This window comes from Gopherus flavomarginatus, chromosome 20 (genome assembly GCF_025201925.1).
Source record: "Gopherus flavomarginatus isolate rGopFla2 chromosome 20, rGopFla2.mat.asm, whole genome shotgun sequence".
NCBI classification, from domain to species: Eukaryota; Metazoa; Chordata; order Testudines; family Testudinidae; genus Gopherus; species Gopherus flavomarginatus.
The window spans coordinates 13,903,113-13,974,775 of record NC_066636.1 but is presented as its reverse complement, the minus strand read 5'-3'; the positions used below and the strand labels follow the sequence as shown (position 1 = coordinate 13,974,775).

Here is a 71,663-nt window from a genome sequence, read left to right as displayed (position 1 = left end):
CCAGCCAGTGGCAGAGTTGAGAATAGGACCCAAGAGCCTTGAATTTCAAACTAACCATCAGATCTTGAATTTCAGACATTGAATGACCTGAATAAAGTGCTCTCACATGAGCTCCAGACCAACAACAGTGCACTGTAATTATTCAGCAAGTATTTGAGGAGAACTGCAATGTTAGAGAGAATCATGAACTGCTCAGAGACCATTAATGCAGCAAAGCACCAAAATTCATGAAACATATGACTGGTTATGACTTATTTACTCTGTCTTAAAAGAGAACAACAATGACCTGAGTCTCCTTCCTGTCAATAACCCCCTGCTCAGACAATCAGGGTAGAGACGTAGGACAAGAGGCTGAGGGTTCTCACCAGAGAGCCCAAAGGATGGTCCAGGTCACTGGTGAGGATCAGTGCCCGAGCACTATTTCAGGCCCACATTTTTGGGTGGACCTCCCACAGTGGGAGCTGCTGAGCACTCCCCTGCAAAACACACAGACACACACACACATACACCCCTCCTGGTGTTGGGAGGGGAACAGAAGAAAGGACAAAGAAGCAAGAGACAAAGAGAAAGGAGAGAGGGAGGGATGGAGGAAAAGGTGAAACAAAAAGGACAAACCCTAATGTCCCCAGTGATTTTAAAGGACAAAATCCCAGGTGCAGAATAAAATTCGGCCTCCTTAAGTTCATGTTTTCCATGCCTAGAATTCAACTGTCATCAGATGGATCAGACTGAACAGTTTCAAACCTCGAGGAGGCTCTTACCTTCCAAACAGGGATGTCTGTTTTCTAGTAAAATCAGGAAAAGGGAAGGGGAAAACTCGAGAGAGGTTCCTCCTGGCGCTCATGTCCGTGAACCCGAATACTCTCTCAGTCCTCAAAGAGAGACCTGGAGAAGGAGACTTGGTGAAGCAAAGCCACAGGGGTCTCTGAGGTTTCCCCGGCCCCTCGCCACTGTCCTGCCTGGCTGATGTCAGCATCTCTCTGTGAGGTCACCACCTCCCCACCACCTTTGATCAATAGTCTGAGTTCCTTCAAAAGGCCTTTGTGATGTCACTGCCACACCCCTCCCTTGCTGTGCTAATGTCCTGCCCCTGGCCAGGCACTTTGGAGGTTTGAGCTACTCCCTGTGGTCACCCCACTCAAGGAACATTCGTTCTAGGAAGCAAGCCAGCTAGACAGGAAAACATCAGACACTGCTCCCAATGCTACACTCAGTTTTTCATAAATTAGTCGACTTTATGGCCAGAAGAGACCATAAGAGCATCTAATCTGACCACCTGCATATCACAGGCCTCCTGTATGACACAAGAGCTACTTTTGGGGCAAACACATTCCAGAAAGGCATCTAGTCTTCATTAAATGACATCAGGAGATGGCAACTCCATCACTTTTCTTGGTAGCTTGTTCCTGTGGTTGCCCTCTCCCATCTTGGCTGTTGAATATTTGTGTCTTATTTGTAATATGAATTTGTCTCTTTTCACCTTCCAGCCATTGGGTTTTGTTATGCTTTTCTCTGCTAGATTAAAGAGCCCTTTCATACCCAATCTTTTCTCTCCATAAAGGCACTTCAACACTTCAATGAAGTCACCTTTCAAACTTCTTTTGATAAGCTAAACAGGTTGAGCTCGTTCAATAGCTCACTAGAAGGCATTTTTCTCCAGCCCTCAGAACATTTGGTGGCTCTTTGGTCATCAGACTCCTGAACTGCAGCTGGATGTGGTTCTTGTTCTTCTGCACAGCACAGCTCCTGGAGAAGAGGGATCTGCAAATGTACATTCATATGATACCTTTGTTTAATTGATGAAAACATAAACTAGACACTTAGAGGATTGGAACTGATTTCAGCTGATGGACAGCTTCGCTAGGTTTTTATGCATTTGGACAGTGAAATGTTGAGTGTTTACATCCATTTCAAGCATCCCTGTATAGTGGAGCTCCTGAACATAATGGAGAATGGAAATGAAAATGTTTTCCTTTTTTAAAAAAAAAGAAAGAAAGTTATTAGAGAAAACAGGGGTTTCAACCAAGGATCACTTGAGCAGCAGTCAAGCACTCTACCACCAAGCTATACCCCTATGACAACAGGTGCATTGAATTGTGATCTCCAGGACTTTGAAGGACAGACCCTGCTTCATCAAGCTCCTTTGCCATTCCCAGACCACAGCTGGTTTTAAAAATGTGGTTTCATTAAACTTAAATCTGGTAAACACCACAGCTTGCACACCCACCGATATAGCTTCTCCCACTGACATAGCTGCCACCTCTTGGGAAGTGGATTAACTACACCCACAGGAAAACTCTCTCCCATCAGCATAGAGTGGTGGTTCTCAAACTGTGAGTCAGGACCCCAAAATAGGTCATAACCCTGTTTTAATGGGGTTGCCAGGGCTGCCATTAGACTTGTTTGGGCCTGGGGCTGAAGCCAAAAGTCTGAGCCCCACCGCCCAGGGCTGAATCCTTGAAGCTCTGGTTTTGCCCTCTCCCAACTGGGGCAGGGCTCAGGCTTTGTCTCTCCTGCCTCTGCTCAGTTTGGAGAACATAAGAACGGCTGTACCCGGTCAGACCAAAGGTCCATCTAGCCCAGTATCTGTCTTCCAACAGTGGCCAATTCCAGGTGCCTCAGAGGGAGTGAACCTAACAGGCAATGATCAAGTGATCTCTCTCCTGCCATCCATCTCCATCCTCTGATGAAGAGAGGCTAGGGACAGCATTCTTTACCCTTCCTGGCTAATAGCCATTTATGGACTTAGCCACCATGAATTTATCCAGTTCCCTTTTAAATATTGTTATAGTCCCAGCCTTCACAAACTCCTCAGGTAAGGAATTCCAGAAGTTGACTGTGCGCTGTGTGAAGAACTTCCTTTTATTTGTTTTAAACCTGCTACCTATTAATTTCATTTGATGACCCCTAGTTCTTGTATTATGGGAATAAGTAAATAACTTTTCCTTATCCACTTTCTCTACATCACTCATGATTTTATATACCTCTATCATATCCCCCCTTAGTTTCCTCTTTTCCAAGCTGAAGAGGCATAGCCTCTTCAATCTCTCCTCATATGGGACCCTCTCCAAACCCTAATAATTTTTGTTGCCCTTTTCTTAACCTTTTCTAGTGCTAGAATATCTTTTATGAGGTGAGGAGACCACGTCTCTACACAGTATTCAGGATGTGAGCGTACCATGTATTTATTTAAGGGCAATAATATATTCTCAGTCTTATTCTCTATCCCCTTTTTAATGCTTCCTAACAACCTGTTTGCTTTTTTGACCACCTCTGCACACTGCATGGACATCGTCAGAGAACTATCCATGATGACTCCAAGATCTTTTTCCTGACTCGTTGTAGCTAAATTAGCCCCCATCATATTGTATGTATAATTGGGGTTATTTTTTTTTCCAATGTGCATTACTTTACATTTATTCACATTAAATTTCATTTGCCATTTTGTTGCCCAATCACTTAGTTTTGTGAGATCTTTTTGAAGTTCTTCACAATCTGCTTTGTTCTTAACTATCTTGAGCAGTTTAGTATCATCTGCTGACTTTGCCACCTCACTATTTACCCCTTTCTCCAGATCATTTATGAATAAATTGAATAGGATTGGTCCTCAAACTGACCCCTGGGGAACACCACTAGTTACCCCTCTCCATTCTGAGAATTTACCATTAATTCCTACCCTTTGTTCCCTGTCTTTTAACCAGTTCTCAACCCATGAAAGGACCTTCCCTTTTATCCCATGACAGCTTAGTTTACATAAGAACCTTTGGTGAGGGACCTTGTCAAAGGCTTTCTGGAAATCTAAGTACACTATGTCCACTGGATACCCCTTGTCCACATGTTTGTTGACCCCTTCAAAGAACTTTAATAGATTAGTATGACACGATTTCCCTTTACAGAAACCATGTTGACTATTGCTCAACAGTTTATGTTTTTCTATTTGTCTGACAATTTTGTTCTTAATTATTGTTTCGACTAATTTGTCCGGTACCGACGTTAGACTTACTGGTCTATAATTGCCGGGATCACCTCTAGAGCCTTTTTTAAATATTGGCATTACATTAGCTAACTTCCAGTCATTGGGTACCGAAGCCGATTTAAGGGACAGGTTACAAACCTTAGTTAATAGTTCCGCAACTTCACATTTGAGTTCTTTCAGAACTCTTGGGTGAATGCCATTGGGTCCCGGTGACTTGTTAATGTTGAGTTTATCAATTAATTCCAAAACCTCCTCTAGTGACACTTCAATCTGTGACAGTTCCTCAGATTTGTCACCTACAAAAGCCAGCTCAGGTTTGGGAATCTCCCTAACATCCTTAGCCTTGAAGACTGAAGCAAAGAATCCATTTAGTTTCTCCGCAATGACTTTATTGTCTTTAAGCACTCCTTTTGTATTTTGATCGTCAAGGGGTCCCATTGGTTGTTTAGCAGGCAGGAGCCTGCTTCTGATCTACTTAAAAAACATTGTGTTATTACCTTTGGAGTTTTTGGCTAGCCATTCTTCAAACTCCTCTTTGGCTTTTCTTATTACACTCTTGCACTTAAGCTGGCAGTGTTTGTGCTCCTTTCTATTTGCCTCACTAGGATTTGACTTCCACTTTTTAAAGGAAATCTTTTTATCTCTCACTGCTTCTTTTACATGGTTGTTAAGCCACGGTGGCTCTTTTTTAGTTCTTTTACTATGTTTCTTAATTTGGGATATACATTGAAGTTGGGCCTTTTTTATGGTGTCTTTAAAAAGCACCCATGCAGCCAGCAGGGATTTCACTTTAGTCACTGTACCTTTTAACTTTTGTTTAACTAACTGGAGGGGCTTGGTCTCTCTTTCCAGGGCCATGTAGTAAGGTTTTTTTGGGCAGAATGGGTTTGTAGTGAAATGAAGTTTGAGAAACCCTGACATAGAGCCTCTGAATATGTCTAGACTTGACTCCCTGTGTGATCAGACACTGAAAGTACAGCCATGGAGACACCGCACGCCAACGTTGCCCAGCAGACAAGAAACAAAACTCCACAGAAAGACTCCCTTTGCTTTCTAACCCATCTACATAAGCACTCAGCCACAACCACTTAACAAAGGGGCTTTTCTACACTATGGTTCTGTTCTCACTGAATGGTCATTTCCAATTGTTTGCTCAGATCAGCATTAGGGGAAATGGTGCCCTGGGCAAAGCTTGTACTTTGGCACTTCCCCATTGCCCCTGGACGATCTCCACTCCCCTTTTACTGCTAGCTCCTGCACTCCCAAACCTTGCACCTCCTTTACCCCTAACTCTTGTCCCCTCCTGTGCCACCTTTGCCCTTAACTCCCTGTGCCACCAGCAATTGCCCCTCTCCTACAGCCCCTTCACATGGTTCCAGTGCTGGGGGCCCCGCACTGGTTCTCCTTTTCCCTGGCATTTGGCATCACTAGCCCCTGATTAGTGAGTAGGGTTCAGTGATCCCCAAAATATGGGGCATGACTCCTAGGAGGCCATAGAGGAACCTTCATGGAGGCACCTCAGGGCCTGAGCCAGCCCCCATTGAAGTAGCACCACTCAGCTGCACTCTGTCCCAGCTCTTTCCCATCCCCACCCTCAGCCTGGCCCTCTGGCTTCCAGCTCGCCCTCGACCCCCTTACCCCTGTCTGCACTCCTTTCCCCAGCAAGCAACAGCCCCCATCCCAGCCCCAGATCTCAACCACGGCTTCCGAGGGTCCACAGCCATGGATAAGAGGGCACAGTGTGAAATGTTTGGGGACCACTGGTTTAGGGTGATGTTCGCAATCACTTCTCTGCAGTCCAATAAAAGCTATTCCTCACCCACCCACCCCTCCATCAGGACCGACTAAGTATGTTCTGCTGCCCTTCACTCATGCAGGAAGGATAATAACATTTCATTCCACTCAATCCTAAAGTGATTTGTAACCTGCCACCAGCCAAAACTGGTCATTTTGGGGAAGTGGCCCCATCATGCTGCATCGCTAGGCAGAGTAGGTGTCTATGCAAACACGGTCTGTTCCTGAAGTCTTTCCCCCAGCTCCTCACTAGATGTGAGGAGGGAGCTCATTCAAACCCTGCTTCCGCTTAATATTTAAAAAGTCCACATTGTCCCTATCTCTGCTGGCCTTACGTTGCTCCTCCTGTACCTTTTTTGACTGCTTAGGTGAGGTGGCTGAGTGGTTACAGTAATAGACTGTTAATTCATTGTGCTCTGTATGTATGGGTTCAAATCCCATCCTTATTGGATGCATTTAGTCTTCACCCTGCCTTTATAGACAGCCATCTCCCATTTGGCACAATGACAGATCAAACAATGTTGCTTCTTGCAAACAAAAACCTTCTCAGAAACTCCAACCTCCCTTGCTTTAAATAAAATGTCTAAATCCCAGATTTCTTATAAAATTCTCTAGTCTTGTATTTCTTAATTTTGATCTCAAAAGGTAACAACCTCATAATCTCACCCACACACACATCCTGGGACCTCCCCAAATAATTAAAATACCCCCATCCTGAACAAGGCCACAACAGTGAACCAGAGGTAGTGTCTAGGCCAAGCTGTTCTGAAGAAGGCAACTCCAACATTTTCTCCCTGCTTCCCTTGGTAAAGTCTGACTGAGAAAACAAAATTCCCCAAACTGAAAATTTTCTGCTGAAAAACCAATACTAGTCTGTTTGGGGACTTTGGTTTGAATGTATTATTATTATTCTCTTCTGATTTCTGTGTCAGTTCAGTCCAGTCTTTGTCCTCCAGGTGTGTTTCTAGCTGTTGAGTTGTGAGGGAGAGAGGCCAAGTCCTGATGTCTCTTCCCCTCTTTCATAGTTTCTTCCAACTTGCTGGGAAGCTCCTTTACTACCATGTGAGTCAAACAGTGACCACTGTCTCTGTGCTATCTTGGAGAAGCCTGCATTGTACACAGTTCTTGGGATAGCCTTGGGAGTGTGGATTCCTTTAATGGGACAGCAGCGAGTCTGGCTCCTCCATTGTCGCACCTGAAAGGCTGGTGGGGGGCATTTCCCAACCTCATAACATATTTCAGTAACGCACACAGAGCAAAACTTCGTAACTTCCCAACCAATGCGAGCACACAATGCAACAAGATATTAATGTTCAACAGATCAAGACTTTTGAAATGATATCTCACAAGGCAGACTTTGTACAAACCATGTCGTCATTATATGAGAGTGGTGAATATGGGGCTTGCAGGGTGCTGCTTTGAGCACATCGTGCCACACCTGGGCTGACATTGCAATGGAGACGTACCTTTAGAGTCCATCTCTCCTGGGATAAAGATGGCAGCAGGGCTGGCCTGGGTCATCTGACATGGGCTCATGGACCTAAAGCTGAGGGGCTAAAAACTGTGGTGCAGATATTTGTGTTCACACTGAAGCCTGGGTTCAGAAACCCTCACCCCTCATGGGGTCTCAGAGGTTGGACTCAAGTCCATATGTCTGCACTGTAATTTTATAGTCTTGCAGCGCAAGCCCCATAACCCTGAATCAGCTGACCCGGGCTTTGAGACAGGTGCCCTGAGTGTTTTAATCACAGTGTAGACATAACATTAGGCTACGTCTCCAGTGCAATGAACACCCTCAGCTGGCCCATGTCATATTAATCAGGATCATGCAGCTTGGCCTGGAGTAAAGTTGCAGTGTACGTATCTCGGCTCAGGCTCAGCACCCTGCTCTAGGAGCCCAGAACGTAGGGAGGGAGTTTGGCAAGTGGAAATGGTAAAACCGCAGTGAAGTATTACCCTGGACTCATAGCATTTTTCCATTGGTCTGTCTGCTTTTGGGGCAGGGATAATAACTCCCAGTGGTGCCCTGTTGAGTGGCTTTTGGAGCACCTGCTCTTGGCTGCTGTCAGAAGGACCTTTGGTCTAGCCCAGTGTGGGTTTTCTTATGGTTTAAATTACACACACAGGCACTGATAACAGAGTTACTGAACGTTTGGGAGTTAGGAGCTGGTAGTTCAGTAGTCCAGTCCCCTCATGGATGACCCCCTCCCTCTGGGCAGATCTGAGCTCTCACACCAAATGCTCATTGTGGCTGCCAGAATCTGTCAGCAGCTCACCTAGTTTATGCCGAGGGTTGTGTCCTGCTTTGTGCCCAGTGTCTGAGAATGAAAATCCTAAACCACCCTATGAAATAATGAATGCAGCAGGACTTGTTATTGTCCCTGCCCCAAAGCAGACAGACCAATGGAGAAATGCCATTGAGTCCAGGGTAATACTTCCTTGCGGTTTTACCTTTTTTGCTTGCTAAACTCCCTCCCAACTTTGAGGGGGCCCAGAGCCCAGTATTGAGCCTGAGCTGAGACATCTACACTGCAAATCTACCACCCCACAGCCAAAGCCTCCGGAGCCTGAGCTGGCATGGGGCAGCCCTGGGTGTTTCATTTCAGTGTGGACATAGCCTAGCATTATGTCTACACTGTCATAAACACACCCAAGTCACTACCTTCAAACTCTGGGTCAGTTGATTTAGGCTTGTGGGGCTTGTGCTACAGGGTCATAAAATTACAGTGTAGACACTTGGGCTTGAGCCCAGCCTGTGAGACCCCACAAGGGGTGAGGGTCTCCGAGCCTGGGCTCGAGTCTGAGCCTAACTGTCTACACTGCAGTTTTTAGCCTCACAGCCTGAGCCCCAGGAGTCCAAGTCAGATGATTCAGGCCAGCCAGGCAACGATGTTTTTGTCACGTTATAGATGCCCTCTCAGGGTATGTCTACATTGCAATGGAAGCCCAGGGTTAGCAGAAGTCATGTCAGCAGCTCCAAAGCATAAACATAAACCATGAGGAAAAGATGCACCCGCCAAATAAGCTGGGCAGTGTCCTTCTCCCTACGGTTCATAAGTCCAGCAACCAAAAGTCCTTTAACATGAGCCATCCCCTCTCTGCACCCCACTCACAGCTGTTGTCCTTAGTCAGTACAAGCCCAGACGTGCCTCTGTACAGTTCACCTGCCATCCTGGGTGGAAAGGGGGAAAATAAGAAGGCATAGTACTCACTATGTTGTCTAGGGACTCACTCATCCCTCCACAGCCACCCTATCCTAACATTGATCTAACCTCAAAATTTTAGTATTAGGACCCAAGACCCAGCCCACTTGACTATGGAACCCATGTCCCTCACCTAGCAATTGCTATTGAATTGAGGGTGAGTCCCTTAATCGGGGTCTGCCGAGCACAGTTGTGCTGCCCTCAGTTTACACAACAAGGATAACAACCCTTTCTTTCTCCTGCCTCAATAATAAGGAGACTGGGAATCCAACACCAGCCAAGAGTGATCATTTCGGCAAGCAACCCAACATATTTCCAACATACTGTAAAATCCACATGCAGACTCATACACGAAACCTTGCAAGAAAATCTTCCTGAGGGGATCTGAAGCACCTGCTGCTGGAGGAAAGGAGGGAACTGTGGGTTGGGATTGAGAGGCATTGGGAATAGGAGGGGGCTGTGGGTTGGGACAGAGGAGAAGGGTGAAGAGAAGTAGGCTCTGGTTGGGAGTAAGGAACAGTGTACATAGGAGGGACTGAGGGTTGGGACAGAGGGGCACTGGGAAAAGAGGGCACGGGTTTAGGCTGAAGAGCATCCTCGTTTGGGGGTCCAGCAGGATATGGGAAGACAGCAGGTCATTCTAATTTCTTAGGGAAATTTTGTGTGTGTGTGTGTGTGCGTGCGTGCGCGTGCTCACACAGGGAAGGAACATGCTATATGCCCAGAGGTCTTTATTCCTCCAGGCTGCAAGTACAGAGGGGCTGTCAAGAAGTTGCTCCTTGAAACCCACACACAAAAAGGCCCTTCTGAGGAAAGGGAAAATCCTGAAGAGAAAAAGTAACATCAGAGAGGACTCCAGAAAGACAGTTTAAGATCTTTGGGAGTAGTTTAATCACCTGACCAGGGACTTGAACCCTGGACCTTCAGATTAAAAACCTGATGCTTTACCAACTGAGCTAGCTAGGTTCAAGAAAGAAAACAGCAAGTTGGTGCAGAGGGGATACTACTCAAGAAAACAAGAGTGGGAAACAGTAGGGAAAACCTGCTGCTCACTCTGGCCTGGTCAATGCTATGCGTTTATATCGAATTTAGCAGCATTAAATCGCATTAACCCTGCACTCGTCCACACAACGAAGCCCTTTATATTGATATAAAGGGCTTTTAATACCGATATCTGTACTCCTCCCCGACGAGGGGAGTAGTGCTGAAATCAGTATTGTCATGTCGGATTAGGGTTAGTGTGGCTGCAATTCAACGATATTGGCCTCCGGGCGCTATCCCATAGTGCACCATTGTGACCACTCTGGACAGCAATCTAAAATCAGATGCACTGGCCAGGTAGACAGGAAAAGTTCCGTGAACTTTTGAATTTCATTTCTTGTTTGGCTAGCGTGGAGTGCCGATCGGCACAGGTGACCATGCAGTCCCAGAATCAAAAAAGAGATCCGGCATGGACCTTACGGGAGATACTGTATCTGATCTCTGTATGGGGAGATAAATCTGTTCTATCAGAACTTCGTTCCAAAAGATGAAATGCCAAAGCATTTGAAAAAATCTCCAAGGCTATAATGGACAGAGGCCACAACAGGGACTCAACACAGTGGTGCATGAAACATAAGGAGCTGAGACAAGCGTACCAGAAAGCCAAAGAATGAAATGGACGCTCACGGAGGGAGGGTCAACTGATGACTGTAGCTATCTCACAGTTCCCGCACTCTCCGAAAACCATTTGAATTCTTGGCTGAGTTCCCAAAGCCTGAAGGGTCAAAAACATTGTCGCCCATTGTTCAAGGTATATGTCATCGCCTACCCCTTCCCCCCTCCTGTTAAAGCAAAGGGAAGAAAATAGTTTCTCAACTTTTTTCAATGTCACCGTATATCTACTGGATGCTGCTGGCAGACATGGTGCTGCAGCGCTACACAGCAGCATCCCTTGTGGACAACAGATGGTACAGTAGGACTGGTATCCATCATCTTCGTCCTGTGAGTGCTCCTGGCTGGCCTCGGTGAGGTCGGCCAGGGGTGCCTGGGCAAAAATTGGAATGACTCCCAAGTCATTCTCTCCTTTAAGCTTTGTCTAATGGAGATTAAATCCTGCCTGGAATGTCATAGCAGCTGGAGGCTGTGCTCCCCTCCCCTCTTTGAGCTCTGCTTGCAGAGGCAATAAAGTCAGTGTTGTTTCAAATTCCTGCATTCTTTATTACTTCATCACACAGATGGGGAGATAACTGCCACTGTAGCCCAGGAGAGGTGGGGGAGGAGGGAAGCAACGGGTGGAGTTGTTGCAGGGGCATCCCCTAGAATGGCATGCAGCTCATCATTTCTGCAGGATGTCTGTGGCTCTGACCCAGAGAGGCCGTTTGCCTCTCTGGTTCTTTAGTAGGCTTGCCTGATAGTCTAGACAGGACTGACTCTTCCTTTAGACAAAACTCAAAGAACGGAATGACCTGGGGAGTAGTTCCCATTTTTGTCCATGCGCCCCCGGCCGACCTCACCGAGGCCAGCCAGGAGCACCCATGACAGCAGCAGATGGTACAGTGTAACTGGTAACTGTCAATGTCAACTTGCAAAGCAGCAGATGGGATGATATGGCTGGTAACCATCTTTGCTAACTTGCAAAAGGCAAGGGGATGCTGCTGGGTAGTGCTGCAGTACCATGACTGTCAGCAACATCCAGTAGACATACGGTGACAGTGAGAAAAGGCTGAACGGGCTCCTTGGCTGCCATGCTATAGCATCTGCCTGGGCAATCCAGGGAAAAGGGCGCGAAATGATTGTCTGCCGTTACTTTCACGGAGGGAGGATTGAGTGACGACATTTACCCAGAATCACTCACCACACTGTTTTTGCCCTGTCAGGCATTGGGATCTCAACCCAGAATTCCAATGGGAACTATGGGATAGCTATGGGATAGCTACTCACAGTGCAACACTCCGGAAATTGACGCTAGCGTCAGTACATGGACGCACACCACCGAATGAATGTGCTTAGTCTATCCATGTGCACTCGACTTTATACAATTCTGTTCCCAAAAACTGTTTTCTGTAAAATCGGAATAATTGTGTAGTGTAGACATACCCTGTGATTAACGACTTTGGTGGCTAATTGAAAGGCTGATGGTTCAAACTCAGGTGAAGATGGAGGTGTTTTTTTTTTGGTGATGAGAATCCGGTACATTTTAACAGGCTGAAAATCTCCTCAGTGCTGCTCTAGCCTGATTGGGCAAGTATAAGTGATACTTTTGCCTGATGCATTAGTGGTATAGTGGTGTGCATTGCTGCCTTTCAAGCAATTGATCTGGGTTCAATTTCCAGCCAGTACAGTGATGTGAGGTTTTCTCCCATGGGAATTGGTTTAATTTCAGTAACGTGGTATCAGTTTAGCAATGGAATGAGAGTATCAATGTCCTGCAGGTCATTCAACACACAAAGGAGGAAGAAAGGGGCAGGACTATACAATGAGCTGCTGGAGTCATCCTTGTATTACAATGTTTGGTTTATTTTTTAAAAAAACTTCCTTTATTTCCCTCTCTCTTTTAGACTCAGAGACTTTAAGGTCAGAAGGGACCAATGTGATCATCTAGTCCGACCTGCTGAACCTTACAGGCGAAAAGATCAGCACATGGACAAGCTCTGCTCCCCTCCTGCAAAGAGTGTGCAGAGATGTGCCAGCAGCACTAAGGTGGCTCCCTGCCCACTCTGCCTCCGTCCCTCCATGCCACTCCCAGAAATGGCTGGCATGTCCCAGCATCCCCTAGTGCAGGGGGAGTGTCTCCGTTCATTGCCCCTGCCCCAAGTACCAACTCTGCAGCTCCTATTGGCCAGGAACTGCAGCCAATGGGAGCTCTGGGGGCAGCGCCTGCAGGCAGCGGAACACGGAGACCCCCTGGAACGGCCCACCTAGGAGCTGCTGACACAGGATTGTGTGTACCGGTCACTTTGGGAGCTGCACTGCCCTGGATAAGCGTCAACCCTGCACCCCAATCCCCTCCCCCAGCGCAGAGCCTGCCCCCCGCACCCAAATTTCCTCCCATAGCTTTGCTTGTCTTCCTTTCACCCAGAACCATCCTTCTTCTCCTGGGCTGCAAGTAGCCATCCCTGGGAAGCCAAGAGGCAGGCACAGGATTCTACCTCCCAGGAGCCAACCGCACCTCCCCAGGCTTTGCAGAACGAATGGTGGCACTCTACTAACCCCACTTAGCCACACTGAGGCGCTTAGCTTCTGCCCTGCCTTCCTCAGCTCGACTTTCCTCTTTACCCCATTCCTGCCTCACTCCCTCCTTTGGCAAGTCACACAAAGGAGGCCAGCAGGAAGAGCCGACCTCCGTAGGCCAACCTCCAAGGGCAGAAAAAGCTAAGCCACAAGGCTTCAAAAGGTGACTGGCCAAAAACATCTAACTTTCCTCTGCTGATGCCAAGGCTTTTTCCTCAGCTCATTTCACCACCCTCTGCCATGCAAGGGTTGGGGTTATCGCAGGTGTTACCCAAAATTGGGTCAGCTAGTAAGCGTAGGGAGGACTAATGACCCACCAGAGTTTGGCAGAAAGCAGCACATTTATTATACTGACAGCTAAGCTCAAAATAAGTCGGGGGGGGAGGGGGTCACACTTGCACTCACATACTCAAGCTCCCAGGACTGGCATGGCACTGGAGATGTCAGGATTCTGCAAGGTAAGTGTCCCACAGGCAGCTATGGACGGTGCGATGAAGATAAGTCTTCCTGAGGTATAATGAAATACAACGCAGAGAACCACTGGCCAGGCGGTCCAGGCAAAGGACATTCACTGGAGGTACAAGCTTGTGAGTGCTCTCCTGAGCAATTGGCCCCTTCCCCTTTTAAGGGCCTGCACCTCATGGCCTGCAACTAGAGATGACTTGGCTGCATCTGGTTGGTCACACTTCACCTTGGGCAGTGTCAATGATCTGGGTGATCGTTGCCTAATTAGACTCCCAGACACCTTGTCTACCTGGGAACTCTTCTGCTCTGCAACCAGAGCATTCATCCCACCAGCATTCCAGGAGGGAGCGGGAGAGGTAAAGCCACTTCACAGGCATTCAGAGAGGGAGAGGAGTCAAAAGTGGGAGTGGGGAAAGCATAACAGACCTTTTGAGCATAGAAATCATTGCTGCTCCCACAAGAGCAGGGACAGGCCAGTAGGAGCTGGGAAAATTAAGCCCTCATATTTCTTCCTGGTTTTGAACCAGGGACCTTTTGCATGTCAGGGAAACATGAGAACCACTACACTACAGAAACTCTGCTGCGCTGTATAGGGGAACCCTATTGGATTTCAACTCCAATGCCTTAACCACTCGGCCATCACAGCTGTGAGCACAAAACTGTCCCAATGCCAGAGAAACTGATAAAGAATCACAATGTCCAGGCATGAAGTCATCTGAACTACAGAATTCCCACCGCAAACTTGGCTGCCAAAGCACAGGGGGGATTTGGGGTTCGTTCTCTTTGCTTAGCCATGTGCAGTCTCACAGAGAGCGCGTTTAAAAGTCTTCCCTTCCACAGAGCAGGAATGGGAAATGATTCTCAACTTGAAGCCTGATGTAGGGTGACCAGGGACTGGCCTCTGCTAGAGAAACCACTGTCAAGTTTTAGCCAATTAGGACAAGTTAGCAAATAAGAACAACCTCAGGTATCAATAGCAGCTACAGGTTGCAAAGTCCTACATGTAGCAGTTTCTGGCACTACACCTGCGCAGCTCCGTTCCCCAGCTCTTCTTGGGCTCCTGCTCTCTCCTCAGCTCTGCCCCTCTCTCGCCCTGGCAGTTCCAGCTCACATGAAGGATGGGACCCCCTGGCCTGGTGACTCCCTCTTTACACTGCCTGGCCTGTCAGTCCAGCTAACTTGGAGCTTTGGCCTCTCCCCATTGTCCCTGGGGACTGTCAGTCTCAAGGCCCTGATTTCCCATTGATCCTTCCCCCCTTCTACTGGTGCTGGGAACTAGCCAGCCAACACCCCCCCACACACACACACACTAAGTTTTAGTAAAGGGCCAAGAGCCCCCTTACGCAAGCCAGCCCCATGAGGGTCACCAATGTGCAGAGAAGGCAGCATGAGATGGAGTAATTGGCAGCCCTCAGGACTCTGAATCCCACAATCTGAGTTCACATCTCAGTGGGACCTTGTGGTAAAGCCCCAGAGCTCACAGTGCTCAACTTCTCTGTCTCCAGCTGTGTAAGAGCCGGTGTTTCCCCTCCTGTTGGGTGACTCACACCTCCTACAGCCAGGTCTTCAGCTGGGATGGCCACAACGGGTTAGGGCTCTAGAACTTGCTACCCTGATGGCTGGGCTTCCTGATGTTCACAAGCTTGGCCTGTGTGCTTCCTACCACACTTTTCCTCTGGCTCACATGGCATTTGAAGAAAGGATTGCCAGGGCTGGGATTAATAGTCAGGGCTTGGCAGGAGGGAGGAAGAGTCCCAGGGTACGTCTACACTACAGGATTATTCCAATTTTACATAAACTGGTTTTGTGAAACAGATTGTATAAAGTCGAGTGCATGCGGCCACACTGAGCACATTAATTCGGGGGTGTGCGTCCATGTACCGAGGGTAGTGTCAATTTCTGGAGCATTGCACAGTGGGTAGCTATCCCGTAGCTATCCTATAGTTCCCGCAGTCTGCCCCTCCCATTGGAATTCTGAGTTGAGATCCCAATGCATGAAGGTGCAAAAATAATGTTACGGGTGATTCTGAGTAAATGTCATCACTAAATCCTTCTTCCATGAAAGCAATGGCAGACAATCATTTCACGCCCTTTTTCCCTGGATTGCTCTAGCAGATGCCATAGCATGGCAGCCATGGAGCCCGTTTTGCCTTTTGTCACTGTCACCATATGTCTACTGGATGCCGCTGACAGAGGCGGTGCTGCAGCACTACACAGCAGCATTCATTTGTCTTTCCAAGTTAACAGAGATGGTTTTCAGTTGTTCTGTACTGTCTGCCATGTTATTGTAAATTGGTGATGAGATAACAGTTATCAGTCATTCTGTACCATCTGCTACTGTCATGGGTGCTCCTGGGTGAGGTTGGCCGGGGATGCAAAGACAAAAATGGGAATGACCCCCTAGCTCATTTCCTTCTTTATGTTATATCTAAAAATAGAGTCAGTCCTGCCTGGAATATGGGGCAAGTGTGCTAAAGAACCCGTGTATCAGAGAGCACAGCTGCTCCATGTCAGATCCTACAGAAATGATGAGCTGCATGCTATTCTAGGGGATGTCCCTGCAACAACCTCACCTGTTGCTTCCCTGCTCCCCCAACCCTCCTGGGCTACCGTTGCAGTGTTCCCCCCATTTGTGTGATGAAGTAATAAACAATGCAGAATAAGAAACACTGACTTGTTAGTGAGATAAAATGAGGGAGAGGCAGCCTCCAGCTGCTATTAGTCCGGGCAGGACATTAAGCGGTGCAGGGGAGAGGAGCCCAGCATCCCGCTGCTATGATAGTCCAGGCAGTACAGAATCTTTTCTTTAGACATTAAAGGAGGGGTCTGATGGAGCTCAGCCCCCAGTTGCGATGATGAAGACAGTTACCAGCCATTCTGTACCATCTACTGGGGATGACCAGGAGTCGTTGCTATTTTTACCCAGGCGCCCCCAGCTGACCTCAGCTGAGGCCAGCCAGGAGCACTCATGGGCTGATGATGACAATGGAGAGCAATCATATTGTACCATCAAGGGAAGGGAAGGGGAGAGGGTGCTGCTGTTCAGTGCCGCAGCATCGCGTCTACCAGCAGCATGCAGTAGACATAGGGTGACATATAAAAAATTCAAGAAACAATTTTTGTCCCTTTTCTTTCACAGGGGTGGGAGGAGGGTAAATTGACGACATATACGCTGAACCACCCTGGACAATGTGTTTGATCCTACACACATTTGGAACTCAGCCAAGAATGTAAATGCTTTTCAGAGACTGCGGGGACTGTGCAATAGCTGGAGTCCTCAGTACCCCCTCCCTCCCTCCATGAGCGTCCATTTGATTCTTTGGCTTTCCATTACACTTGTCACGCAGCACTATGCTGAGTCCCTGCTGTGGCCTCTGTCTGGAGATTTTTTCAAATGCTTTGGCATTTCGTCTTCTGTAACGGAGCTCTGATAGAACAGATTTGTCTCCCCATACAGCGATCAGATCCAGTATCTCCCCTACGGTCCATGCTGGAGCTCTTTTGGATTTGGGACTGCATGGTCACCTGTGCTGATCAGAGCTCCACACTGGACAAACAGGAAATGAAATTCAAAAGTTCGCGGGGCTTTTCCTGTCTACCTGGCCAGTGCATCAGAGTTCAGATTGCTGTCCAGAGCGGTCACAATGGTGCACTGTGGGATAGCACCCGGAGGCCAAGACCGTCGATTTGCGGCCACATTAATCCTAGTCCGATATGGCAATACCAATTTCAGCGCTACTCCCCTCGTCAGGGAGGAGTACAGAAATCGGTTTAAAGAGCCCTTTATATCAATATAAAGGGCCTCGTTGTATGGACAGATGCAGCATTAAATCGGTTTAACACTGCTAAAATCGATATAAATGCGTAGTGTAGACCAGACCTCAGGCTGAAGCCTCACACACCTTCCCTCCTCTGGGCACCTAGAGCAGAGGCAGTCCAGCTCTGTCTGCTGGATACCTCAGCAGAGTAGGTGAGTTCATGTAAATACCGTCTGGTCCCAAAGCCTCCCCCGAACCCTGGTCATTACTAGCTGTCAGGGGAGAGCTCATTCACACCTCGCTTACAAATCATCATTTGAAATTCTAAGGCTGGCCAACGTTGCCGAAGCCAATGCACCGACACTGTCAGCAAACACAACAGCTGGGTGAGGAAACCCGGCTTTGTCCAGACTTTCCAAACCTATTTTACTTTCTCAGGTACAAGTATTTTTCATACGTTATATCTGCTTTTAAAGTGTGTGTTAACGTTTCAATTCCCATTCAAATTTGCAACCAATGACAACATTGGCAGTGCTGCATGTAACTACTTGACCACTGGGAGGTGTTGGGAAATTCGGGGAAGGGGTGCACAGCTCCCTGGCTGGTGGCGTATAGGGAATGCCCAGTTTCACTGAATTGAGTCTCCTACTGCAGCACCTCAGTAGGTTACATCAGAGAGGAGCTGCAGGGTCTAGGCAGTGGGATGCCTGTGCCTTTAAGAGCCCATCCCTGGGAAGCCCATGCTGAGAGGTGCTGCCTGTGGGAGGGGAAATAAAAAAGCCCCTCTGCTCCCACCACCCTGTTTTTGCAAACACTGGAGTCTCAGCCCCCCGGGGTAACTGTTACCTCTCTGTCCCTGCCTGTGCTGGGGTTTAACCCTCTGGCAGTGTCTCTCCCTGGGCTTGACTCCAGCTCCTTCCTCCTTCCATGACTTTGCCCTTCAGCCTCTCTCCTAACTCTGCCTCCAGCTGCTTGGCCCCACGACTTGTCAATTTCCACCCCCGGCTCAGACCCTGCCCCCCCTCTGATTTGTCCCTCCTTGCCCCTCTTTAATCCCTGAAAAAAGTAGGGGGAGACTGGGTCCCATTCTCTGGAGGGGGGGGGCTGGGCGCCTGACCCCTGCCTGCCCAATGCTCAAAGCGCCCCACAATCTTTCAGATGTTTGCCGAGTGCTTCAGGGTCACCTGCAGGGGGAGAGAGACGTGGTTAGGAGGTGATGCAGCCAAGGATGCCTCACCCAACACTGAGATGCAGCCACCTCTGGGGTGGGTTGCACAAGTCAACAAATGAATTTGGAACAGGAAACGCACTGAAAGGACCAAGGCAGCTGCAGGAGATGGAGAAAACCAGAAAAAGCAGGAGCCCTGGATCCCAGCCCTGCCCCTCCCTCACTCTACCCACTAACCCCCCTCCCCTCCCCTCCCAGAGTTGAGGGGAGAACCCAGGAGTCCTGGTCCCCAGCCTGGCCCACCCTCATATTCCATCCAACAGCTGCCCCCCCCAATTGCAGGGCAGCGCTATGGGGCACACCAGGGCCTGCCTGTTTGCACAGAACGGGCAACGCCAGTGCCCCGGGGAAGAGATGATGCTAAGGGAGAAGCAGGCAGCAGACAGCCCCCACGACAGAGAAAGAAGTGCTAGTGGGCACCGTGCTGCAAGAAGTGAGGGGCATTGGCAGGGAATGGGAGGATCTCCCCTCACAGTGGGTGCACCTGTCTCCACCGCAATTCCTCCCCAGCCCTACCCCGGCCTGGACTAATCCCAGTCCAGCTACCAGGGTTAAATTTGGCCTGGATTCCCCAGCTGCTGGTGGAGGGGCGTGGGGCTGGGGAGCATGAGCATCTACTCCCCCTTACCTAGCCACAGTTGCATGGGCACTGACCAAAGGAGCCTGCAGCACTGCTGCCTAGAGGAAACTGAGCCACCAGCCAATGACAGACACACCATGGTTCTCCTCATCCTCATCCTCTTTTCCATATACAACTCGGGGTTGGGGGTGGAACTCAGGGCAGTTGCATTATCAACCTGTGGAATTCCTTGCCGGAGGATGTTGTGAAGGCCAAGACTATAAGAGAGTTCAAAAAAAGAACTAGATAAATTAACAGAGGATAGGTCCATCAAGGGCTATTAACAAGTGTGTCCCCAGCCTCTGTTTGTCAGAAGCCGGGAATGGGCAACAGGGGATGGATCACTTGATGATTCCCTGCTCTGTTCATTCCCTCTGGGGCACCTGGCACTGGCCAGTGTCAGAAGACAGGAGGATACTGGGCTAGATGGACTTTGCGTCTGAACCAGTCTGGCCGCTCTTATGTCTCCCTTGGCGCAGCAGTGACACCCAGTGGCCAATCAGGGTAACACACAGAGCATGTTTCCCTTGGAGCAGCAGTGACACCTCGTGGTCATTCAGGGTAATGCACAGAAAGTGTTTCCATTGATACAGCAGTGACACCCAGTGGCCAGGTGGTGTAATGCACAGCGTGTGTCTGCCTTCTAGGAGCAGTGACACCCACGGATCAGTCACCGTAATGCACAGTGTGTTTCTCACCAATCTGGGTAATGCACAGAGTGTGTTTCCCATGGAGCAGCAGTGACACCCAGTGACCAGCAGGGGTGGCATCAGATTCTTCTCGTTTGGTGGGGGACTGAGGTGGGCTAGACAAAAAAAAATGGGGGGCTGTGCCCCCCATCACCTGGCCCCATCCTTCATGGGGGACATGCCTCCCATGCCTCTGCTCCTTCTCACTTAAAGGCCAGGCTCATTTCCTCTCCCCCCGGCCAGGGTTTACAGCAATACAACCTTTATTACAAGAAAATAGTGAACAGGATTTACTTTAAATAATCTAAATCTGTCCAAATTATAGTATTAAATCCTAAATTCTTAAAGATTCCATCAACAACCAAAACCTAAATGAAAATTTGAAACCAAAAACAATGCTTAATTTAAAACCCAAACATTAAGAAAAACTTTGTTTTTAAAAAGAAAAACTAACAAATGCCATAAATTAATAATTTCAACATTTTATCAAAAAGGTGTGCTACAGCAGCATGATAAAATAACATAAAATAAATAAGCCTGAACACTTAAACCTCCTATAAAGGAATTGAATCCTTGAATACTGGCCAAATCTGTATAACATATGCAAAACTTTGTCAAAACTGGTGTTGCACGTCAGCCATTCAAATCCAGCAAATGTCACTTAAAAACTCCATTCCAACTTAAAAAAAACCAAAACAACCCAATAAACCAAAACATCACAGCCTGAAACAAACCTACACAGAAGCAAAATTAAACCTGTGCCAACATTGGAACAAACGATGTAAATGTCTAATTCTAACTTCTTGTTTCTCCCAGGAGGAAAGTGTTTTGCACCCCAGTACCCAGGCTGTCACTGCAGCTTTTCTTTCACTAAATAAGATTTTTACCAAATATAAATTGCCCTCAAATTTCTCTAAGAGAAATTGATATTGTATCTTTGCACTAATATCCCAAGTGTGCAAGTCCATTCCCTCAGACTAGGCGGCTCTAGGCACCAGCAAAGCAAGCACCTGCTTGGGGCAGCCCATTTGCAAGGGCGGCATGGGAGCTGAGAACCAATAGGGGGCTCTGGGAGCTGTGGATCCTTGGTTAGCTCCCTGCCTATAGAGCCAGCCCTGGAGCAGGGAAAGAACTACATTTCCCAGCATTCCCTTGGCCACTACCAACTGGAAAGGAAGGAGGGGGACCTCATGCGGCAGCGCTGTGAGTGGACAGTGGTAGGGAGACCATATTGTAACATTCAAAACACAGGACACTCCAGGGGGAGGGAAGCCCCCCCCCACCACCATCCACTCCCTCCGACCGCCCCCCCCACAGAAACCTCAACCCATCCAACCCCTCCTGCTCCTTGTCCCCTGATCACCCCCTCCCGGGACCCCTGCCCCTAACTGCCCCCCAGGACCCCACCCCATATCTAAGCACGACTGGTCCTTGTCCCCTGATTGTCCCCTCCTGGGACCCCTGCCCCTAACTGCCCCCCAGGACCCCACCCCCTATCTAAGCACAACTGGTCCTTGTCCCCTGATTGCCCCTCCTGAGACCCCCCCCAACTACCCCCCAGGACCCCAACCCCTACCTGTCCCCTGATTGCCCCCCCGAACCTCCGCCCCATCAAACCCGCCCTGCTCCCTGTCCTTTGACTGCCCCCCAGAACCCCATACCGCTTCTCTAACCCCCCTGCTCCTTTACTGTGCCACCTAGACCAGCATGTCTGGCTCCGTGCAGCTCCAGACATGCTGCTGCATACATGCTGCCGTGCTCCCCCATGGAGCCCACAGCCTCCCCCTCCCTCCCCCACACTCAGCACCTGCCTTCCAGATTTGAACACCTCAAAATTCAGGAGTGCTCAAGCTCAGTTTGGGCAGCTGGTACTTCATTTCTCCCAAATCAAATATACTGGTCCACTGTAACCTGCTGTAGAAAAAAGTAGGATAAAATTGAGCAAGAAATGCTTCCCCGTGGTTATTAGCACTGGAATTGCTATTTTCAACAGCCATTGCCGTTTTTATTCTTTTAGTTGTTTAAAAGGAAGACAATGATATTGCATTGGGAAATTCCCTGTAGAAAGAAAGAGTGGAACAAAAGAATAATAAAGGCACCTCAACTTTTCCTCATTTGTGGAGCACGGTCTTATAATATGCATCCAGAGATCCTCCAATCACACAAGCTGAAAATTGTTCCACTTTACTGCAGCTCTGTAACCATATGGGAACCAATCCTGTCTGTGTTTTTGCACATCCAAAATTCCTGCTGGATGACCCGCCCTGGGAGTGAGTTACCAGTGACCCAGGGCTGCGGCGGAAGGAGGGTGCAGGTCGGGGGGGAGAGCCCAGGGCTGGGCGGCTTGAAGTGTATGTGGGGAGCACTGGTAGAGGGGAAGGGGGAAGCCCAGCACTGGGTCGGCAGGGTGCGGGGGGGGGGAGAACCCAGGGCTGGGGCAGCAGGCGATTGCAGGGGGAGACCCCAGGGCTGGGACGGGGGGCAGCCAACATTTTTTTTGCTTGAGGCGGCAAAAAATCTAGAGCCAGCCCTGCCCTCAGAGCAGCTGCACACCCTGAACCCAGGGGAAAATCCCAACTGGCTTGTGCATTTGTAACCCTGGGGCCTGAAGCTGATGAGAGAAAGGGAAGTGAGCGATCTTGGAGCTTTCCGATACCACCTGCTGGGAGCACAGGGAATTGACTGAGCCACGTCCTGGCTAATTTTCAGGCCTGGCTTGTTCTCCGCCAGCAGGCTCCACTGGAGAGCTCGGGAATGACTTGACCATGGCAGCACCCTATTTACATATTAAAAGTCGGGATTTTGGGAACATTGGGGTGAAATGGGGTGAAATGTGGGTACTTTTGGGGTTGGGACCCACATAAGAAGGGATGTGGACAAACTGGAGAGAGTCCGGGCAATAAAAATGATTAGGAGGCTGGGGCACATGACTTACGAGGACCTACAGGCCATATCCTGTATATTAAGCTAAGGCAAAGTGAGCATATCTATATTGTGACCTTTTACTCAGAAAGGAAAATTGATCTTTATCTTGTTACTTAAATAGATAAGTACTCACACCTGTCTAAGACCTTTACCTAGACCAATCGACAATGCAGAATGGCATAGGGGGGTTTTCAGTGTTGTTCCCACAGACTTAACAGGTACACCACAAGGGAACTTATGTGCATATGTACATGTCAGCAACACACACAAACATACTAGCCTATGAAGTAAGCGTATCCTAATGTTTTGTGGGTGAGGAATGAAATTTGGGCATCCTTCTGACTTACTTCCTCCATTCTCTCTCTCTCTCTACTAGCAGTAGGCTGTACTTGTTCTTAAACTTTAAATTTCAGGGGAACTAGGATAAGCTCCGTTTCCCTAAGTTTTTATTCTTTGTTTATTAGGTTTTGATTTTAAGTTTAACATAGTCAAGTAAACCCTAAGTAACATTAGCTTTTTCTAAGCACTGCATCTTTCACTCAAGAATTGAGAAACCTGAACTGCAAGGCTGATCCTGTGTCTCTTACCACCAGGTTATCAAGGAAGGCTGTGAGTATATTAACCAAAACTTTGTTGCATATAATGCCCTATGTATCTTTTGAATAGCAGTAATGCAACTGTAACTTTGTAACTCAATTAAATTAAATAAAATGTAAGCTAATAAATTAAATTTTCATCATATTATCCAAATTAATATTATTAGTACGCTCTAAATCAGGCTACATGAGACAGAGAGTTGGAGTGCAGGGGGATGAGGGCACTGGCTCTGGGGGTACAGGCTCTAGGGTGGGGTTACAATGAGAAGTTCAGGGTGCAGTAGAGGGCTCAGGATTAGGGCAGAGAATTGGGCTGTGAGGGCTCTGGAATGAGGCCAGGAAAGAGAGAATTGAGGTGCGAGAGAGGAATCAGGCTAGAACAGAAAGTGGTAGTGGGGGGGTGAAAGGTTTGAGCTGCAGGAGGTAGAAAAAACTTCCTCCTGCCCCCTCTCACCAGAGCATCTAAGAACCAGATGAGAGACACCTCTCCTCCACTGCAACAGCAACTCTGATGGGCCTGGGCTGAGGAAGGAACTCCTCTCCCCAGCAGCTCCAGCAGGAAAGACCCAGCCTGGGCTGGGTCATAGACACCTCACCCACACAGATCTGGTGTTCCTGGCCTGGGACAGGGGAGGGGCTCCTCTCCTCTGCATTTGGGACATGGCGGGATGAGAGATGTGACAGGGCTTTACGGGAAATCATTATTTGTGTGATTCATGTGCCAGTCCTAGTCCTTGCTGACCTAAACAAACAATTTATCCTGCATGCTGATGTTGGAGGGTCTGGGAGCAGTCCCGTACCAGGAAGTGGAAGGCAAATGTAAATCTGTAGCCTTTGCCAGCTGAGGATTGTCTGATAGTGAAACTCGCTATCCCATCCACCAGCTGCAGTTCTTGGCCTTGAAATGGGCCATCACTGAGAAATTTCGAGACTACTTGTCTGGGGCTCAGTTTCAGGTATGGACAGAGAACAATCCACTGACTTATGTGTTAACAAGGGCTGAGCTGGATGCTACAGGGCAGAGATGGGTGGCTACTTTTGCTGGCTGTGATTTCAGCATTCAATACCAATGAGCTGGTATAAGAGGGAGTGTGATTTACCAGGAGCACAAATTCTTGGCTGTGGGCAGGATGTAAGCAGGGTGAGAATGAACTCTACCCTGACATCTGTTGGTGATGTGTTGTAAAGGCCTTTTGTTGCTGATGTGCATGGTCACACCCACCCCGCATTGCATGATGGGGGTGCTTGTCCAAATGGTCATTTCGGCTGCTGTGGGATCCCCAGTCTCTTTGTTATTAGGGCAGGAGTAATAAAGTGTAGTTATTCTGGTGCTATGAATCAAGGACAGTAGAACGGTACTTTGCAGAGCATGATTTCGGGACTCACCCAAACCTACATAAATCTCGTTAGGCAAGGGACATGGGTTCCAAAACATAGTGAATTAAGAAAGATTGGAAATGAATGTTTGTGTTTAGAGCTATGGGTTTCTTTTGAAATCCCGAAATGCAGATTTTATGATCTTACTTGCTCTCTAGTTTAAAAGTAGAGCTCTCCGTTTTTCTGTTACAAGTTTGGTTCTATACCACAGACCTACAATCATTAATGTTTAAGTGCAAATTTTAGATGTACTTAGGCTGGTGGGCTCTGGTTTCACTTATACACTGAAAGTTATAAATAACTTCATAGTTTGGTGTAAATCCTTTTTTCCACTGAGACTGCAAGGAAATTTTGCAGATTGAAGTCAGGGACAGCAACCTGGGATGCACACAACGTTTGTGGCACATGCACCATCTCTGCAATCAAAATTTGCTATCTCACTCCATAACACCACACACCGCGCAACCTTTTACCTCTCAGGACCAAAATATACTGTGAAAGAGATCTAATAGCATAAGTTTAAGACAAGTGACTTCAGCATTAATAACACCTCTAAGAGATTCAAAAATGTTTCTATCTTTACACACCCGCAAGAGCAGAAAGGAAATCAGCAGAAACAAACAAGAGCCAAACAAACATCCATGTCTACCTTTCACCCATACCCCTTAATGGTGAGTACTTTTGAGGCGAGGGTGAAGCTCTCAGGTCTCAAATGACAGGTACAGTTACTCTGTCCTTGATCCAAAATAAACAGGAAAATACACAGGATTACTCCTGCTCCAATAACAAAGAGACGAGGATCCCACAGCAGCTGAAATGACCATTTGGACAAGCACTCCCATCATGCAATCCGGGGTGGGTGGAACCATGCACATAACATCAGCCCCAAAAGGCCTTTACAACACATCACCAACAGATGGCAGGGTAGAGTTCATACTGACCCTGCTTAAACTAGATTGTGGCAAAGATTAAAAAACACTGAACGTTAAAACTCACCAAACACGGGTCAATCCATCCTCATCATCATACCCGCTCCTTACACTCCACACCTGAACGTAGCCCTCACATGGACAACATACCCTCCTAACTCAGTGTCTGTACGGTAACTTTTTACCCTCAGTCGGGGCTATTGCAGATTATGTATTCCTTACGCCACCCAATCTTGAACCGAACTTAGCACCCCCTGGGTAATCTGTACGTTGTTCCCTGATCACCGGAAACTTCTACACTTAAACGCTGTACCGTACGCTCTTTTTTTTTTGAACGTCATCTTAATAAAATGTTGACATTTGTTCGAGATCCCGGCTCCTGTTCCGTTGCAAGGCGTGTGTGTTTGCTCTGGGGTTTAGTCTGCTAATACAGCGGGGGGCGGCAATTGAGCCAGAGGCACTTGCCTGCTTCAGACACGAATCCAAGGCTGAACCTCGTCCCCCACAAGCTGAAGGCTTAACTGAAAACAGTTTAAGAAGTGCTCCCGTCTCTGGCACTCAGCTACCCAGCTCCCAATGGAGTCCAAACCCCAAATAGATCCCTTTTACCTGTATAAGCTGTAAAATCCTGTGACCAGGGCAGCTGCCTAGCAGCCTGCGCATCTGCCTGCCAGCGCGAGAGCGCGTAAGGCATTAATACAGATAGTAGTGGCTGGGTGGCAGGGGCCTGAAGCACTAGCAGAGTGGTGCAGCAGAAGTGTGCTGGGCCCATAACCCAGTGATCAATGGATCAAAGCCATTCTCTGCTACATGAGTACTTGTCTCTTTTCCCTCTGGGCCTTCAAGCAATCAAAACTTTCTGGCTTGCGGGCCCAGCTTTGTTTGCCATGCACCTGGGCTGCAGCAGGGCTGTCTCAGGAGAGCAGCTCTCACCCCCCCACCCTAATTTTGTGAGGCCATTATCTCTTGTAGTGGAAAGAAAGTAGAATTGTGGTTGGACTTTTGCTATTCCTGTTCAGGGAGTTAGTGGCTGTGAGGCAACTCTTACTGATAATGGCAGGGGAGGAGTTCTTTCTTCTGCATTGATGCTACAATTTTTTGTTGTGCCCTTTCTCTCCCCCTTCAGGGCAGGTGGGCAGGCTTGGTGGCTTGGGGAGGTGGGTCAAGCCTTGTTTCTTTTGGCAGACACCTGGTTGAGAACTGGTGCTGTATGGTATCTCTCCTTAGTCATCTCTTGTCTAAACTGACCAGCCCTAATGTCTGTAGTCTCGTCTCATACTTTGGAAGCCTGCTATTTACCCCTTTTCGTTGCAAAAACTGACTATTTAGTCCTACCATTTCTTTCCAAGCTGCTAACCAGTTACTGATCCGTGAGAGAGCCCAAGCCATCTGGAGTAGCTTGTGACTGCGAGTGGCAACCTCTGGGCAGACTGTTAAGAAGCAGGGCACAAGCCCCAAATTGGTTGTGTATTCTAGACTTACATTTCACCAAGTGACAGATTCTGGATGATGTCCCTTTTATGACTTTTTAAACCAAACTTGCAATTTTTGCATCATTTAAGCATTCTATGCAGAGGACTAGAAATGTTTTTATTAACCTGTATGTTAGATCATTTTAACATTGGCTGGAATCAAAATGTTAAATTAGTTCTTATCACTTTAATAACTGATACTTCCTCTATCTCAGGACTAGCTATTAAACTGATTTTTGGACTAGGGAGATGGAATAGCAGCTTCCTCCATCCATTGCACACATCACGCTGTTATTGTGGCGCTGAACCTCCAGGAGCGGTGGACCTCCCCATGGGGAGAATATCATGGCTGAAGAGCAGCGAAGAAAAGTGGTGTTGTCTGTGTTCCCGTTTGGTTTGTACTGAGTATGGTTTTGAGTCATTTGTAACTCTTTCATCAGTTATTAGTAACATCTTATTATTAGACCTCTGAGTTGAAAGGCTGCTCTTGCAGGTTTTACTTTGTCGTTGTTTGTAGGTCAAACAGGTGCTTTCTTAGGCCTGATCTGCACTACGCGTTTAAACCAAATTTAGCAGCGTTAAACCGAATTAATCCTGCACCCGTCCACACAACAAAGCCCTTTATATCGATATAAAGGGCTCTTTAAACCGATTTCTGTACTCCTCCCCGATGAGGGGAGTAGCGCTGAAATTGTTATTGCCATGTCGGATTAGGGTTAGTATGGCCGCAATTCGACGGTATTGGCCTCCGGGCGGTATCCCGCAGTGCACCATTGTGACCGCTCTGGAAAGCAATCTGAACTCAGATGCACTGGCCAGGTAGATAGGAAAAGCCCCGCGAACTTTTGAATTTCATTTCCTGTTTGCCCAGCATGGAGCGCTGATCAGCACGGGTGGCGATGCAGTCCCAAATCCAAAAAGAGCTCAAGCATGGACCATATGGGAGATACTGGATCTGATTGCTGTATGAGGAGATTAATCTGTTCTAAGCTTCCTCCTCCTCATTTTATCTCGCTAAACAGTCAGTGTTTCTTATTCTTGCATTCTTTATTATCTCATCACACAAATGGGGGGACACTGCCACGGTAGCCCAGGAGGGTTGGGGGAGGAGGGAAGCAACGGGTAGGCTTGTTGCAGGGGCAACCCCTAGAATGGCATGCAGCTTATCATTTCTGTGGGCTCTCGGGGGCTCTGATAAGGAGCGGCTGTGCTCTCTGGGTCTTTAGTACACTGCCCCATATTCTAGGCAGGACTGACTCTATTTTTAGACACAACACAAAGAAGGGAATGACCCAGGGAGTCACTCCCATGTTTGTCCATGCGCTCCCAGCTGACCTCAGCAAGGCCAGCCAGGAGCACCCATGACAGCAGCAGACAGTACAGAACAACTGATAACCATCATCTCATTGCCAATTTACAATGGCAGATGGTGCAATAGGGATGATAACCATCTCTATCTTGCAAACGCAAATGAATGCTGCTATGTAGCACTGCAGTACCGCATCTGTCAGCAGCATCCAGTACACATACGATGACAGTGACAAGGCAAAACGGGCTCCATGGTTGCCATGCTATGGCATCTGCCAGGGCAATCCAGGGAAAAAGGGTGTGAAATGATTGTCTGCCATTGCTTTCACAGAGGAAGGATTGAGTGACAACATTTACCCAGAATCACCCGCGACACTGTTTTTGCCCCATCTCAACCCAGAATTTCAATGGGCTGGGGAGACTGTGGGAACTATAGGATAGCTACGGGATAGCTACCCACAATGCAATGCTCCGGAAATTGACGCTAGCCTCGGTACATGGATGCACACCGCCAAATTAATGTCCTTAGTGTGGCCCCATGCACTCGACTTTATACAATCTGTTTTACAAAACTGGTTTATGTAAAATTGGAATAATCCTGTAGTGTAGACATACCCTCAGAGCAGGCAATGGGTTTCGCTCCCTACTTCAGATTTTCTACAGGAAATCAGAGAAAAGAAACTAGAGGAGAGTGGTTTCTAGACGCCCTCCCACTCATCTAACACATACACAGATTTTTCTAAGGCATTAACTTTTCCTTCTCTATGGAGCCTGAATTCTTCATAGAGCAAAATAAAACAAAAACATGCAAGTCTAAGCTTAATACAGTATGAAACTCAATACAGATAAAATCTCACCCTCAGAGATCTTCCAATAAGCTTCTTTCGCAGACTAGACTTATTTCTTGTCTGGGCCCAATCGTTTCACCTGGTATAGTCCTTGTTCCAGTTCAGGTGGTAGCTAGAGGATGTCTCATGACTGCAGCCACCTTTTTTCTGTTCCACCCCCTTATACAGCTTTGGTACAAGGCAGGAATCTTTTGTCTTTCTTCTGGGGAAGAGCCCCATTTTTAAGATGGATTCCTGTACCAGGTGACAAGGTCATATGTCCTGGGAGACCTGAAGCCTTCATTCTTCCTGGCCTGACTCACAGATGGTGCAGGACAGACCCATCTTCAGTCAATTGTCCTGATTAATGGGAGCCATCAAGAGTCCAAACCACTATTAATGGCCCACACTTTGCATCATTACAACAGGACCTCAGAGTTATAGTTCATATTTCAGATCCAAGAATGATTGGTTTGTACAAATAGGATGAACACACACAGTAGATTATAAGCTTTGCAATGATACCTTACAAGAGACCTTTTGCACGGAGCATATTCCTGTTACATTATATTCCCATTCATTAGCATATTTTCATAAAATCCTATGGAGTGCAATGTCACAACAGGGAAAGGGTTTTACTGCGGCACCTGGGAGCAGTTGAGTTTCATGTTCAGGCTGTGATATGAGTTCCTCCAGGTTTCTCGTAAGCACACAAGGACCTTAGCGGGTGCTCTCAATACAGGAATGGCCCCGACACGATAAAGTGATGGGGATTGCATTTTCCTTTTTTATTTTTGTATTTCCAATGACATTTGTTTGTGATTTCGCTTTGTTTTGTATAACTGTGTTTTCTCCGGGATTTGATATTTAACTAAAAAAAGAATAAGGCCTCAGGGCACCGGATGGAGGAGCAGGCTGGGGCTAGGACTGCTAAGAGAGTGAGAGTAGCAGGTTTTCTGTATTGTTTCCTGCCTTCATTTTCATGACTAGTTTCTCTTGTGCACTAAATTTGCTTTCCTTACCTATGAGCTTGGCTAGTTCAGTTGGTAAAGCCCCAGACTTTTAATCTGAGAGTCCAGGGCTCAAGTCCCTGGTCAGATAAAGAAGGAACCATTCCCCTCAAAACAAAAAATGTCAGCTCTTCAGGATGTTATTTGACATCACCTTTTTTCCCCAGGACTTGGTCTTTCCTAGGAAGGGTCATGTACTGCCTGGGACTGAAGGGGCAACTTCCTTACATGCCCACTGGCCTCTTAGTCTGGATTAAGAAAGGCCTCTGGGAGCTGCAGCAAATTGCTGCATGCCAACTTGGTGAGTAAATGCAGGGCTGTCTGCACAGGACAGAACTCAGCAGAGATCTGGGGATTCCCTATCAGTCCCATGGTGTAAGGGCCAGCACTCGGGACTTTGACTCCTGCAATCTGAGTTGAAGTCAGTGGGATCTTAGGACAATCCCTGTGCCATAAACCCTGCTGGGTCTTCCAAGGCTCTGTCTTGCTTTCTCAAAGGCCATGAAACCCTGTCTTTTATCCACTAGCTATTGTGACTTGAGCACAAGAGGGGATGTTTCATCCAGAAGCCTGGCAGTGCCTGGAGTCCTATAGGTAGGGATGCAAGCTGCATTTCCTCGGAGTCCTGAAGCTGGGCTGCAGCCTGGCCTAGGAGGCAGCCCTATTGGTTGACCTACTGGCCCAAAGTCACTTGAGCAGTGTTGGTGTTCCCCAGGAATGCTGAAGGGCCTAAGGGAGGGAGGCTCAATACCCCCTCATCAGTCAGGGCAGAAGAGGAGGGCTGCAAGAGTGGGCAGGTGGATGGCTTTGTCTTCTAGCGTTCGGCTGGGGCCGAGGTGGGGAACGCGAACTGGGAGAAATGGTTGTTGGCCTGTGAGAAATGGTTTGGCCAGTGGCGTAAATGGACCTTCTCATTACCTACAAGGTTGTGATGCTCAAGACCCACCTGTGGGGAATTTCATCAGCCATGTGTTTCCCCTGCTCCACGAGTGCTGCTGAAACTGAACATGATGGCTTCCACCTCTTGTGGGGCAATAGGACGTCCATACCTAGTCAGGAGAAGTGCGGCTTCTCTGCTGTATTAGAAGGAGGATTGGGCCTGGTGGGCTTTGAAGCCTTGTACGGCTCTACTCTTTTGTGTTTCAGTTTTCAGTGGGTGGCTGAGCTGGAGGGCAGGTCAGTCCCAAGGGGAATGGTGGGGCAACCACAAAGAACCCAACTGACTCTTCTGATATGGCCGCATTTTTTTTTACCTCCCCGGATGCAGCACTGGGTATGGGATGGCTGATAGTGGCAGAAGGGAGTGGAATAGACTCATAGACTCATAGACTTTAAGGTCAGAAGGGACCATTATGATCATCTAGTCTGACCTCCTGCACAATGCAGGCCACAGAATCTCACCCATCCACTTCTATAACAAACCCCTAATCTATGTCTGAGTTATTGAAGTCCTCAAATTGTGGTTAGAAGACCTCAAGCTGCGAAGAATCCTCCAGCAAGTGACCCGTGCCCCATGCTACAGAGGAAGGCGAAAAACCTCCAGGGCCCCTGCCAATCTGCCCTGGAGGAAAATTCCTTCCCTACCCCAAATATGGCAATGAGTTAAACCCTGAGCATGTGGGCAAGACTCACCAGCAAGCACCCAGGAAAGAATTCGCTATAGTAACTCAGATCCCAGCCCATCTAACATCCCATCATAGACCACTGGGCACATTTACCTGCTGATTGGGAGGTTAGGAAGTTCCCCCCCCCAGTGTTCTTCTATTCCCATCCTACATCCTACAGGATTTTCAATGGGTGGCTAGGTGGAAGGTGCTTGCAGGATGGCTTCATCTGCAACAGTGTCTGCCCTCACAGCAGCAGCAGCAGCCACAGCAGCGAGGCCCCTGCTCCTTTGGCTCAATCTGAACAGAGGTCAATGTACCACTGGGTGTGATAGGCCAGTTTTAGGGAGCTTCCTCTGAAGGTGAGCAACTGTCCCCAGAACTTATTGACAGGCACTTTAAAGTATTTGCAAATGTGAACGGCCAACATGTGCAGCGCAAAGGCCGCCCAGGGGCACTGTGTCAGGCTCTGGCACCGCTTGAGACAATGGACCACCTTCAGCCACCAGGTGACCCAGGATCTAAGGCAGGAATGGGGTGAGGAAGCAAGTCAAGCTGAACAAGACAGGCAAAAATTCATCTTGCCTTCATGGGCGCTCGCAATTATGCCCTTTTTGTGTGCCGGGGCTGACATAAACATCCCAGACAGAGGAGCAGCAGGCCCCAAAAGTGCCATTCAGGTGCTGACTTAGCTCAGTTGAGAGAGTGTTAGACTAGCAATCTAGAGGTCCCTGGTTCACTCCCATACTTTGGCATGCTCTTTCTGTGCTGAAGTGGGCTTTTTTCTGGAAGCACAGCAGTGCTTTTACCCACCACGAGTCCCTCATTTCAGGCTCCCAAGCAAGAAAAGACAGCATGGACTTGTGCACCAAGTTGACCTACCTGACCTTTCTTTCTTCTCTTGCTCTTTGTCAGCAAGGAGAAGAAAAAGAAGCTCTCCTTCAAGCTAGAGTCAGAAGGGCGACGTCAGGATGACTTCCTGAATGCCAGCTCCAGTCCTTTGCTCTACCAGCTGACCTATCGAAGGGCTGCCACCTCTCTCTCCAGGTTCGCCCATCGGTGTGTTCAGAATGGAGAGTGGTAACTAGTGGTGTTCCTCAATGGTCAGTCCTAGGACCAATCCTAGTCAACTTATTCATAAATGATCTGGAGAAAGGGGTAACCAGTGAGGTGGCAAAGTTTGCAGATGATACTAAACTGCTCAAGGTAGTTAAGACCAAAGCAGACAGTGAAGAACTTCAGAGAGGTCTCACAAAACTGTGATTGGGCAACAAAATGGCAAATGAAATTTAATGTGGATAAATGTGAAGTAATGCACATTGGGAAAAATACCCCCAACTATACATTCAATATGACGGGGGCCAATTTAGCTACAACTAATCAGGAAAGAGATCTTGGAGTCATCATGGATAGTTCTCTGAAGACGACCACGCAGTGTGCAGCAGCAGTCAAAAAAGCAAACAGGATGTTAGAAATCATTAAAAAAAGGAGAATAAGATAGAGAATATCTTACTGCCTTTATATGAATCCATGGTACACCCACATCTTGAATACTGCGTACAGATGTGGTCTCCTCATTTCAAAAAAGATATCCTGGCATTAGAAAAGGTTCAGAGAAAGGCAGCTAAAATGATTAGGGGTTTGGAATGGGTCCCATATGAGGAGAGATTAAAGAGACTTGAACTTTTCAGCTTTGAAAAGAGAAGACTAAGAGAGGATATGATAAAGGTATATAAAATCATGAGTGGTGTGGAGAAAGTGAATGAGGAAAAGTTATTTACTTGATCCCATGATGTAAGACCTAGGAGCCACCAAATGAAATTAATAGGCAGCAGGTTTAAAACAAATACAAGGAAATTCTTCTTCACACAGACACAGTCAACATGTGGAACTCCTTTCCTGAGGGGGTGGTGAAGGCTAGGACTATAACAGGGTTTAAAAGAGAACTAGATAAATTAATAGATTTCAGAATGGAAGCCATGTTAGTCTGTATCAGCAAAAAAAACGAGGAGTACTTGTGGCACCTTAGAGACTAACAAATTTATTTGAGAAACAACTCTGACATCATAATAAAAAAGGCTGACAAAGGAGGTGCTGTCGTCATCATGACTAGGTCGGAATATGAATGAGAGGCTGCTAGGCGGCTCCCTAACACCACATTCTACAAGCCATTACCCTCTGACCCCACTGAGAGTTACCAAAAGAAATGACACCATCTGCTCAAGAAACTCCCTGAAAAAGCACAAGAACAAATCTGCACAGACACACCCCTAGAACTCCAACCAGGGGTATTCTATCGTCTACCCAAGATCCATAAATCTGGAAATCCTGGATGCCCCATCATCTGAGGCATTGGAACCCTGACAGCAGGATTGTTTGGCTATGTAGACTCCCTCCTCAGGCCCTACTCTACCAGCACTCCTAGCTATCTTTGAGACACAACTGACTTCCTGAGGAAACTATCAGAGGGGTAGCCATATTAGTCTGGATCTGTAAAAGCAGCAAAGAATCCTGTGGCACCTTATAGACTAATAGACATTTTGGAGCATGAGCTTTTGTGGGTGAATACCCAGTTCGTCAGTTGCATATTCACCCACGAAAGCTCATGCTCCAAAATGTCTGTTAGTCTATAAGGTGCCACAGGATTCTTAGAGGAAACTACAATCCACTGGTGATCTTCCACAAAACACCATCCTGGCCACTATGGAGGTAGAAGCCCTCTACACCAACATTCCACACAAAGATGGATTACAAGCCGTCAGGAACAGTATCCCCAATAATGTCACGGCAAACTTGGTGGCTGAACTTTGTGACTTTGTCCTCACACACAACTATTTCACATTTGGGGACAATGTGTACCTTCAAGTCAGCGGCACTGCTATGGGTACTCACATGGCCCCACAGTATGCTAACATTTTTATGGCTGACTTAGAACAACGCTTCCTCGGCTCTTGTCCCCTAACGCCCCTACTCTACTTGCGCTACACTGATGACACCTTCATCATCTGGACCCATGGAAAAGAAGCCCTTGAGGAATTCCACCATGATTTCAACAATTTCCATCCCACCATCAACCTCAGCCTGGACCAGTCCACACAAGAGATCCACTTCCTGGACACTACAGTGCTAATAAGCGATGGTCACATAAACACCACCCTACACTGGAAACCTACTGACCGCTATACTTACCTACATGCCTCCAGCTTCCATCCAGACCACACCACATGATCCATTGTCTACAGCCAAGCTCTAAGATACAACCGCATTTGCTCCAACCCCTCAGACAGAGACAGACACCTACAAGATCTCTATCAAGCATTCTTACAAGTACACTACCCACCTGCTGAAGTGAAAAAACAGATTGACAGAGCCAGAAGAGTACCTAGAAGTCACCTACTATAGGACAGGCCCAACAAAGAAAGTAACAGGACCCCACTAGCCGTCACCTTCAGCCCCCAACTAAAACCTCTCCAGCGCATCATCAAGGATCTACAACCTATCCTGAGGGACGATCCCTCACTCGCACAGATCTAGGGAGACAGGCCTGTCCTTGCTTACAGACAGCCCCCCAACATGAAGCAAATACTTACCAGCAACCACACAACAAAAACACTAACCCAGGAACCTATCCTTGCAACAAAACCTGTTGCCAACTCTGTCCACATATCTATTCAGGGACACCATCATAGGACCTAGTCACATCAGCCGCACTATCAGAGGCTCGTTCACCTGCACATCTACCAATGTGATATATACTATTATGTGCCAGCAATGGCTCTCTGCCACGTACATTGGCCAAACCAGACAGTCTCTATGTAAAATAATAAATGGACACAAATCACATGTCAAGAATTATAACATTCAAAAAATCAGTTGGAGAACACTTCAATCTCCCTGGTCACTCAATGATAGACCTAAAAGTCGCAATATTACGACAAAGAACCTTCAAAAACAGACTCCAACGACAGACTACTGAATTGGAATTAATTTGCAAATGGGACACCATTAAATTAGGCTTGAATAAAGACTGGGAGTGGATGGGTCATTACACAAAGTCAAACTATTTCCTCATGTTTATTTGTCCCCCTACTGTTACTCACACCTTCTTGTCAACTGTTGGAAATGGGCCATCCTGATTATCACTACAAAAGTTTTTTTCTTCTGCTGATAATAGCTCACCTTAACTGCTCACTCTCGTTATAGTGTGTATGGCAACACCCATTTTTTCATGTTCTCTGTGTATATATATATATATATATCTTTCTATTGTATTTTCCACTGCATGCATCCAATGAAGTGAGTTTTAGCCCACAAAAGCTTATGCTCAAATAAATTTGTTCATTTTCTAAGGTGCCACAAGTACTCCTTCTTTTTGCAGATAAATTAATGGAGGTTAAGTCCATAAATGGCTATTAGCCAGGATGGGTAAGGAATGGGATCCCTAGCCTCTGTTTGTCAGAGGGTGGAGATGGATGGCAGGAGAGAGATCACTTGATCATTACCTGTTAGGTTCACTCCCTCTGGGGCACCTGGCATTGTCCACTGTTGGCAGATAGGATGTGGGGTTGGATGGACCTTTGGTCTGACCCAGTATGGCCGTTCTTATGAAGGGAGGAGCAGGATACTACCCCAGAGTTTCTGTAGTGGTTATCACATTTGCCTAACATGCAAAAGGTCCCTGGTTCAAAACCAGGCAGAAACATAAGGGCTTAACTTTCCCAGCTCCTACTAGCCTGTCCCTGCTGTTGTAGGAGCAACAGTGATTTCTATGCTCAAAAGGTCTGTTATACTTCCCCTGCTCCCACTTTTGTTTCCTCTCCCTCTCTGAATGCCTGTGAAGTGGCTTTTCCCCTCCTGCTCCCTTCTGGACTGCTCGTGGGCTGAATGTTCTTGTTGAAGAGCAGAAGAGCTCCCAGGTAGACGAGGTGTCTGAGACTCTAATTAGGCAACGATCACCCAGAGCATGGACACTGCCCAAGATGGAGTGCGACCAACCAGATGCAGCCAAGTCATTTCTAGTCGCAGGCCATTAGGTGCAGGCCCTTAAAAGGGGAAGGGGCCATGTGCTCAGGAGAGCACTCACAAGCTTGTACCTCCAGTGAATGTCCTTTGCCCGGACCGCCTGGCCAGTGGTTCTCTGCGTTGTATTTCATTGTGCCTCAGGAAGACTTATCTTCATCACACCATCCATAGCTGCCTGTGGGACACTTACCTTGCAGAATCCTGACATCTCCAGTGCCATGCCAGTCCTGGGAGCGTGAGTATGCGAGTGCAAGTGTGATATCCACTCCCTTTCCCTGTTTATTTTGTGCTTAGCTGTCAGTATAATAAATGTGCTGCTTTCTGCCAAACTCTGGTGGGTCATTAGTCCTCCCTACGCTTATTAGCTGGCCCAATGTTGGGTAACACCTACGAAAACCCCAACCCGTGCATGGCAGAGGGTGGTGAAATGAGCTGAGGAAAAAACCTTGGCATCAGCAGGGGAAAGCTAGAGGCTCTTAGCCAGTCACCTTTTGAAGCCTTGTGGCTTGGCTTCCTTTGCCCTGGGAGGTTGGCCTAAGGAGGCCGGCTCTTCTTGCTGGCCTCCTTTGTGTGACTTGCCAAAGGAGGAAGTGAGGCAGGAATGGGGTAAAGAGGAAAGTCGAGCTGAGGAAGGCAGGGCAGAAGCTAAGTGGCTCAGTGCAGCTAAGCGGAGTTAGTAGAGTGCCACCATTCATTCTGCAAAGCCTGAGGAGGCGCGGTTGGCTCCTGGGAGGTAGAATCCTGTGCCTGCCTCTTGGCTTCCCAGGGATGGCTACTTGCAGCCCAGGAGAAGAAGGATGGTTCTGGGTGAAAGGAAGACAAGCAAAGCTATGGGAGGAAATTTGGGTGCGGGGTGCTGACTCTGTGCTGGGGGAGGTGGTTGGGGTGCAGGAGGGGTGGTGCTTACCCCGAGCAGTGCAGCTCCCAAAGTGACCGGTACACACAACCCTGTGGCAGCAGCTCCTAGGTGGGCCGTTCCAGGGGGTCTCCGTGTTCCGCTGCCTGCAGGCGCTGCCCCCAGAGCTCCCATTGGCTGCAGTTCCTGGCCAATGGGAGGTGCGGAGTTGGTATTCGGGGCAGGGGCAATGAACGGAGACACTCCCCCTGCACTAGGGGATGCTGGGACATGCCAGCCATTTCTGGGAGTGGCACGGAGGGACAGAGGCAGAGTGGGCAGGGAGCCACCTTAGTGCTGCTGGCACATCTCTGCACACCATTGCGGGAGGGGAGCAGAGGTCGTCCATGTGTTGCCTGGGGTAGGGGCAGTGCACAGAGCTGCCTCCCCTCCCGGATCTATTACAGGAGGGAAGGGGGGTCTTTTGGCCTGTAAGGTTCAGCAGGTCGGACTAGATGATCACATTGGTCCCTTCTGACCTTAAAGTCTCTGAGTCTAAAAGAGAGAGGGAAGTAAAAGAAGTTTTAAAAAAAAAACAACCAAACACTGTAATACAAGGATGAGTCCATCTGCTCATTGTATAGTCCCACCCCTTTCTTCCTCCACTATGTGTTGAATGACCTGCAGGACATTGATTCTCTCATTCGGTTGCTAAACTGATACAATGTGACTGAAATTAAACCAATTCCCAACAGAGAAAACATCATGTCACTGCATTGGCTGGGAATTGAATCTAGGTCAACTGCTTAGAAAACAGCTATGCTCACCACTATACCACCAACACATCTGGCAAAAGTGCCACTTATGCTTGCCCAATGAGTCTAAATCAGCATTGAGGAGCTTTTCTGCAGTTAAAATGTAGCAGATTCTCATCACTTAAAAAATAAACCACCTCCATCTTCACTTGGGTTCGAACCATCAGCCTTTCAATTAGCCACCAAAGTTGTTAATCATAGGGTATGTCTACACTACGGGCTTATTCTGTTTTTACAGAAACCAGTTTTTGGGAACAGATTGTATAAAGTCGAGTGCATGCGGACACACTAAGCACATTAATTCAGCGGTTTGCGTCCATGTACCGAGGCTAGTGTTGACTTCCGGAGCGTTGCACTGTGGGTAGCTATCCCATAGCTATCCCATAGTTCCCGCAGTCTCCCCCGCCCATTGGAATTCTGGGTTGAGATCCCAATGCCTAATGGGGCAAAAACAGAGTCATGGGTGATACTGGGTAAATGTCGTCACTCAGTCCTCCCTCCGTGAAAGCAACGGCAGACAATCATTTCACGTCCTTTTCCCTGGATTGCCTGGGTAGGTGCCATAGCACGGCAACCATGGAGCCCTTTCAGCCTTTTTTCACAGTCACCGTATGTATATTGGATAGTGCTGACAGATGCAGTGCTGCAGCGCTACCCCAGCAGCATACCCTTGCCTTTTGCAAGTTAGCAAAGATGGTTACCAGCCATACTGTCCCGTCTGCTGCTTTGCAAGTTGACAATGACAGTTACCAGTTACACTGTACCATCTGCTGCTGTCATGGGTGCTCCTGGCTGGCCTCGGTGAGGTCAGCTGGGGGCTCATGGACAAAAATGGGAATGACTCCCTAGGTCATTCCCTTCCTTAAGTTTTGTCTAAAGGGAGAGTCAGCCCTGTCTAGAGTACCGGGCAAGCCTACTAAAGAACCAGAGAGACAAACGGCCGCTCCGAGTCAGAGCCCCAGACATCCCGCAGAAATGATGAGCTGCATGCCATTCTAGGGGATGCCCCTGCAACAACTCCACCCGTTGCTTCCCTCCTCCACCACCCCTCCTGGGCTACAGTGGCAGTTATCCCCCCATCTGTGTGATGAAGTAATAAAGAATGCATGAATTTGAAACAACACTGACTTTATTGCCTCTGCAAGCAGAGCTCAAAGGGGCGAGGGGAGGGCAACCTCCAGCTGCTACGGTGTTCTAGGCAGGACTGAATCTCCATCAGAAAAAGCTTAAAGAAGAGAATGACCTGGGAGTCATTCCCATTTTTGCCCAGGCACCCCCGGCCGACCTCACCGAGGCCAGCCAGGAGCACTCACGGGACGACGATGACGGATACCAGTCCTACTGTACCATCTGCCGTCCACAAGGGAAGGGAAGGGAAGGGGATGGTGCTGTGTAGCGCTGCAGCACCATGTCTGCCAGCAGCATACAATAGACATATGATGACATTGAAAAAAGGTGAGAAACGATTTTTTTCCCTTTGCTTTCACAGGAAGGGGGTGATGACATATACCCTGAACCACCTGTGACAATATTTTTGACCCTTCAGGCTTTGGGAACTCAGCCAAGAATTCAAATCGTTTTTGGAGAGTGTGGGAACTGTGGGATAGCTACAGTCGTCAGTCGCTCCTCCCTCTGTGAGCGTCCATTTCATTCTTTGGCTTTCTAGTATGCTTGTCTCAGCTCCTTAAGTTTCAGCACTGTGTTGAGTCCCTATTGTGGCCTCTGTCCATTATAGCCTTGGAGATTTTTTCAAATGCTTTGGCATTTTGTCTTTTGGAACAGAGTTCTGATAGAACAGATTCATCTCCCCATAGAGAGATCAGCTTCAGTATCTCCCGTACTGCCCATGCTGGAGCTCTTTTTTGATTCTGGGACTGCATGGTCACCGGTGCTGATCGGCGCTCCGTGCTGGGCAAACAAGAAATGAAATTCAAAAGTTTGTGGGGCTTTTCCTGTCTACCTGGCCAGTGCATCCAAGTTCAGATTGCTGTCCAGAGCGGTCACAATGGTGAACTGTGGGATAGCATCCAGAGGCCAATACTGTCGAATTGCGGCCACACTAACCCTAATCCAACATGGCAATACCGATTTCAGCGCTACTCCCCTCGTTGGGGAGGATTACAGATATCGGTATTAAGAGCCCTTTATTTCGATATAAAGGGCTTCGTTGTGTGGACGAGTGCAGGGTTAATGCAATTTAATGCTGCTAAATTCGATATAAACGCATAGCATTGACCAGGCCAGAAAGAGCAGCAGATTTTCCCTACTGTTTCCCACTCTTGTTTTCTTGAGTAGTATCCCCTCTGCACCAACTTGCTGTTTTCTTTCTTGAACCTAGCTAGCTCAGTTGGTAGAGCATCAGGCTTTTAATCTGAGGGTCCAGGGTTCAAGTCCCTGGTCCGGTGATAAACTGCTCCCAAAGATCTTAAACTGTCTTTCTGGAGTCCTCTCTGATGTTACTTTTTCTCTTCAGGATTTTCCCTTTCCTCAGAAGGGCCTTTTTGTGTGTGGGTTTCAAGGGGCAACTTCCTGACAGCCCCTCTGTCCTTGCAGCCTGGAAGAATAAAGACCTCTGGGCATATAGCATGTTCTGTCCCTGCACACACACACACATAAAAACACACAGAATATCCCTAAGGAATTAGAATCACCTGCTGCCTTCCCCTTTACTGCTGGGTCCCCAGATGAGGATGCTCTTCAGCCTAAACCCATGTCCCCTCTTTTCCCAGTTTCCTTCAATCCCAGCCCTCAGTCCCTCCTATGCACACTGCTCCTCACTCCCAATCAGAGCCTACTCCTCTTCACCCTTCTCCTCTGTCCCAACCCACAGCTCCCTCCTATTCCCAGTGCCCCTCAATCCCAACCCACAGCTCCCTCCTTCCCTCCAGCAGCAGGTGCTTCAGACCCCCCTTAGGAAGATTTTCTTGCAAGGTTTCATGTATGAATCTGCATGTGGATTTTACAGTATGTTGGAAATATGTTGGATTGCTTGCTGAAATGATCACTTTTGGCTGGTGTTGGATTCCCAGTCTCCATGTTATAGGGATAGGAGAAATAAAGGGTTGTTATCCTTGTTGTGTGAATCAAGGGCAGCAAACTATGCTTGGCAGACCCCGATTGAGGGACTCACCCTCAATTCAATAGCACTTGCTAGGCAGGGGACAGGGGTTCCAAAGCCAAGTGGGCTGGGATCTGGGTCTCAATACCTAAAATTTAAGTGTTAGACCAACTTTAGGATAGGGTGGCTGTGGAGGTATGAGTGAGTCCCTAGACAACATAGTGAGTATGGTGCTTTCTTATTTTCCCCCTTTTTCTACCCAGGATGGCAGGTGAACTGTACAGAGGCACCTCTGGGCTTGCACTGACTAAGAACAACAGCTGTGAGTGGGGTACAGAGAGGGGAGGGCTCATGTTAAAGGACTTTTGGTTGCCGGACTTACGAACTGTAGGGAGAAGCTTATTTGGGGCTGGGTCTTTCCTTTGTGGTTTATATTTATGCGTTGGGGCTGCTGACATGACTTCTGCTAACCCTGGGCTTCCACTGCAATGTGGACATACCCTGAGAATGCATCTATACTGTGATAAAAGCCCTGTGGCCCAGCTGGCCTGGATCATCTGACTTGGACTCCTGGGGTTCAGGTTGTGAGGCTAAAAACAGCAGTGTAGACATTTGGGTTCAGACTGCAGCCCAGGCTCGGAGATCCTCACCTCTCATGGGGTCTTGGACGCGGGGCTCAAGCCCAAGTGTCTACACTGTAATTTTATAACCCTGTAGCACAAGCCCCACAAGCCTCAATCAGCTGACCCAGGGTTTGAGAATAGTGACTTGGGTGTGTTTATGACAGTGTAGACATAATGCGAAGCTATGGCCAGACTGCAATGAAACACCCAGGGCTGCCCCATGCCAGCTCAGGTTCCCGAGGCTTTGGCCATGGGTGGTAAATTTATAGTGTAGATGTTTCAGCTCAGGCTCAATTCTGGGCTCTGGGACCCCAGAAGGTTGAGAGGGAGTTTAGCAAGCAAAAAAGGTAAAATGGCAGTGGAGTATTACCATGGACTCAATGGCATTTCTCCATTGGTCTGTCTGCTTTGGGGCAGGGATAATAACACGTCCTGCTGCATTCATTATTTCAAAGGACGGTTTAGTATTTTCATTCTCACACACGGTGCATGAAGCAGGAATCAATCCTTGGCATAAATTAAATGACCTGCCTACAGATTCTGGCAGCCACAATGAGCCATTTGGTTGAGAGCTCAGATCTCCCCCTGTAACAGAGGGAGGAGGTCATCTGTGTGGGGACTGGACCACTGACCTACCAGCTCTTAACTTCCAAATTTTCAGTAATTCTATTATCAATGCCTGTGAGTGTAATTTAAACAATAAGAAAAACTGCACTGGGCTAGACCAATGGACCATCAAGCTCTGAATCTTGTCTTCTGACAGCAGCCAAGAGCAGGTACCCCAAAAGCCACTCAACAGGGCACCACTGGGAGTTATTTTCCCTGCCCCAAAAGCAGACAAACCAATGGAGAAGTGCCATGAGTCCAGAGTAATATTTCCCTGCGGTTTTACCATTTCCACTTGCTAAACTCCCTCCCAACCTTCTGGGCTCCTAGAGCAGGGTACTGAGCCTTAGCTGAGACACATACACTGCAACTTTACAGCCCAAGCCACGTGACCCTGATTAATCTGACACAGACCAGCCGTGAGTGTTTCATTGCACTGTAGACCTACCCTAATGTTATGTCTACACTGTGATTAAAAAACCCAGGGCACCTGTCTCAAAGCCCAGGTCAGCTGACTCAGGGTTATGGGGCTTGGACTGCAAGACTATAAAATTACAGTGCAGACCTATGGACTTGAACCCAACCTCTGAGGCACTGTGAGGGTTTCTGAACCCAGACTTCAGTGTGAACACAAATATCTGCACCACAGTTTTTAGCCTCACATCTTTAGCTCCATGAGCTCAAGTCAGATGACCTAGGCCAGCCATGCTGCCGTCTTTATCGATGTGCTCAAAGCAGCACCTTGGAAACCCCATATTCACCTCTGTCATATAGTGATGATACATTTTGAACAAAGTCTGTCTGGTGAGGTATCATTTTAAAAATCTTGAACTGTTCATCTGTTGAACTTTAATGTCTTCTTGAATTCTATGTGCTCGCATTGGTTGGAAAGTTATGAAGTTTTCCTCTGTATGCATTACAGAAATATGTTATGAGGTTGGGAAATGCCCACCACCAGTCTTTCAGGTGCAAAAATGGAGGAACTAGACTCGCTGCTGGCCCATAAAAGGTAGCTACACTCCCAGGAACTATCCCAGGAACCGTGTACAATGCAGACTTCGCCAACATAACGCAGCAACAATGGACAGTGCTTGACTCACATCACAGCAAACGAGCTTTCTAGAAAGTTGGAAGAAACTATGAAAAAGAGGTAGAGACAGCATGACTTAGTCTCTCTCGCCCACAACTCAACAGCTGGAAACACACCTGGATAACAAAACTGATGCAGAAATCAGAAGATAATAATAATAATACATTTAAACCAAAGTCCCCAACCTGTCTAGTATTGGTTTCTCGGTAGAAAATTTTCATTTTAGGGAATTTTGTTTTCCCAGTCAGACCTTGCCAAGGGAAGCAGGGAGAAAATATTTGAGTTGCCTCCTTCAGAGCAGCTTGGCCTAGACACTCTAGCTGTGGGTCACCGTCATGGCCTTGCTGAGAACTGGGGTATTTTAATAATTTGGTGAGGTCCCAGGGTGTTTGGGGGAGATTATGAGGCTGTTACCTTTTGAGATAAAAAGGACTAGAGAAATTTTTTTTTTTTTTAGAAATCTGGGATTTAGACATTTTATTTAAAGCAAAGAGGTTTCTGAGCTGGTTTTTGTTTGCAGGAAGCAACATTGTTTGATCTGTCATTGTACCAAAGGAGGTGATGGTTGTTTATAAAGTAGGGGTGAACACTAAACACAGCAAATGAAAATGGGATTTGAACCCATTTGTGCAGAGCATAATGGATTAGCAGTCTATCACCTTAACCACTCAGCCACCTCATCTCAGCTGTTAAGTAAGGGACAGGAGGAGAAATCTAAGGCCAGCACAGACAGAGACACTAAGGTGTTTTTAAATATTAAGCAGAAGCAGGGGCTGAAGGAGCTCCCCCCTCATATCTAGTGAGGAGCTAGGGGAAAAACTTCAGGAACAGACCATGTTTGCAAAGACACCACTGCTCTGCCTAGGTATGCAGCATGATGGGGCCGCTTTCCCAAAATGACCAGTTTTGGCTGGTGGTGGGTTACAAATCACTTTAGGATTGAGTGGAATGAAACATTATTATCCTTCCTGCATGAGTGAAGTGCAGCAGAACATACCTAGTCCGCCCTGACAGAGGGGTGGGTGGGTGAGGAATAGCCTTTATTGGAGTGTATAGAAGTGATTGAGAACGTCACCTAAATCAGTGGTCCCCAAACATTTCACACTGTGCCCTCTTATCCATGGCTGTGGGCCCTCGGAAGCCACAGTTGAGAAATGGGGCTAGAAGTGGGGCCGTTGCTTGCTGGGGAGAGGGGTGTAGCCAGGTGTAAGAGGGTCGAGGCCAAACTGGGAGCCAGAGGCCCAAACTGAGGATGGAGTTGGGGAAAAGCTGGGACAGAGTGGGGTTGAGTGGTGCTCCCTCCTTGCCCTCCTTGGTGGCTGGCTCAGGCCCTGAGGTGCCCTCATGAATGTTCCTCTGTGTCCCCCTAGGAGTCATGCTCCACATTTTGGGGACCACTGACCCCTACTCGCTAAGCAGGGTCTAGTGATGCCAAAGCCCAGGGAAAGGGAGAACAAGTGCGGGGGCCCCAGCACCGGAATCAGCCCCACTCCACTTCTGTCTGGACTCCGCCCCCTTCTACATCTTCCACCCATGGCCCCATCCACTATGTCACCTCTGTTCCACCCCTTCCCCCACTGGCCCCACCCTGTCACTCCTTTACCCCTGCCCCGCTGCGGCCCCAAAGACCAGAGAAGCTCTGTGCCCCTGCTGCAGCCCCCGGGCATAGCAGGGAGTGGGAGCTCCTCCAGCCCTGGGGCTGACATGGAGGAGACTTTTCCAGGGGGGACCATTTTGGCCCAGGGCCCTTAGTCATGGGCCCCACTGTCCCCTGAGTGACGCAAGGTTTGGGGAGGCTGAGACCCCCCCAAGCCTCCATTACGGGCCGCCCAGGCTACCACTGCTCAGTGTGTGGCCAGTCTCCCTGTGTTCTCTGCTGTTCGTGCTGGGGAGCCTGGCCGGCCTTAGGGGTGGGGGCCCTCCGGCAGCCGCCCAGGGCTCCAGGGGGTCAAAGGGCACCATACGGCAGTGCAAAGGTGCTCACTGCTCTCTCCTGCCCCAATGCTCCTCCATGGCCCCATTGAGGGTTGGGGGGAGTGAGGAGCAACACTATGTGCTCCATGCGTCCTGGTCACTTTCCCCACCTGGGCTGTGCTGTGAGGGGAGAATCAGAAGCTGCTGCTCTCTGCCCTCCCATTATGCATCCCGGCTGAGGAAAGTGACCTGGATGCAGGGAACTCAGATGATGTCGCTTCTCACTCCCACAGCCCCTAGGGGTGCCCGGAGGAGCAGTGTCCCAGGGAGGATCAGGCAGCAATGCCAGCTGCTCCATGCACACAGGTCAGTGTCCCCACGTGGGTGCAGGAGGGGGTGCAGGGGTTGGGGTGAAGGGGTGCAGCAGAGGGGCAATGGCTGGTGGCACAAGAGGGGAATGTGGGAGTTAAGGGCAAAGGGGACACAGTGTAGGGGTTAGGGTACGGGAGGGGGCAGGAGTTAGGGGTGAAGGAGGCACAAGGGTTGGGAGTGCAGGAGCTGGGGGGAAAGGGGGTGGGGAATCATCCAGGGGCAGTGGGGAAGTGCCTAAGTATATGTTTTGCCCAGGGCACCATTTCCCCTAACATAGGTCCTTGATAAATTTTCTTGCTGGGAGTGGGAAGGGAGAGAGATGATGTGTTTTCTCTCTGTTTCTTTCCTCTCCATTTTCTGCTCCTTCCTTCAATTCCAGAAACCTCCCTTGTGTTTCAGATTGTGTAGTGATGCCCTCCCCACCCCAGGCTTCTGGAGACTTTGGAGCAGAAAGATCCCAGGAAATGAGGATGAATCCAGGGGTGAGTAGCTGGCAGGAAGGAGTCCTAGCAGCTCTCCTGGGAACACAGGTGAAGAATGACTCCCCGTTCTCTAGATTCTCCCCGTGGGGCTCTGAGGAGCAGGGAGGGTTGTGTAATAAACTCCATCTGATATCCCCCTTTGATCTAAGTTGAGGGATGTCTCAGCTCTGCACGATCCTCTTGGCAGCACCAAACAAAGGATGTTTTCTACTGCCCAGGAGACCCAGCCAGGGACTGATATGCTGGAGATATGTTGAGAAAGGGACTGTCTGAATACCCAAGGCAGGAAGCGAACAATCTACAGCGACATCATTAACTACAAACACACTCTAACCATGCTCCAGCCAGTAGGGAAATGGGCAGGAATTCTTGCTGTTCAGCCAGGGCCACACGTACAGAGCTGCACAGCAGTGAGTGTGCCGGGGAAGCTGGTCTGAGCAAACAATTGGAAATGACCCTTCAGTGAGAACAGAACCACAGCGTAGAAAGGCCCCTATGTTAAGTGGTTGTGGCTGAGGGCTTAGGGAGCTGGGGTATGACACCATAGGGGTCTTTCTGTAGAGGTTTGTTTCTTGCCAGCTAGGGAAGGCTGGTGTGTGGTGTCTTCATGGCTGTACTTTCAGTGATGCAGGTTTCTCTAGCCCGTTGTTCCATGGGCATCCTACTAGATTGCCAGCTGCTTTTCAACTGCAGTGCGGAGACTGTTTGTGTGTCAGGAGAGACAGTGAGTGTGTTGAGGTAGGTAGGAGTGGATCATTATTATCCCTACTTAAAAGAGGGAGAAGCTAAGGCTGAGAAAGGAGAATTGACTTGTCTTAGGTCACACAGCCCGTCAGTGGCAGAGTTGGGAATAGGAACCAAGAGCCCCGATTTTGAAACTAACCATCAGATCTTGAATTTCAGACATTGAATGACCTGAATAATGTGCTCTCAGATGAGCTCCAGACCAACAACAGTGAACAGTAATTATTCAGCAAGTATTTGAGGAGAACTGCAATGTTAGAGAGAATCATGAACTGCTCAGAGACCATTAATGCAGCAAAGCACCAAAATTCATCAAACATATAACTGGTTCTGACTTATTTACTCTGTCTTAAAAGAGAACAACAATGACTTGAGTCTCCTCCCTGTCAATAACCGCCTGTTCAGCCAATCAGGGTAGAGACTGAGGACGGGAGGCTGAGGTTCTCACCAGAGAGCCCAAAGGATGGCCAAGTTCACCAGTGGTGATCACTGACTGAGCACTATTTCAGCCCCATATTTTTGGGTGGACCTCCCACAGTGGGAGTTGCTGAGCATGTCCCCGCAACACACACAGACACACAAACAGCCCGCTCCTGGTGTTGGGAGCGGAACAGGTGAAAGGACAAAAGAAGCAAGAGACAAAGAGAAAGGAGGGAGAGAGGGATGGAGGAAAAGGTGAAACAAAAAGGACAAACCCTAATGTCCCCAGTGATTCTAAGGGACAAAATCACAGGTGCAGAATAAAATTCTGCCTCCTTAAGCTCGTGTTTTCCATGCCTAGAATTCAACCGTCACCAGATGGATCAGACTGAACAGGTTTCAAGCCTCGAGGAGGCTCTAACCTTCTAAACAGGGGTGTTTTTTTTCTAGTAAAATCACCAAAAGGGAAGGAGAAAACTCAAAAGAGGTTCCTCCTGGCGCTCTTGTCTGTGAATCCGAATACTCTCTCTGTCCTCAAAGAGAGACCTCGAGAAGGAGACTTGCTGAAGCAAAGCCACAGGGGTCTCTGAGGTTTCCCCAGCCCCTCACCTCTGTCGTGCCTGGCTGATGTCAGCATCTCTCTGTGAGGTCACCACCCCCCATCACCTTGGACCAATAGTCTGAGGTCCTGCAAACCTAACACCATTAATTTGAGCTTGAATAGGGACCGGGAGTGGCTGGCTCACTACAAAAGCAATTTCCCCTCTCTTGGTATTGACACCTCCCTGTCAATTATTGGAAGTGAACCACATCCACCCTGACTGAATTGGCCTTCAACACTGGTTCTCCCCTTGTAAGGTAACTCCCTTCATGTCATGTTCCAATATATATTTATGCCTCTATCTGCAATTTTCAGCCCATGCATCTGGGGAGTGGGCTTATGACCCATGAATGCTTATGCCCAAATAAATCTGTTAATCCTTAAGGTATCACCGGACTCCTCGTTGTTTTTGTGAAATAAAAGCAAAACACATTCTAAGCTGATCTTAACCCTTTCAATGCCCTTACAAACTTAGATGCTTCTCCCCACAGGCTAGCTGGTTGCTTTTCAGCCAGGCTCTCCCATTTCATCAGCTCTTCAGTCGCCTGGTGTCGTGGTGTCTGTAGGTGGAGGCGGAAGAGAGAGATGAAGCATAGCAAATGTTTCTCATTTTATCATTTCCTTTCTTCCCCATTGGCTTTGTGGCCCTCTTCAGAGTCAGGTGAGCATCACTGCGTCTCTCCAAGCAAGGCTGAGCAATTACTCATGTGTGACCTCATGCAGGTGATGGCTGATTCCCCCAACTTACAGCATAGTGACAACCACACTGCACAATTCTCATAACTTTATATGCATGAATGGTATATGTATATGGGTAGAGAAATGACTTTCAGCAGATCATATCCTTTCCCCTGATACCTTACAAGTCATGCTCTATATGTAAGATCACGATTATATGAAAATGAGGAATATGGGGAGTTACAGCCCGCTCCCTCAAAGGTATAGGATGTCACACTGAGATTCTATTTTCATTTGTTATGTAACCAACTTTGACCTCTCTGCCAAACACTTACAATCACTTAATATCTATCTTTCTGTAGTTAATAAACTTATTTTAATGTTTTATACTTACTTGTGAAATTGTCCAAAGTGCTTTGGAAAGCTGCTCAGAGTAAAAAGGCTGGTGCATGTTCACTTTCTTTTTGAGGAAGTAGTGAATTAATTAATGAGCTTGCACTTTTCAAGAGGTTTTGGGCAGTGTAAGACGGTACATTTCTGAGGTGCAAGGCTGAGGGCTGGGGAGATATGCTGGTGTCTCTCTATGTATAATTGAGGAGTGGCCTATAGAGCATTCATGCAACTTCGTTGGGTGCATTGCTGCATGTTGTTGGCTGAGTGATCACAGCACATGGAGGGGGTTTTGCTGCTTGTTACTAATACAGCATTGTAAGACACAGCCTAGGCTGGAGAGATACGAGGACAGAGCAGTTCCACAGTTTAGGATTGTACCCAGTGGATCCCACCACACAGAGACCCTGCTGTGACCAGCCGTGGTAATACTGTGCTTAGTGTAGTGCCTTGTTGCTTTAACAGCTGCACATGCAAGATAAGTTACAGTGACCTTGACCTTGTTTCCACGTTTATCCAAAGCCTCCTTTTGACAGTTGTCAGCAAAAAGACTCCTTTCTTTTGCAAGCATTTGTATAGCTAGCCAGAATCGGGCTTCTCCGTTAACAAAAGAGATTGACCAAAAGGGGACAAGAGGACACATGTTAAGCAAGGCAGCACTGGATGCTGGATCCTGAATCTGCTCTTTATCCAGCAGCTCTCTTGTCAAGCTCTACCATGGTGCCACGCTCTGGGACTTCTCCCCTAACTGCTCCATTTTTCATCAGCAATAACATGAAAGGTGAAAGGACAGTAATTCTCCATTTCCTGCAAGCCCTGTAGAATGGGCTCTTTTCATAGATATCCCCAGTGAATTGCATGGACGCATGACAGAGACTCTTGTTCACAGCAATTGCAATCAAAGCAACTTCCTTGCCAATGCCAATAGCCTCTTCATCAACTCCAGACTGAGGATTTGATTCTCTCCAACGCTCCTCTGGAAAGAAGCCTTTTCCTTCACAAGCAATTACTTGGATTGTCAAGGGAGGTCTCTTCTGTTTCCTAGGAAGACATAGGAAAATGTTAGCAGAGGAGACAAAAGCTATAGAACAAGGCACTACAGGGAAGTGAACCCAGGATCTCCTATTTACAAGGCAAGTGCTTTAGCCAGCTAAGCCATGGTCCCTACCTCAAAAGCTTATTTGTAGCCATTCCACTTGATGGTTCCAGAGGTCACCTTCAAATTCCAAAGTAAATGTTCCTCATTTCCCTCAAGACTTGCCAACCTTGAGCAGGCTGGCTCAGTGCACAGAAAGCCACAGCTGAGCTGACAGAGGGCTTCTAACATGTGCTTCTCCCACAAGCTGCTGTGATCAGATACTGAGTAATGCTTTGTGTTTCAGTCACAGCAACTTCAGCGCAACTCTGAGTCATGGTAACCTTCCCATCACCTCCAGATGTACCACTTAACATTTTCCAAGACTGGTCCACACTACGCAGTTAAACCAATTTTAACAGTCTTAAATCGATTTAATGCTGTACCCGTCCACACTACAATGCATTTTATATCGATTTAAAGGGCTCTTTAAATCGATTTCTGTACTCCTCCCCAACGAGGCTATGTCTACACTACAGGATAATTTTGAATTAACTTAAACTGGTTTTATAAAACAGATATTATAAAGTCGATTGCACGCATCCACACTAGGCACATTAATTCGACGGTGTGCCTCCATGGTCCAAGGCTAGCATCGATTTCCGGAGCATTGCACTGCGGGTAGCTATTCCGTAGCTATCCCATAGTACCCGCAGTCTCCCTTGCCCCTTGGAATTCTGGGTTGAGATGCCAGTGCCTGATGGGGCAAAAATCATTGTCGCGGGTGATTCTGGGTACAGCCTTACCCCTCCCTTCCTGAAAGCAGCAGACAACCATTTCGAGCCTTTTTTCCTGGGTGAACTGAGCAAACGCCATAGCACAGCAAGCATGGACCCTGCTCAGCTCAATAGTGCAATTGTGGACGTTGTAAACACCTTGCGCATTCTCGTGCTGTCTATGGTGAACCATGAACTGCAAAGGCAGGAGAGGAGGAGGCAGCTACGGCAACACAGCGACGAGAGTGATGAGGACATGGACACTGAATTCTCCTTAACCACGGGCCCCTGCGCTTTGGAGCTCCTGCTGGTAATGGGGGAGGTTCTACCCACTGAACGCCAATTTTGGACCCCAGAAACAAGCACAGACTGGTGGGACCGCATAGTTATGCAGGTGTGGGACGATTCGCAGTGGCTGCGAAACTTTCGCATGTGTAAGAGCACTTTCTTTGAACTTTGTGACTTGCTTTCCCCTGCCCTGAAACGCCATAATATCAAGATGAGAGCAGCCCTCACAGTGGAGAAGCGAGTGGCAATAGCGCTCTGGAAGCTACCGGTCGGTCGGGAATCAATTTGGAGTGGGAAAATCTACTCTGGGGGCTGGTATGCTGCAAGTAGCCAAAGCAATCATTAAGCTGCTGCTACGAAAGGTTGAGACTCTGGGAAACGTGCAGGTCATAGTGGATGGCTTTGCTGCAATGGGATTTCCTAACTGTACGGGGGCGATAGATGGAACCCATATCCCTATCTTGACACCAGAGGACCAGGGCACCCAGTACATAAACCGCAAGGGGTACTTTTCAATGGTGCTACAAGCACTGATGGATCACAAGGGACGTTTCACCAACATCCACATGGGATGGCCAGGAAAGGTTCATGACACTCGCGTCTTCAGAAGCACTGTTCTGTTTAAACGGTTGCAGCAAGGGACTTATTTCCCGGACCAGAAAATAACAGTTGGGGATGTTGAAATGCCTGTCGTTATCCTGGGTGACCCAGCCTACCCCTTGATGCCATGGCTCATGAAGCCATACACAGGCAGCCTGGACAGTGGTCAGGAGCTGTTCAACTACAGACTGAGCAAGTGCAGGATAGTGGTAGAATGTGCATTTGGCCGTTTAAAGGCTCGCTGGCGAACATTACTCACTCGCTCAAACCTCAGCCTAACCAATGTCCTCTTTGTTATTGCTGCTTGCTGTGTGCTCCACAATCTCTGTGAAAGTAAGGGGGAGACCTTTATGGCGGGGTGGGAGGCTGAGGCAAATCACCTGGCCACTGATTACACGCAGCCAGATACTAGGGCGATTAGAAGAGCTCACCAGGAAGCGGTGCGCATCAGAGAAGCCTTGAAAACGAGTTTCATCACGGGCCAGGGTACAGTGTGACTGCCTTGTTTGTTTCCCCTTCATGAACCTCCCCCCTTTATTGACTTCTTCCTTGTAAGCAACCCACCCTCCCCCTTCGATTACAGCTTGCTTAAGGAAATAAAGTCACTATCATTTAAAAAACATGTATTCTTTATTAAAAGTCATTCCCTGTAAGCAACTCACCCTCCCCCTTCGATTGCAGCTTGCTTAAGGAAATAAAGTCACTATCATTTAAAAAGCATGTAATTATAAAAAGAGGAAGAGAATTAACAAGGTATCCCAGGTGTGATTTGGGAGGAGGATAGGAGGGAAGGAAAAGGCCGTTAAGGACATTTCAATGTAATGACAGCCTTTTGATTGGATCGTCCATGGGGGTGGAGTGGGCGGGTGCAGAAAGCCTTCCCCCACGCGTTCTTACACGTCTGGGTGAAGAAGATATGGAACATGGTGAGGGTGGTTACACAGGGGCTGCAGTGGCACTCTGTGACCCCGCTGCTCTTCCTGAGGATCCACCAGACGTCAGAGGATATCAGTTTGATCACACAGCAGCTCCAGCGTTGCATCCAGCCACCGCTGATCTTCCTGCCTACACCTCTGATCTTCCTGCCACCACCTCTCATCTCGAACGTCTCTCCTATCCTCACGTTCGTCCCTCCTGTCCTCACGTTCACTGGCATCTTTCCTGTACTTTGCTACCATGTCCTTCCACTCCTTCAGATGAGCTCTTTCATTGCGGGTTACTTCCATGATTTCAGAGAACATTTCATCTCGCGTCCTCTTCTTCCTCCGCCTTATCTGAGCTAGACTTCAGGATGGAGTAGGGAGGCTTGAAAAATGTGTAGCTGCATGAGGGAGGGAAAATAGGCAGAGAAGGATTTAAAAAGATACGTTTTACAGAACAATGGTTATACTATTTCACAGTGAACAACACTATTCGCCTTACATAGCACATGTGATTTCACTACAAGGTCGCATTTGGAAACTTTTAATATTGAGTGCCTGTGGCTCTGGTGTTACAGATCTCACAGACGCAGGTCCGGGCAACACAATTCAGCTTGCATGCGGTCATGGTAAGACACAGCTTCTCCAGCCTTCATATAAACAGTTCCCTTTGATGCTTCTTTCCTGTTAACAAGGAGCAGCAGACGCCAACCTCTCTCCTCCCGAATCCAATTCTCTAGGATTGCTTTACCCCTCCCCCCACCGCATGGTTGGTATCATGGAAGGTCACTGCTAATCACCTCTCTTTCTTTTCCCCCTCCCTCCCACTGCATGGCTGGTAGCTGGGAAGATTTCTGCTGGCCAAAGGTGGGGTTGTAGCTCAGTGGTAGAGCACATGCTTTGCATGTATGAGGCCATGGGTTCAATCCCCCACATCTCCAGGTTTGGGTGGGGTTCTGTGGCCTGCCTTGTGCAGGAGGTCAGACTAGATGATCAGATTGGTCCCTTCTGACCTATGAGTCTATAACTCTAAAAAGCGCAGCGCTATCCTTCTTCCCCTCCCCCCGCTTTGCTACATGCATGGAAGGCTTTATTTGAAGCAGCCCAGTAGGAAAATTGCCATCTCTGTCCCCTTAATTAAATTCCTTAATTTCAACCAGGTTACCATGAACGATATCACTCTGCTGAGGATAACAGAGCGAGATAAAAAACAGATGTTTCTTGAATGCCAGCAATCACCGGGACCATACGCAGCTATGCTTTGTCATGCAATGATACCCGATTACTTGCTACATGCATTGCGTGGTAAAGTGTCCTACCATGGTGGACGGAACAAGGCTGCCTTGCCCAGAAACCTTCTGCAAAGGCTTTTGGAGTACCTCCAGGAGCGCTTCATGGAGATGTCCCTGGAGGATTTCCGCTCCATCCCCAGACACGTTAACAAACTTTTGCAGTAACTTTACTGGCTGCATCCCAAGCCCTCATGGCAAATCAGTCATTAAAAAACACTTGCTTTTAAACCGTGTTTTATATTTACAAAGGTACACTCACCAGAGGTCCCTTCCATGGCTTCATTGTGTGGGATAGTGGCTTGGAAGGGCTGGGAGAGTAATTCCGTCTGGGTCACAAAAAGCTCCTGGCTGTTGGGGAGAATGGAGTGCTGTGTGCTCTCTGCAAGCTCATCCTCCTCTTCCTCCTCCTCATCTTCCCCCTCCTCTGAATCCTCAGCCATGGTTGAGATTATAACCCCCACCTCGGAATCCACGGACAAGGGGGGGTAGTGGTGGCACAGCCCCCTAAAATCGCATGCAGCTCAGCATAGAAGCGGCATGTTTTTGGCCCTGACCCGGATCTTCCGTTTGCTGCTTTGGTTTTCTGGTAGGCTTGTCTGAGCTCCTTCACTTTAACTCTTCACTGCACTGAGTCCCTGGTGTGGTCTCTCTCCATCATGGTCTTGGAAATTTTTTCAAAAGTTTTTTCATTTCGTCTTTTTGAAGGGAGTTCTGTTAGCACTGAATCCTCTCCCCATATAGCGATAAGATCCAGTACCTCTCGTGCGGTCCATGCTGGTGCTCTTTTTCTATTCTCAGGAGACTGCATTGTTACCTGTGCTGATGAGCTCTGCGTGGTCACCTGTGCTGATGAGAGCTCCACGCTGGCCAAACAGGAAATGCAATTCAAAAGTTCGCGGGGCTTTTCCTGTATACCTGGCCAGTGCATTAGAATTCAGATACCTGCCCAGGGTGGCCAGTGGTGCACTGTGGGATACCGCCCAGAGGCCAATAACTTCGATATGCGGCCACACTAACCCTAAATCGATATGTTAATATCGATTTTAGTGTTACTCCTCTCAGCCCTCGTCCAGACTAACCCGCGGCATCGGCGGGTTAAAATCGATTGCTCGGGGATCGATATATCGCGTCTAGTCTGGACGCGGTGTATCGATCCCCGAGCGCGCTTACATCGATTCCGGAACTCCATCAATCCGAACGGAGTTCCGGAATCGACGCGGAGAGCCGCGGACATCGATGCCGCGCCGTCCAGACTGGTGAGTACCTCGATTTTAGAAATTCGACTTCAGCTACGTTATTCACGTAGCTGAAGTTGCGTATCTAAAATCGATTTTAATTCCTAGTCTGGACGTGGCCTTAGGTAGCTACTGATGAAAGGGAATGTGATTTAGTGGCAGACCTACTTCTATCCCTCTACCCAACTAGGGATGTTTGTTAAACATTGCATGTAAAAATACAATAAATGCATTTTTTTGGTATCTAAACCTGACAGAGGCCCGCTATAACATATTGCCAAGGTTCAATACTACTGTTTTGGCTGGGCAGTGCTGGGGAAGGAGGGTTTGTTTCCATGGGGCGGGCTGTGCTTGGGGGAGGTTGTTTTGGTGGGGGGCTGGGCAGTGCTAGGGGGGTTGTTTTTGCAGGCTGGGTGGCGCTGGGGGGTTGTGTTTTGGGAGGGATGGGTGGCTTTGGGGGGGTATTCTGGCGGCACTGGGAGGGGGGTTCAGTGGGACCCGGGGGGTTTCAACACTCAGCTGTTTTCTTTGGAGTAATATTTGCCCTCACCGCTTTATGAGTTGTGCAGGCCTGGACTAAACCACAGACTCTGGACTCAGCATTCAAGTATCCTGCAGTCTGAACTTCGAATCTGATACATTCTCTCATTGAAAGCCCAGACTCCAAGAATCAGAGGAGTAGTTGTGTTAGTCTGGATCTGTAAAAGAAGCAAAGAATCCTGTGGCACCTTATAGACTAATAGACATTTTGGAGCATGAGCACTTTGTCAGATGCATGTAGTGGAAATTTCCAGACTCCAAGAGCCCTTCTCCATGTTTGGCTGTCCAACAGAGAGGGTGTACCTGTTGGGTTTGCCAGGGAGCAGTCTGGGATCTGGTACTATTCAATATTTTCATTACTGATTTGGAAAATGGACTGGAGAGCATGCTTCTAAAATTTGCAAATGAGTACAGGATTGGAATTCAAAACGCCTTTAACAAATTGGAAAATTGGTCTTCTTGAGCCAAACTCCATGGCTGGGCCCCTCTCTCTAGACTGGGATGAAGTGAAACCCCAGAGCCAAACACTCCTCTTCCTGGGCAGTGCGCTCCGCCCTTGAATGGTCAGATGCTGCTTAGCACTGTCAGTGCAGCTTTGGCTGGGGGATTCTCCCAGCAATTTCCAATAGCGGGAAAGTATTAAATCCCCAGCAATGGAACTCATGAGTCCTGACTCCCAGTCCCTGGTCCAGTGACTCCAGCGGATCACACTCCCTCTCAAAGGCAGGGTGAGCGGCCATGAGGGCCTGCTTGTAATTGCCAGCTGTGGGAGGGAGTGTGTAGCAGTGGTTAGTGAAGGGTCCTGGAAAGAGGGACTGCTGGGTCCCATCCATACATCTGACACTTGGTGTGACCCTGAGCCAGTAGCTTCCCCTCCCTAGGCCTGTTTCTCATCAGGAGGGTTGGGGTTGCAGTTCTGACAGCCCAGGGGGGTTGGGAGGCTCCAGGAAGGTGTGTAAAGTGCTGGGATTTCAGGATCCCGGAGGCGCTGTTACCCCCTGCACTAGGATGATGTTCTGCACTCTGCTGCTGTCCAAGTTTCTCCTTTCCCTGGCAATAAGACAGACTCTTGTTTTCCCAGCCAGCCGATCACCCAGTGTCATCACCCTGCTTGCTGGCTGGGCAGGGTAACTCCTCAGGTCACCACTCCCCTCTCCAGCCTGCCGTGGGTTTGGAGAGTAAGGAGAAGGGCGAGGGATGACATTGAACATCTTCCATCCATCGCTCCGTCACCAGAGCAAGTGAGTGTCATTAGGGTTGCTCGATGGCGTCCCCTGTCTGTCTGGGGAGAGGCAGAAAGATGGGGAGAGAATCTCTCCCAAAGGAGATTGGATTTGGAAACAGCCCCCAAAAGCCCCTCACTCTCAGACCAGGGAGGGGCTTCTCCAGAGCTGTCTCCAGTGTGTTCGGCAAGGTCCCAGCAATGTGGCCCCCAGCAATTCCCCTGTGGGAGACTGTTCCCCAGGCTGAGAATCTCTGAGCTGGGCCAGACCCGGGGAGTTGCTGAGCATGGAAATCAATGGGAAACGAGGGGGTCTTGGCCTTGCTATGCCTAGGGACGTTGAAGTGGGGAATGGTTTCCCAGGAGAAGTCCGGACTCCTGGGTTCTGTTCCATCTCTAGCCTGGGAGGGGGGTGGCGGGGGGAGAGTGTGTCCTGGGCTGGCAGGAGGGAGCTGCTTGTCCAAAGTGATTGATGGTCTTTGTGACTGACCCCAGTGCTCGAAAAGGACGAGACTTCCCGGTTCTTGCAGCCCCAGGGATGAGGAGGGGGAACGCTGAGGGGGAGCAGATCATGCAATGAACTCCTGCCAGTGTGTGTAGCTTGCACTCCCTGCACCCCTGTGGGGGGAGGAGGAGCTGCTCTGGCTGGGGCAGGGATGGGGTGGGACCAAACAGGCTGGTTAGTGAGAGGCTGCCTTGACCCCAGACTCACGTCTGCTCCCCGCTTGGTTCCAGGATGTCCAGGCTCCTGAGGATGTTCAGGAAGAAGGCTCTGCAGGTGTCCCCAGAGCCTGAAGGAAGCAGCTGCCATCTTCCCCAGGAGCGGAGCGGCCCCTCCGTTCCCACTGGCAGGGAAGGAGCCCCCGGCCGCGCCAGGAGGTGGAAGTGCCCAGCCTTCTGGAAGAGGAATCCTGCTCCTGGAGCAGGCGCCGAGGTGGGAGAGGCGCCGGCCAGGCCAAATGGAGCTGGGCCAGGATGCGGCTGGGCAGACAGGACTCAGCCCAAGAACAGAACCGGGCAGGGTGGCTCTGGGACTTGTTGTGTGGGCAGCAGCGGCCCCAGGAGCCCAGCCCCAATTTCCAGGAGGAGGCATCGCCCTGCCCACTCAGTGGGGCCCTTCCAGCCTTCCCAGGGCAGGAGGTGGAGGATCCCTCTCCCAATCCCAGCAGCTCGGCCCACTCCCCATGGGACAGCAGCAGCACCTGGGACTTGGACAGCAGCATGGCCAACGGACGGTTCTGCTTTGTTCCAGGTGAGGAGCCAGGCTGGGCTCAGGGAGGGGTGAGGAGGGGGCTGTGAACACCTCAGGCCCAGGCCCTCGAGCAGTGCTATGGGGGCAGGTCCCCAGCTCAGGTGTCTGGCCTGAGCCACTGAACCCCACTGACTCTAGATGCTGCCACTTTAATCCTTGGTGCTCCATTGGGCGGGGGGTGGGAGGTACCTCCCAGGGAGTCCAGGACAGTGTGGGGGGTCTCTTTGCTATGGACTCCTGAAGGAATTGAGGGCTGATGACACTGAGTCTACTTGGAATCAAATACATTTGAGATACAAGTACATAGCCCATATTCATAACTTCAAATACAAAAATGGTATACACACACAGGCGGCATAATTATAACCAGCAAATCATAACGTTGTCATAGACACCTCACACGCCAAGCTTTGCACAATATTTGCTGCACATCTATAACAGTAGTGGCAACAATGATCTCTACGGTCCCAGTTATTATTAATAACATCACAGAAGGCTATAGAGAAGTGGGATGGAGGCATCTTCCAGCCAGTGTGTCTCATCCGTTTCTCCCTTGCCGCTTGGGTCGAGGTGGGTGTGATGAACTGGGAATATTCTTAATGTTTGCTCTGAATACTGTGTTGGTGCCTCAGTGTCCCCTATGCAGTTCTTAATATCTAGGTGGTGGGATAAGGGTGTGAGATTGCTGCAGAGCAAAGGGCCAGTGCACCTAAATGCCTGGCACTCTGTCTCCTAACAAATGATGGCCTGCCTCCCCCTCCCCCGCAAAGGTGCCAGCTGAAGGTGTTGGAGACAAAGAGATCAGGTGACCTCCTGGCCCGGGAAAGGAGCTGAGCAGAGAGGAGGGGCTGGAGGGGGTTGTTAGTCTGGAGCTGGCTGGGGACGACGAGTGAAGTGCAGACGTGGGGGTCTGGGTCACTGCCTGCCATGGACCTGGCCGAGGGGTCCAGTTCGCTATATCTACAAGCTCTGTTTTAGACCCTGTTCCTGTCATCGAATAAACCTCTGTTTTCCTGGCTGGCTGAGAGTCACGTCTGACTGTAAAGTGGGGGTGCAGGGCCCTGTGGCTTCCCCAGGACCCCGCCTGGGTGGGCTCGCTGTGGGAAGTGCACAGAGGGGCACAGGATGCTGAATGCTCCAAGGAGAGACCCAGGAGATGAAGACGTGTGAGCTTCTTGCCCTGAACAAGTCTGCTCCACGGGAGAGGAGGCTCCCCAAAGTCCTGATTGATTTTGTGGGGAGCTGTTCGAGAGCATCACCCAGGGACTCTGTGACACCGGAAAGGGAGCGAAACGTGCCCGGCTGAAGGTTTTGCTCTCAGCATTGAAGATTAAGCCCAACCCCCCGGCATGGCTGGGTTGGGGTTGTCCTGGGCTATGTGGGGGGAGGGCTGAGCTGGAAGAAGGGGCAAACGAGGCGATTTTGTTTCTGGTAGATAAGGGCTTTGTCAGTGGGAAGCTGTAGGTCACATGCGGGAAGTGACAGTGGGCTTTGAGCTAGGGCAGCAGCAGCAGGGGAGCAAGGTGTGTGTGTGTGGGGGGGGGGTTCACTTGGTAAAAATGAACCTGCCAAGCCGCTCCCTCTCCTGGAGCAAAAGCCTCTCATTTATCTCCTCAACTCCCCTCCATGAAAATCTCCACCCCTCCCCTGGCGCTGAGAGACCCCCTCACTCCTATGGAGATTTGTAATTGTACGGACTCTTCCTTGGCCTTCTCCAAATAGTTTCCCCAAAAAATGATCAAGGACATTTCAAATGAGAAAAATAAACCAAACTAGAGAAACCCCCACCACACACAGTTTGGGTCTGAATTTTTCTACTGAAATTTTGAGACAATAAAACTCATCCCTTTGTTGGCCAGAAACCAAAGCTAGACCTCCTCCACTGCAGCTGTGACATCTGCTACCGAACCACCAGTGCTCTGACTTCTCTTGTGAGACATTTCTCTGCACAATACTGCTGCTAATCCAGTTACTGACTCCAGGGAACATTTTCCTTAGCCTGGTTCTGTGTGTCATTGATTTCTCTAGCAAAGATCTGTCCCTGGCCCTGTGGTCCAGACTTCCTCATTCACATCAAGCTTCAAGTTGAGAATCATTTCCCATTCCCGCCCTGTGGGAGGGGAGACTTTTAAACGTGCTCTCCGTGCGACTGCACATTGCTAAGCAAAGAGAACAAACCCAAATTCCCCCTGTGCTTTGGCAGCCAGGTTTGCGGTGGGAATTCTGTAATTCAGATGACTTCAAGCCTGGACATTGCGATTCTTTACCAGTTTCTCTGGCATTGGGGCATTTTTGTGCTCAGAGCTGTGATGGCTGAGTGGTTAAGGCATTGCAGTTGAAATCCAATAGGGTTCCCCTGTGCAGGTTTGAATCTTGCTCACAGCGAGGCCTGTGTTTTAGCCAGGCAATACCTCTGTACAACCCCCTGAGACACTCTCAATTCTCTCCCCCACACCAAGTAAATCCTGTTCTGCTCCTTTCATAGAGATGCCTGGGATGCCACCTCACACTGTGTCCCTGAGGTGTCAGGCAAACTCTCAGCACCTGACACCTCTGCCACTCCCCTGGTGCCCCATAGATCAGCCATAGCCCTGGTTCTGCTCCTCTCTCTAGAATGCGAAAGAAGCCAAGTCAGCAACTCCATGGGAGCTATGGGGCTGGCAAACCAACAGAGAAAAAATAGGTGCTTATCAGCCAACTCCCCAGCCCCCACTACAGGCCTTGCTGACAAGCTCCTCCTCTTCCCCTTCAGCACCTCCCACTTGCCAGTGATCAGCTGTTCAGTGGGATTCAGAAGGCGCTGGGTCAGGAGGGAGAGGAGCAGGGACGGGAAGAGGTGGGATAGGGAGAGGAATGATGCAAGCCGGGAAGAGATGGGACAAGGGTGGGGGCTTGAGGGAAGGGGTGGAGTGGGGGCAGGGCCTGGGGAGGAAAGGGGGGATTTGTCCCAGACCCCTGATCCCTCTAGGGCCAGCCCTGAAGGGAAACGCTGACTGTCGCAGTGACAGTAAAACTGACAAGCATTGTGGGGGAGAGAGAGGGAGATCCGCACTCATCAGGTCCCATCTAACTATCTGTACTTATTCCGATAGGTTGACTTCAGGTCTTTAACTTTGAGCGGTAGCTGAGAAGATGGTAAATTGGACAGAAACCCGTTCGACAAACCTTTTCATTTCCTTGTTATTTCCTGACTTCTTTACTCATCGCCTTTTCCTTATTTCCTGGCTGAAGCGGCAGCCTGCCAGGGTGCTCCCTGGCACCTCTGGCTGCCTGGGCTGAAGGCAAGAAGCAGGCCTGGGTGTGGTGAGGGCCTTCTGTCCCAGCCTTAGGCCGCAGAGGCTCTTGGGATGCTAGACAGCCCTGTGTGGCTGTCAGGGGAAAGAGCTGAGGCTCCCAACTCGACCTGCCATTGACTCGCTTGGCTTTGCACTCCGTCATCTGAGGTGGGCCAGGCTGCGGATGTGACTGAGGCTTGGGCAGCATGGCCGCGCTTTCCTGATGAGGCATGAGGCAGGCCAAGGGCTTTGCACAGCGTACAGGACAGTGGGGAGGAGGCATCTTTGAGCCTTCATGTCTGGTCCTTTTCTCCCTTGCTCCTTGGGCAGAGGCGGGAGGAAGTGAAACGCTCCTGGCTGAAGGTTTTGCAATCAGCTTTGAGGATTAAGCCCGAGCCTCCAGCACGGTTGCCGGGAGATGGGCTTTTCAAGAGCAGCCCCCACACTCTTGTAGGCAGCAGGTGAACCTTTGTTTCAAGGTGGCAAAAGGGGAACATCACGGCTCCCAGCAGACCTTGAGGAGCCCACGAGGAGCCTTCAGTGGCATCCCTGGGGGGAGCATAAACCCCTCTCCTTTCCATCAACAGCTGAACTCACTGACCCATGAGACCACAGAGACACCTACTAGCAGCTGGTTTGCCAGGGCCGCTGCCCAGAACCCTGCAGCACTTCCTGACAGTGCCAGAGCTCACCAGGCGCTAGCCTAGAGCCAGGGCCTCTATGCGCTGCTGAAGAAAAGCCAGCAGAATGACACAGTGGAAGCGTCCTGTGCCCATATCACAGAGGTCAATCAATCAAAACCCCTTTCTGCTAGCACTGGGCCTCCTTCTTCTTACACTGGGCCTGCAAGCGAGGGGGCGGCTGACACAGCGCCAAGAGTCTAACCTCAAGACAGGAGGTGGCTGATGCCCACAGCCTGCTGGGGAGCTCCCAGAAGCTTTAAGGGACAGAGACTCCTCAATGCCCTTAGTAACAAGGATTTGAGGTTCACAGAGGCCAGTAAAGGCAGGTTATATGTCTGCCCTATAACCCTGGGTGTCAGGTTGCTGTGCAGCTTTGATCTAGAGCTCCGGTCCCAATGACCGACCAGCAGCCCACAGCCTCCCCCTGGGTCTGCCCCACCTGGTTACTCCTTACAGGCCGATCTTACCCCCCTTCCAGCCCCAGATTCACCCCCAATCATCCTATTGCCACTCAGAGCCACAGACGTGGAGGTGCTGAAGGAGGGAGGGTGACTCTAGGGTGGGGTTCTTCTCTAAATATGGCTGGTAGAAAGGTGGTGCTCAGCTCTGTCAGTCACCTGCCCGGTGGCCTCGCTGCCAGGGGATGCAGACATTTCTGTAAGGTGCAGAAAGGGGCTATTTGGTGTTGAAGCAAATGAGAGGAATGTGCATTTCTGAGGGGGAATTTTCATCTCTTCCGCAGCTGCACAGTAGGGCCCCAGTGGCCTAATGGATAAGGCATGGGCTTCCAAAGCCAGAGGCTGTGGGTTTGAGTCCCATGTGGGGTGAAAATCTGCTTTCTTCCTGTGTATTGTAAGGAAACCTTGGCCTTACTTTCAACAAAGAAGCTGGGAGATGTTTGAGCACAAAGTCCTGGATCTTGGGAACAATCACCAAGGGTATTAGAAAGCTGAGTCTGGTGACCTAATGGATGCAACCACACACTCCCATCCCAGGGCAGTCCCATCTGAGACCCAGGATCCATGGAGCAACATTCCCCTCCTGCCCTGACAGGTGGACTGTGCAGCTGATGGTAGAGGGCAAGCAGGAGAGGAGGTTGCACTATCACTGCCTGTGCTGTATCTGCACCAAGGATAAATGGAGGGGGTCATGCAGCCTGTGCCTGACACTCCACAGTGCTACATTTGCTCCAGGAACAAGTCATATCCTGCACCAAGGGTGGTGCATTCCCATGTGAGCTCACAGTGCCCCTGTCCACCACACATCAACTGCACCAAAAGAGACACAAACTGCACACTGAGGAGACAGTTGGTTTGGTTCCAGGTTGCTTTTATTTCCAAAGGTACTGAAGTGTGATCTCTCTTCTTTTTCTGTGGGCAGAAATGCAGTGGAGGAGACTCTCACATCCCTGAGCTGCCTGGTGACAGTTGCAGGAAGAAAATGCACTGCAATGAAATTTAAGAAACATTCATAAATAATTTAACAATGAGAAGCAATTAAATAAAAAAAATCCAATGGACACACATGCTGGTGGCTTCTTCCCACCCCAGAGAGCTAGGGGCAGGGAGTGTGTGAAAGGAAGGTGGTTAAGTGTGAGGGAGCATATTCATATTTCATACAAGTTAAACAAATTATAACAGCCAGCTACAAAATACTCCACTTGGTAACATCAATACAGAATATATAAATCTACAAGCAATACAGCCATACACAGTTAAGACAGGGTGTCCACTTAATACCAGAGTTCCCACATCCAAATAGCTGGAAGTGCCTTCACAGTCACTGCTAAACAAAATAACATTGTGCAGAACCAAGAGCAGCCCTGCTGTGCTGTTAGGAAGGCCTGCAGGAGACTCAGCAAATCAATCTATGATTCTGTGCTTCTGCTTAGTAGTTACCAAGCGTGATCAATGAAAGGGGGTGGGGGCGGGTAGCTCCCTTGTTTGGACACCCAGCCAGCCAGTAGCTATAAAATCCCTCTGAGGCCTGGTCTACACTATGACTTTAGGTTGAATTTAGCAGCGTTACCTCAATTTAACCCTGGACCCATGCACATGACAAAGCCCTTTTTTTCAACTTAAAGGGCTCTTTAAATTGATTTCTTTACTCCACCTCCAACAAGGGGATTAGCACTGAAATCGGCCTTGCTGGGTCGAATTTAGGGTAGTGTGGATGCAACTCAACGGTACTGGCCTCCGGGGCTCCCAGAGTGCTTCATTGTGACCGCTCTGGACAGCGCTCTCAATTCAGATGCACTGGCCAGGTAGACAGGAAAAGGCCTGCAAACTTTTGAATTTAATGTCCTATTTGGCTAGTGTGGCGAGCTGATCAGCACAGGTGACTATGCAGAGCTCATCAGCATGATGTGCACATTGCCCCGCCCATACTTTGTGAAAAGTCTATGACCATGCCTATGTCCTCATCACTCTCGTCACCGCACTGCTGTCGCCTCCTTGCCTGGTTTTGCTTTTGCAGCTTTTGGTTCTGTGCTGAATAAAGGCACGAAACAATTGTTTGCCGTTGCTCTGATGGAGGGAGGGGCGACCGATGGCATGGCTTACAGGGAATTAAAATTAGCAAAAGGGGTGACTTTGTATCAAGGATGACCACAAACAACTGTCACACAGAATGATCCACTCAAGGATTGAACTCAAAACCCTAGGTTTAGCAGGCCATTGATTTAACAGAACAAATCAGGTCATTTCTTGTTTTGATCCATCCAGCTTTTACATCTTAGGCTGGTAGTACCACTGCTAGCTATCGTCATCTCCTGGTTGCTCACCAGAAGATGGTGCAGTATGACTACTGGTCATCATCATCTCCTGGGTGCTTGACAGAAGATGGGAATGACCTGGCTGAGTCACTCCCATGTTTGCCCAGGTGCCCCTAACTGACCTCACCGAAATTGACTAAAAGAGCACCTAAGAGTATGACGATAGCTATCAATCATAATGCACCTTCTGCTGCCAAAAAGCAATGAGTGATTTTTCTGCTCCTTTCCTGCAGAACTACCTCAAACGTACGGTCAATGGCATCACATCAATTCCTTGCCATGGTAGGGCCTCGGGCATTGCTGCACCCCAGTCCCTCCGAGGTGATCGGCTGGTTCCTTCCAGTCTTAAACGCAAGGAATGTGACTCAAAGGGCCGCAACAGTCCTCCTTGTCTGCTCCTATGAACTATCCCTCATCTGGACAAAACATTTACAGAGACTGTTTCGCAAGTTAAAACGATGGCATTTTCCAAATGGGAAAGGGATGGAAAATTTCTCTTCTGTGTTGAGACAAGGGAAAGAATGATCCAAACCATGCAATTAATTCTGGGAGGTAGACTAAGGAGAGTGGTTTAAGAACCTACACAGAATAGACTAAGGGTATGTCTACACGACGGGATTATTCTGATTTTACAGAAACCAGTTTTGTAAAACATTGTATAAAATCAAGTGCACGAGGCCACACTAAGCACATTAATTCGGTGCTGTGTGTCAATGTACCGAGGGTAGCATCGATTTCCAGAGAGTTGCGCTGTGGGTAGCTATCCCGTAGCTATCCTATAGTTTCTGCAGTCTCCTTCTCCCATTGGAATTCTGGGTTGAGATCCCAATGCATGACGGGGCAAAAACAGTGTCTCAGGTGATTCTGGGTAAATGTCGTCACTCAATCCTTCATCCATGAAAGCAACGGCAGACAATGATTTAGCGCCCTTTTTTCTTGGATTGCCCTGGCAGACGCCATAGCATGGCAACCATGGAGCATGTTTTGCCTTTTGTCACTGTCACCGTATGTGTACTGGATGCTGCTGACAGACACGGTACTGCAGTGCTGCACAGCAGCATTCATTTGCTTTTGGAATGTAGCAGAGATGGTTACCATCCCTATTGCACCATCTGCTATTGTAAATTGGCAATGAGATGATGGTTATCAGTCATTTTGCATCCTTTGCAATTGGAAATTGGCAATGATGGTTATCAATCCTTTTGTACTGTCTGTTGCTGTCATGGGTACTCCAGGCTAGCCTTGCTGAACTTGGCTGGGCTGCATGGACAAAAATAGAAATGATTCCCCTGGTCATTCCCTTCTTTATGTTTTGTCTAAAAATAGATTCAGTCCTGCCTAGAATATGGGACAAGTGTACTAGAGAACCAGAGAGCACAGCTGTTTAGGGTCAAAGCCTCAGAGATCCTGCAGAAATGATGAGCTGCATGCCATTCTAGAGGCTGCCCGTGCAACAACCCCACCTGTTGCTTCCCTCCTCCCCTAACCCTCCTGGGCTACCGTGGAAGTGTTTCCCCATTTGCGTGATGAAGTAATAAGAAACACTGACTTTTTAGAGAGATAAAATGAGGGGGAGGCAGGCTCCAGCTGCTATCATAGTCCAGGCAGGACATTAAAGGGTCGGGGGGAGAGGAGCGCTGCTATGATAGTCCAGTGAGTACAGAATCTTCTTTAGACATGAAAGGGAGGGGGGCTGATGGAGCTCACTCTCCAGCTGCTATGATGAGGACTGTTACCAAGTCTTTGTACCATCTGCCAGGAACAACTGGGAATCATTCCCATTTTTACCCAGGTGCCTCTGACCCTCACCAAGGCCAGCCAGGAGCACTCACCAGCTGATGATAGCAATGACTACCCACCACTTTGCACCATCTGCCACCAGGAAGGGGAGACTGGTGGTCAGTGCTGCAGCACCCTGTCTGCCAGCAGAATGCAGTAGATATAGGGTGAGATGGAAAAAAAAGCGAGAAACGAACGAGGCTTTTGGAGGAGAGGTGGGGTAGGAGAAGAGTAGATCCCTGGGTCCCCTAACCCTAGCTCCATTTGTCCTACCGCTTGGGCCCCTTACTGTGGCTCCAGGGGCCCTAAACGTAGGATCCCTAACCCTAGCTCCAGGGGCTTTACTCATAGGACCTTTAACCCTGCCTCCAGGGGCCCTAACCGTGGATCTCCTAACCCTAGCTCCAGGGGCCCCACTGCTGGGACCCCTAACCTTAGATCCAGGGTCCCTACCCGACAGGCCCTTAACCCTACCTCCATGGTCACTACCCGTGGGGCCCCTATCCCTTGCTCTAGGGGCCCTACCCATGGGGACCCTAACCCTAGCTCCAGGGGCCATACCCATGGCGCCCCTAACCCTTGCTCTAGGGGCCCTACCTGTGGGACCCCTAACCCTAGCTCCAGGATCTCTGCACCTGGGACCACTAACCCTAGCTTCAGGGGCCCCATCCCTTGGACCCCTATCCCTAGCTCCAGGATCAATACGCGTGGGGCCCCTAACCCTCGCTCCAGGGGCCCCACACATGGGGCCCCTTACCCGAGCTCAAGGGGCCCTGCCCCTAGGACCCCTTACCCTAGCACCAGGGGCCCTACCTGTAGGTTCCCTAACCCTAACTCCAGCGGCTCTACCCATGGGACCCCTAACCCTAGTTCCAGGGGCCCTACCCCTGGAACCCCTAACCCTAGCTCCAGGGTCCCCACCCTTGGGACTCCTAAATCTAGCTCAAGGGGCTCCATCCCTGGGGCCCCTAACTCTAGCTCAAGGGGCCCTGCCCAATGGGACCCTAACCCTAGCTCCAGGAGCTCCATCCCTGTGTCCTCAAACCCTAGCTCCAGGGTTCCTATATGTTGGGCCCCCAACTCTAGCTTCTGGGGCCCTCCTCCTTGGTCGCCTAACCCTAGCTCCAGGAGTCCCACTGCTGGGAACCCTAACCCTAGCTCCAGGGTCCCTACCTGTGGGGCCCCTATCCCAAGCTCCTGGGACCCTTCCCGTGGACCCGTAACCTGAGCTCCAGGGGTCCTTCCCCTAGGGCCCATAACCCTAGCTTCATGGGTCTCAACCCTGGGGCCCGTAACCCTAACTCCAGCAGCTCTACGCGTGGGGCCCCTAATCCTGGCTCCATGGGACCTACACATGGGGCCCCTAACCCTAGCTCAAGGGGTCGTGCCCCTGGGTTCTCTAATTCTAGCTCAAGGGGCCCTACCACTGGGTCCCCTAACCCTAGCTCCAGGGGCCCTACCCAAGGGACCCATAACCCTAGTTCCAGGGGCCCTATCCGTGGGGCTTTTAACCCTAGCTCTAGGATCCCCACCCCTGGGACCCCTTACCCTAGCTCCTGGGGCCCCATCCCTGGGGCCCCTAAACCTAGCTCCAGGGACTCTAACCGTGGGGCCCCAAATCCTTGCTCCAGGGGTCCTACACGTGGGGCCCTTATCCCTAGCTCCAGGGGCCCTACCTCCTGGACCCCTAATCCTTGAACCAGCATGCCTATCTGTTGGCGTCCTAACACTAGCTCCAGGGGCCCTACTCGTGGGAAATTTAACCCTAGTTCTAGGGGCCCTAACTGTGGGGCCCATAACCCTAGCTCTAGGGGCCTTATCCGTGGAACACCGAACTCTAAGTGCAGAGGTCCTACCTGTGAGGCCCTTAACCCAAGTTCCAGGGACCTTACCCGTGGGACGGCTTCCCCAACTTCAGGGTCCCTACCCCTGGGGCCCCTAATGCTAGCTAAAGGGGTTATACCTGTTTGGCCCCTAACACTAGCTCCAGGGGCCCCACCTCTGGGATCTCTAAACCTAGTTCCTGGGGCCCCTTCCATGGGGCCCCTAACCTTATCTCCAGGGGCCCTACCTGTGGAGCCCCAAACCCTAGCTCCAGGGGACCTACCTGTGTAGCCCCTAATCCTAGCTCCAGAGGCCCTACACCTGGGGCCCCTAACCCTAGCTCCAGGTCCCAATCCTTGGGGCTCCTAACCCTTTCTCCATGGACCTCACCCCTGGGACCCCTTACCCTAGCTCCAGGGACCCCATCCCTGGGTCCGCTAACCCTAGCTCCAGAGGCTCTACTCGTGGGGCCCTCAACCCTGGCACCAGGGGCCCTACTCATAGGGCTCTTAACCCGAGCTCCAGGGGCCCTACCCGTTGGACCCCTAACCCTAGCTCCAGGAGCCCCATTCCTGGGGCCCCTAACCCTAACTCAAGGGGCCCTACCCCTGGGACCTCTAACCCTAGCTCCAAGGGCTTTTCTAATGGGAGCCCTAACCCTCTCTCCAAGGGCCCTAGGTGTGGGGCCCCTAACCCAAGCTCCAGCGGCTCTACCCATGGGAAACCTAACCCTAGTTTCAGGGGCCCTAACCCTGGGGTCGCTAACCCTAGCTTCACAGGCTTTACCCATGGGGGCCCAATCCCTAGGTGCAGGGGTCTTACCCGTGGGGACCCTACCCTTAGCCCCAGAGGCCCTAGCTGTGGGACCCCTAACCGTAGCTCTAGGGCCCTACCCCTGGGGCCCCTAAACCTAATTCCAGGGGCCATACCCGTGATGCGCCTAACCCTAGCTCCATGCACCACACCCCTGGGAACCATAACCCTAGCTCCAGGGTCTGCATCCCTGGGGCCCCTAACCTAGCTCCCCTAGCCCTGGCTCCAGGGGCCCTACACGTGTGGACCCAAACCCTAGCTCAAGGGGCCCTACCCCTGTGACTCCTAACCCTAGCATCAGGGTCCCTATCCGTGGGGTCCCTAACCTTAGCTCCAGGGGCTATACCTGTGGGGACCCTAAACCTACCTCCAGGGGCCCTACCCGACAGACCCCTATCCCTAGCTCCAGGGGCCCGTCCCATTGGGCCCCTTACCCTTGCTACAGGGGCTCCACTCCTGGGATCTCTAAGCCTAGCTCCAGGGGCCACTTCCCTGGGGCCTCTATCCCAAGCTTCTCGGGCCCTGCCCATTAGGACCCTACCCCTAGCTCCAGGAGCCCCACCCCTAGGGCCCCTAACACTACCTCCAGGGGCGCTACCCTTCGGTCCCCTAAACCTTGCTCCTTGGGCCGTACATGTGGGACCCCTAACACTAGCTCCAGGGGCCCCACTCTTGGGACCCCTAATCCTAGCTCCAGGGTCCCTACCCCTGGGAAGCCTAACCCTAGCTCCAAGGGCCCTACCCCTTCATCCCTAACTATAGCTCCAGAGACCTTACTCATGGGACTCCTTACCCTAGCTCCAGGAACCCTACCCGTGGGGCCTTTATCCCTAGCTGAATGTTCCCCACCCCTGGGACCCCATACCCTAGCTCCAGAGACCCCATCCCTGGGGCCTCTAACCCTTGCTCATGGGTCCCTACCCGTGGGGCGCCTAATCCTGGATCCAAGGGCCCTACTCGTGGGACCCCTAACCATAGCTCCAGGGGCCCTACCCATGGGACCCATAACCCTAGCTCCAGGGGTCTTACCACTGGGTCCCCTAATCCTAGCTAAGGGGCCCTACCTGTGGGCCCCTCACCCCGGCTACAGAGACTCTAATCATGGGGCCCCTAAATCTAGATCCAGGGGCCATAGAAATTTGAGCCCTAACCCCATCTCCAGGGACCCTTCATGTGGCACCCCTAAACCTTGCTCCAGTGACCCTACCAATGGGAACCAAACCCTAGCTCCTGGGTCCCTACACATAGGGCCCCTAAACCTATCTCCAGGGCCCCTCCCTGTGGACCCCTAACCGTAGCTCCAGAGGCCTTACCCATGGGACTGCTAACCTTAGCTCGAGGGGCCCTACCCCTGGGGCCCCTAACCCTAGCACCTGGGGCCCCACCCCTGGGAAACCTAACTTTAGCTCTAGGGTCCCAACCCATGGGGCCCCTAACCTTATCACCAGGAGTCACACCTCTGGGACCCCTTGCCCTAGCTCCAGGGGCCCCATCCCTTCGGCCACCAACCCTAGCTCCAGGGTCCCTACCCGTGAGGTGCTTAACCCCGGCACCAGGGGCCTTACTTGTGGGGCCCCTAACCCTATCTCCAGAGGCCCTTCCCATGGTACCCCTAACCCTAGCTCCAGGGGCCCGAACCCTGGGTCCCCTAACCCTAGCTCCAGGGCCTATACC

The 71,663-nt window shown here is 49.6% G+C and overlaps 4 non-coding genes across 4 annotated transcripts; 3 read left to right on the top strand and 1 right to left on the bottom strand.

Annotated features, from left to right (window-relative positions):
* Nucleotides 1-9,866: 9,866 nt before the first annotated feature.
* On the bottom strand, nucleotides 9,867-9,939 carry TRNAK-UUU (transfer RNA lysine (anticodon UUU)). The gene has a single exon. It is a non-coding gene; the product is annotated as a tRNA-Lys (tRNA).
* A 17,441-nt stretch (nucleotides 9,940-27,380) lies between these two features.
* LOC127038483 (U2 spliceosomal RNA) lies at nucleotides 27,381-27,573 on the top strand. The gene has a single exon (XR_007770665.1). It is a non-coding gene; the product is annotated as a U2 spliceosomal RNA (small nuclear RNA).
* Nucleotides 27,574-40,996: 13,423 nt separating this feature from the next.
* TRNAK-UUU (transfer RNA lysine (anticodon UUU)) lies at nucleotides 40,997-41,069 on the top strand. Its single transcript has one exon. It is a non-coding gene; the product is annotated as a tRNA-Lys (tRNA).
* A 13,101-nt stretch (nucleotides 41,070-54,170) lies between these two features.
* On the top strand, nucleotides 54,171-54,242 carry TRNAA-UGC (transfer RNA alanine (anticodon UGC)). The gene has a single exon. It is a non-coding gene; the product is annotated as a tRNA-Ala (tRNA).
* Nucleotides 54,243-71,663: the final 17,421 nt, after the last annotated feature.